At 39.0% G+C, this 72,089-nt stretch overlaps 1 long non-coding RNA gene across 1 annotated transcript; it reads right to left on the bottom strand.

The window, feature by feature from the left end:
* Positions 1 to 34,487: 34,487 nt before the first annotated feature.
* On the bottom strand, positions 34,488 to 48,990 carry LOC128570808 (uncharacterized). Its single transcript, XR_008375641.1, has 3 exons — positions 48,940 to 48,990; positions 35,615 to 35,681; positions 34,488 to 34,550 (listed from the first exon to the last, which is right to left on the bottom strand). It is a non-coding gene; the product is annotated as an uncharacterized LOC128570808 (long non-coding RNA).
* Between the last annotated feature and the right edge of the window lie 23,099 nt (positions 48,991 to 72,089).

The raw sequence follows: 72,089 nt of genomic DNA, 5'->3' as shown, positions 1-72,089 counted from the left end.
GTTTTATGCTTCTTTTGGAATTAGGAAAACAAACAAACAAGCAAACAAACACAAAAAAAATGAAATGGCCAATGCAATTCTCCCAAAGAAGAACAAATCTGGAGACTCCACTTTACCAGACATTAGATTTTACAACAAGTCTATAATAATGAAACAGCAAGATACTGTTGTAACATTAAAGTCATAGATCTATGGAATAGAACAGAGAGTCAAGACATGAAACCAGCCTTATGTTTCCATATTGATGAAACACACAAAACCATAGATTGTGGAAGTGAATGCCTATTAAATAAATGGTGCTGGGAATGCTGGTTAGTCACATGTAAAAAAGCTGAAACAGAAGCTGCGCCTCTTACCGTTCACAATAGATAAAAGATTTAAACATAAGACACACAACTATAAAGACACCAGATTAAAGTGTGGGAAAAGCTATTAATCTTTTCAGTTTAGAAAATGCTTTGTAAAGAATACAATTCTGGAAATCACAGCAAAAACAAAATTAAACAAATGAGATTGGATCAAATGAAAAAGTTTCTGCAGACCTAAATGATATAACATAGCAAAGAGACAACCTATAGGATGGGAAAAGACATGTGCACGGTACACATTCAACAAAGAAACAATAACCAGAACTTATAAGAACCCAAGCAAATCAATAAGAAAAGATTGAACAACTTCTTTAGAAACTGTGCAAGGGACATGAACACAACCTTTATGGGAATAGTCTACTGGACTATAAGCACCTGAAAAATGCTCATTGTTCCTAATCATCAAGGAAATGAAAATGAATACAATATGGAGATATCACTATGCCCACTAAGAATGGATGATGTCATAAATTTCTAAGACATCGAATGGTGCACAGATGTCGAGAGAAAGGAACACTCAGGGACTGCTGGTGAGAGTGAAAACTACTTACAACATCTTGGGAAAGTAGTAAGGAGATTCCTCCAAGCACAAAAAGTAGTCCTACCATTAGATTCTGTCATTCCACTACTTGGTATTTACACAAAAGAAACAAAAAGACATTTTATCATAAAGATATTTACAATTCAATGTTTATAGCAGCACAATCTGCAATTACAAAGATGTGGAAACAACGGAAATGACCTCCAACTCATGAATGTATTAATAGATTATGGTCTGTGTAAACCACAGAATACAACTCTGCTTCAAAAATTATGGGGTTTAGGGCGGCACCAGTAGCTCAAAGGAGTAGGGCTCCAGCCAAATATGCCGGAGGTGGCGGGTTCAAGCCCAGTCCCTCCCAAAAACAGCAAAAAAAAAAAAAAAAAAAATATATATATATATATATATATATATGGGGTTTGTGTGCAGTGTCTGTGGCTCAAAGGGGTGGGGCGCTGGCCCCATGTGCCAGAGGTGGTGGATTCAAACCCAGCCCTGGCCAATAACTGTGGAAAAAAAAAATGGGGTTTTGTATCTTTTATAAAAAGCTAGATAAAATTGGAGTCCATTCTCATAAGTATCACAACAATGCAAAAACTAAAATCACATTTAATAAGCGCTAAATTTGGACTAGTAAATAAGCACCTAAATGCACACATTAGAGGAAAAAGTCATTGAAACTCAAGTCAGTGAGATGGGGATACGACATATGTAAATTTCCATGCAATAGGTACACTGCATGGGTATATTGCATACTTCCTAGGTATACACACTTACAATTCAGATTTTAACCCTGTAAAAATCAACTACATAACCTAATCATATCTATCCCCATATTAATCTAATCATATCTATCCCCATATTAACAAAGGAACCTAGTAAGGAAAAAAAGTCACTTTCAGGTGTGTCTTGGTATCACTGTTTCAGTGAACAGAGAAGCCAAGAACACAAAACAATTATAGCTTGGACCCAGTACATCCTCCATGTTGTGTTAAGCAAGACAGAGACAAATCCTGGTTCTAAAACATTTGATAACAGCACCATCACAACTCCATGGATTCCTTAACTTACCTTCTCTTCTGATTCGCATGGTGCCTGTTCAGAGCCAGGGCCTCTTTCAGATCTAAACTCAATGGCCAGGGATTGGCAGTGATACAGCACACTGGTAATTCTGCTTTGCCTTCAAGAGATCTGCCTCCTTTCTTAGCCAGAAAGGTCTTTATCTTTATACGACTTCATGGAATGGAAGTAAAAGGATGCCATCTGGAACCATGAAGATGCATTCCTCCCACTATTTGAACACCTCTAAGAACAATAAGATGAATGTTTTTCCAATGAAGGCATTTGGAGATGTAGTAGTGCAGCCAAGATGAAGTGCCAGGGTGGGCTGGGCAGAACAGAGGATGGATGAGGATGAAGAAAATAAAGATTGAGACACAGAAGTTTTTGGTTGTTTTCCTACTGAGAAGAGATCCATAGCTCCATCTTCAGAGAAGAGTTCCATAGCTCCATCTTGAGCAGTAACAAATACTCAAGAGAGCACAGGGTCTGCAGTCAGAAAAACAGCCCTAGAGTTCCCTTTCTGCCATACACTCCTAAAGTGTACTTGCACAAGTTACTTTAACTCTTCAAGTCTTAGTCTTCACATAGTCAAATGGAAATATTAATAACTGCTGTCTTCTCAAGATCAAAAATACTTGTGCGAATAAAAATGCTTCTAATCTCCAAAACATGTGAAAAAGTGTGAGCCACTTAACTCTACTACTGCACAGGAATGAAGCCCAGTTAATGTCATACCATCCTCCATTATACCATCCTCAAATTCTTATGATTGAGGCTATATACTAAGGAATTCAACATGGGACATATGACATTATTCATAATGTGAGTAGTTGTATCCGGCAAGGGCTTTAGGGTTGACCTCAGGTAAGTGAAGACCACTTACACATAGAGGAGTAGAATGTCAGTGAAGTGGGAAGTGTGAGTGAAGAAAACAGAGCATTAGCCCATAGTAGAGAATATTTGCAAGATGGAGCAAGTGGATGATGGGTCTCTAAAGGAGAATGAGAAGAAAACAGCCTGGTGACATGAGGTTCACATTGATGAACTCCGCCATCTTTAAGGCTGGGGTATCTTCACAAGCCAGTTTCCAGATACTGGGATTTCACACAAGGTATTCCACTTCAATGAGGCCACAGATGGGCAATGGGAAGGTGACAGTGGTGAGAAAGATGCCCTGAATGAAACTAAATATGATCTCCCTTGTCTATTATGGTGCTCATTCTGTGGTTCTTGATAATGATGTAGTGTAGAGAGTATCATGTGGTAACAAAGCAGTTGTAGCCCATCTATGGGTATAGAAAACACTCAATACAATCCAGGAAATGGTGGAAAAAGAGCTTTGACACTCAGCCTGGATAAAAAACAGTGTGTCACCTTCCAATCCTACAGAAAGGAAAAACATGTCAAAATGAAATGAGCAGCACAAGAAGAAGGATGTGGTGTAGGGTGAAGCTGAGTGAGGAGATAATAGCTGGTAGGATGAGAAGCATCCTCCCAAAGGACAAATGCAGACCAAAAGCAAAACAAAGAACCTCATCTCCAGGCTGTGTGTAGGGTGCCCTGAAAAATAAATTGAGTCACCACCAAGAGAGTCCTCATAGCTTTGAGACTGTACAAACTTGAAACTCAAGAGATTCAAGACACAAGAGTCTTAACCCCAAAGTCACATTACCATGCTTTTTCCTGAAGACTCAATGGGCTGTGTTTGAAAAAGTGATAACCTACTTTTTCAAGAGCAAAAGTCAGATCCTTATCAAAACACTAGTAGTAAAAAGTTTCTATTTCAGAATCTACCAATTACTTAACTGAAGAAAGAAATGTTTTCTAAAGTCTTCTGTAGAAAGATCAATGTTTAAAGACATTCAAAGTCTTCTGAAGTTAGACCACTTTTATTTTGGATATATTCTCTTTGAGCATATTTGTGTTTTAAACACAAACTAACACATTTAATAAGTAGGCAAGACAGATGCTACTAATCCTGAGAAGTAGGATATCAAGAGCGACCATTTTCTTTTCCATCGCATGTTTTATTCGTGACATCTTTGAAGTTACCCGAAGTTCTTGAATCATGATTTTCAATCATGTCCTGTGGCTGCATGAATGGACTGCTTCATGCTTCCAGAATGAAGTTGGGAAGGCTTGTGATTGAGAAATGGTGTAGAGATGGCCACTCACTTACACTGAACATTTCACATTGTTTTATTCATCAACAGACATAGTCGTACTCTTAATTTTTTGATTAACTATGCTTTTTTTAAGTTCATATTAATATGGGAGCACAGTTAAGTTACATGGTTCACATAAGTAAGGTTAAAGTCTGAGTTGCAAATGTGTCCTTCAAACAGGGGTGGAATGCACATGGTGAGTGGGAATTTACCAGACTTCTTCCTTGAATCCCATTGAGTTTTTCTCTCATAGGAGCATGTATTAATCTAATGGTGCCACTTTAGGACTAAGTACATGTGATGTTTGTTGTTGATTCTTGTGACACTTCACTGAGGAGACTGGCTTCCAATTATATCCATGTGTTGCAAAAGATACAAAATATCCACCTTTTGTTAGTAGAATAGCATTCCATGATACATATAAATATTCCAGAATTTATGACTCCATGTGTTGAAGGTCACTTGGGTTATTTCCACATCTTCATGATTGTGTATTGTGCTGCTATAAACATTCAAAGGCTGGTATCTTAATAAAATGTGCCTTTATTATCTTGGGAAAATTTCTAGTAATGGGATTCATATAAAATAGTAGGCCCATACTTAGCTCTTTTAGGCCTCTTCATACTACTTTCCATATGGGCCATAGTAGTTGCAGTTCCATCACGAGTGCATGAGTATTGCTTTCTTTCTGCACCCATGCCAGCATCTGCTGCTTTGAGACCTTATGATTGGGGTATTCTCACTGGGGACAGGTGCAATCTGAAATCTTAATGGTTTGGATTTATATTTCTCTGATAATTAATGACAAAGAGCATATATTCACAATTAGTTTTTCCATTAACCTTTTTTAGTGAGACAAGTTTCTATTCTTATCTCTTGCTCAGTTAATAAAATTATTTAATCTTATTGATTTTCTTGACTTGCCTATATATTCTGGTTATTAGTCCTTTGGTGATGTCTAGTATCTTTTTTCTGGAATGGCCATTAGAGTTAATCTCATATTACTGTTGATGTCCTAAATATCATCAAAATGTTTTCCTTTCAATGTTTTCATTACCTTCACAGAAAGGAATAAGTCATAATGGACAGATGAGACAAGTAGGGAGGATGATGAAGATCAGGAGGAAGAGGGGGAGAAAGATGAAGAAGAGGAAGAGGAGGAGGAGCAGGAGGAGCAGGAGGAGGAGGTGGAGGCCAAACCAAGAGTGAAACTGATGTTGCTCACTATTAACTCCCTCACAGACAGTGCTATGTGATCTGGTGCCTTGTCATCATGGAAGAGCTATGACTTTTTTGGCTACAAATTCAGACCTTTTCTGTTGATTTTTTTTTTATCTAGCCTTTTTAATACTTCCCAAACTCAACTTGGTAAACCATTTGTTTATTTTTTTAACAAATTCATACTGAATAATTATTCTGAGATCAAAAACTTTAGCAATATCATTTTCACTCTTGGTTTGGACTCCTCCTTCTCTTTCTCCTCTTCCTCCTCCTCTTCATCGTATTCCTCTTCCTCCTCTTCCTCTTCATCCTACTCTTCCTCCTCCTCTTCTTCCTCCTCCTCATCTTTTTCCTCCACCTCCTCTTCCTCTTCTCCTCTTTCTCCTCCTCCTCTTCCTTCTCCTCCTCTTCCTCCACCTTCTCCTCCTCTTCCTCCTCCTCTTGCTCCTTCTCTTCTTTCTCTTCTTCCTCCTCCTAATCTACCTCCTCCAATTCCACTCCTGCTCTTCTTTCTTCCACTCTTTTCTGCTCATTTCAGCTCCTCCTCCTCCTTATGTTCATCCTCCTTGTTCTCCTCTGCATCCTCCTCTTCTTGTGGAGAATTTCCTGACTTCCATTGTGCACTTTGATGCTTATTTTCAGGCTTGTATTGGTATTTCATTTTATTTTTCAGCAGTGATAAAACAACCCCAATCCTGGATTGTTTGCAAACATATTTTTCAGAACAATTATAATATGTATTTTTGTCTAATTTTACTTTTGCTGCTTTAAAGTCATTGGTATCTGCCATGAGAACTACAACTTCCAGGTTCTTAGGATTTTCAATAGTATAAAATAATATTGTTTTCCAAACTTTTACCCAGTGAATGAGCAGGAAGTGGAGGAAGAAGAGAAAAAGGAGGAAGATGTGGAAGAGCAAGAGGCAGAGGAAGAGGAAAAGGAAGAGGAGGAATAGGAAGAGGGAGAGGAGGAGGAAGAGGAGGAACACGAGGAGGAAGAAGAAGAGCAGGAAGAGGAGGAAGAAGAGGAGGAGAAGGAGGAGTCCAAACCAAGAGTGAAAAAGATACTGCTAATGTTTTTAATCTCAGATTGATTATTCAGTATGAATTACTAAAAAATTAATAAATGGTTCACCAAGTTGATTATTGGGGAGGATTAAAAAGTTTAGATAAAAGAATGCAATGAAAAAGGTCTGAATTTTTAGCCAAAAAGTCATGGCTCTTCCATCATGAAAAAGCACCAGTTCACACAGCACTGTCTGTGAGGGAGTTAAGAGCAAGCAACATCATTTTCACTCTTGGTTTGGACTCCTCCTTCTCCTTCTCCTCGTCCTCCTCCTCTTCTTCCTCCTCCTATTCTTCTTCCTCCTCCTCCTCTTCCTGCTCCTCCTTCTCTACATCTTCCTCTTCCTTCTTCTCCTCCTCCTCTTCCTCCTCCGTATCTTTTTCCTCCTCCTTCTCCTCCTTTTCCTCCTCCTCCTCTTTCTCCTCCTTCACCTTCTCTTCCTCCTCCTCTTTCTTTTTTTCCTCCTCCTAATCTACCTCCTCCAATTCCACTCCTGCTCTTCTTTCTTCCACTCTTTCCTGCTCATTTCAGCTCCTCCTCCTCCTTATGGTCATCCTCCTTGTTCTCCTCTGCATCCTCCTCTTCTTGTGGAGAATTGCCTGACTTCCGTTGTGCACTTTGATGCTTAGTTTCAGGCTTGTATTGGTATTTCTTTTTTTTTTTTTTTAAGCAGTGATAAAACAACCCCAAACCTGGATTGTTTGCAAACATGGTTTTCAGAACAATTATAATATGTCTAATTTTACTTTTGCTGCTTTAAAGTCACTGGTATCTGCAATGAGAACTACAACTTCCAGGTTCTTAGGATTTTCAATAGTATAAAATAATATTGTTTTCTAAACTTTTACCCCGTGAATGAGCAGGAAGTGGAGGAAGAAAAGAAAAAGGAGGAAGATGTGGAAGAGCAAGAGGCAGAGGAAGAGGAAAAGGAAGAGGAGGAATAGGAAGAGGGAGAAGAGGAGGAAGAGGAGGAAGAAGAGGAGGAGAAGGAGGAGTCCAAACCAAGAGTGAAAATGATACTGCTAATGTTTTTAATCTCAGATTGATTATTCAGTATGAATTACTAAAAAATTAATAAATGGTTCACCAAGTTGATTATTGGGGAGGTTTAAAAAGTTTAGATAAAAGAATGCAATGAAAAAGATCTGAATTTTTAGCCAAAAAGTCATGGCTCTTCCATCATGAAAAAGCACCAGTTCACACAGCACTGTCTGTGAGGGAGTTAAGAGCAAGCAACATCATTTTCACTCTTGGTTTGGACTCCTCCTTCTCCTTCTCCTCGTCCTCCTCCTCTTCTTCCTCCTCCTATTCTTCTTCCTCCTCCTCCTCTTCCTGCTCCTCCTTCTCTACATCTTCCTCTTCCTTCTTCTCCTCCTCCTCTTCCTCCTTCTCCTCCTCCTCTTCCTCCTCCGTATCTTTTACCTCCTCCTTCTCCTCCTTTTCCTCCTCCTCCTCTTTCTCCTCCTTCACCTTCTCTTCCTCCTCTTCTTTCTTTTTTTCCTCCTCCTAATCTACCTCCTCCAATTTCACTCCTGCTCTTCTTTCTTCCACTCTTTCCTGCTCATTTCAGCTCCTCCTCCTCCTTATGGTCATCCTCCTTGTTCTCCTCTGCATCCTCCTCTTCTTGTGGAGAATTGCCTGACTTCCGTTGTGCACTTTGATGCTTAGTTTCAGGCTTGTATTGGTATTTCTTTTTTTTTTTAAGCAGTGATAAAACAACCCCAAACCTGGATTGTTTGCAAACATGGTTTTCAGAACAATTATAATATGTCTAATTTTACTTTTGCTGCTTTAAAGTCACTGGTATCTGCAATGAGAGCTACAACTTCCAGGTTCTTAGGATTTACAATAGTATAAAATAATATTGTTTTCTAAACTTTTACCCAGTGAATGAGCAGGAAGTGGAGGAAGAAGAGAAAGAGGAGGAATATGAGGAAGAGTAAGAGGCAGAGGAAGAGGAAAAGGAAGAGGAGGAATAGGAAGAGGGAGAGGAGGAGGAAGAGGAGGAACACGAGGAGGAAGAGGAGGAGTAGGAAGAGGAGGAAGAAGAGGAGGAGGAGAAGGAGGAAGAGGAAGAGGAGGACAAGGAGGATGAAGAAGATGAGGAGGAGGAAAAAGATGAGGGAAAGGAAGAGGTGGAGGAGAAGAAGGAAGAGGAGGGTGAAGAGGAGGAGGAGGAAGAAGAAGAGGAGGAGGAAGAGGAGAAGGAGAAGGAGGAGTCCAAACCAAGAGTGAAAATGATGTTGCTTGCTCTTAACTCCCTCACAGACAGTGCTGCGTGAACTGGTGCTTTTTCATGATGGAAGAGCCATGAATTTTTGGCTAGAAATTCAGATCTTTTTCATTGCATTCTTTTATCTAAACTTTTTAATCCTCCCCAATAATCAACTTGGTGAACCATTTATTAATTTTTTAGTAATTCATACTGAATAATCAATCTGAGATTAAAAACATTAGCAGTATCATTTTCACTCTTGGTTTGGACTCCTCCTTCTCCTCCTCTGCTTCCTCCTCTTCCTCGTCCTCCTCTTCCTCATCCTCCTCTTCCTCCTCCTCATTGTGTTGAATGGCCTGACTTTGATTGTGCACTTTCATGCTTAGTTTCAAACTTTTCCAACTTTTTATCCTCTGTCTTTATTTCTTCATGGAAGTTAGATGTATTTTCTCAAGATAGGAGCTATTCAGCTTTACTTTTTTTTGCATGTCAGGAGAAGATTTGATTCCTCCATCAAATACAAACTGTAGTTTGCAGGTTAAAGAATGCTGCACTGTCAGAAATTTGTTGAAGTGCATTCAAGATAGGAACTCTTCATCTGTCCTACAAAGTTTCTGCTGGGAAATCAGCTCCCAAGTAGCTAGGGCTACAGGTGAGCCACAGCTGTTAATGTGATAGAATTAGCCTTGTAGATCAGGTGGAGCTTATACAGGACAGCTTACAGCATTTTCTATTTTTTTTTTTAACATATGATGCAGCTGTGGACAAGTGCCAGACAGAATCTTGGCAGGATTCTGTGGTGGAATATCTCTGCACATTGTTACATCCATCAGCTTGTCTTTAGGAGGTTGGTCCACCTAAACTAAAAGTCATACAGGAGGCTCTGAAGCTCATTTAGAATTCAAGGGAATCAAGGCCAGAGTCCAGAAACATTATAAGCGAGTCAATGCTTCAATTCAATTGGACCATTTTCTTTGATTCATCACACTGTGGGCCAGCAGCACAGTCGCTTTTTTCTTCAAGCTCTCACATGAGGAAGTATTGCTCTCTGGAAAGCTAGATGTATCTGTCAAAAAATCAAACAGGATTAACACTCGTACTTAGCACGAATAAACACATATTTCCTTAGAAATGAACTATAATGCTTAGTTTTATTGTCATTTCAGGTAATGTATTTCAATTCCTACTGCCAATAAAGAAACTATTACAATATTACCACAGGTGTTAAAATGGGAAATGCCTGTTGAGGTGTACTAGATTTATCTTAGGTCCTGATAAATGGTCTTTCTCTATGCTAAATTTTCCCAAACAATGAAAATGTCATTAGACTAAGTGGTAATAACAAAATAAAAGTAAAAAAATAATTCCATATACCTAGTTCTGCATAAGAATATACCTTCTAACATGGGTTGCTGGATGTTAAACATAGCTTACTCTTGGGAAATCCATTGACTAAGTCCATCAGTTCTTTTGCTCAAGTTTCTATAATATCCATTACCTCATTTCATATTTACAGTAATCATAAAGAAACTTTCATCCACATTTTTTAGGTTAAGATATTGATGCTCAGTGGCATAGAACAATTGGCCAAAGATAACATAACTAGCAGCTAGTGATATAGGAATTCGTAACCTGGAGGTTTCTTTTGTCTTTGATTTTAACATCTGCCTATCTGCTAATAATGCAAGTTGTTGTCAAATGATCTCATAGCACAGTAAAATTCTAGAAGTGTCTCAAGAATCAGGGAGCGGAAAAAAGAAAAATAAGAACATCAGTCCAGCCTCTACTACTTCTGAGATTTCTATTCCAGTTTCAACAATATATACTAAATATATTAGACTTCCTTAGCTGGCCATTGTGGTGGGCATCTGTAGTCCAAGCTACTTGGAAGGCTGAGACAAGAGAATCACCTAAGCCCAGGAGTGGGAGATTGCTGTGAGCTGTGATGTCACAGAACTCTACTGTAACATGCTGCCTCTGATAACTTATGAAAGCTAGGAACTTATCACACACCTTATTTAACCCTACCATCCTGTAAAATACCCTGACCTGTTAGCAAGCCTTCTAAGAAATGATGGGAAACTCAGGGCTCTGTTGAGCCACATACCAGGCTTGCTTTCCTTCAGCTTGCATGGCTTTGAAGAAAACAGCTGTGCCAGCATCTTCAGAGACATGAGTCAATTTTTCACAAAAAGCAACCCAATTATTGACAGTACCTGAGGGTTTATCCTGAGTATTTTATATTCCGGATGACTCTCCAAACAGGGCAGTGACGTGTCCTCCAAAGATGTTGCGGCAGTTTTTAATCACAAATTCCACAAGCTGATTTACGTATAAAAAGAAGCATTTATTTTCATATAACATGTTGATAAATTGCATTTTATATAGTAAACTGAAATTTAAGAAAGTGTATTCTATTTAACTTCTATAAGACATTGTCTTTCAGAATAAATACCTTCCATTTCCTTTACTAATGGTGATTCAGTTCCCCAGCAAGTATAATACAAAAACTTCATTACCTTTTCTGCAGAGGCCATTTCTTCTCTGCTTGCAGAAGGATGCCATATAATACTTGGAGCCATACACACCCCTAAGTGTAAAGCATCCATTTCATTTGCCGCGGAGAGTTCAGCGATATTACTTAACACCAGGAACACGTACCGTAAGAGCACAACGTTTGCTCTTGGTAGCTGGTCTAATAGCCTAAATACAGAAAAATGCACTCGGTAAGCAAGGCAATTTATTTCAATCTTGTAAAGGCAGGCAACACTAACTTTGCATGAGGTACAAGGCAAATAGGAACCCAGCTCAGATACCCAAGTTTCAGTTAATGTGGAACCCAATGAAGTGAGAACTGCAGGGAGACAATGAGAAAAGAAATGCTGGAGATTTTTTTTTGGGGGGGCATATTTATACACTGTCTTCACAACACAATGAAAACTTAGTAGAATTCAGATAAGTATCATTTAAAAACGAATACCCTTCATGAAATACTTTCCTGAAACTAGCTAATATGTTGAAGCTTAGGTAAATCTTGCAACATTTAGATTACTCTCAACCACAACCCACCAAAATCTTTCTGATGAAATTAAACAGTAATTAATTTTAAATTACTCCTTTATTTTTAACTGGCAACACAGAAATGCTGTCTCTAGGTGAAGAACCAAATCCCAGCTGTAAAGACCACCCGGTCCATTCTGAGAGTTCATTGTCTGCTCCACCATCTTCTGTGGTTGATTTTGTTCCAAATATTGCCTCATTCCTTTTTTTCTTTTTCTTTTTTTTTTTTTTTTGAGAAGGAGCCTCACTATGTCACCCTGGGTAGAGTGTTGCAGTATCAGTTGTCAGTTGTCACAGCAACCTCAAACTCTTGGGCTCAAGCTACTCTCTTTGTCCAGCCCTTTAAGCAGCTGGGACTACAGCCACCTGCCACAATGCCCAGCCATTTTTTCTTTTTTGTGGCAGGTGTTTCGCCATTGTTTAGCTGGCCCAAGCCGTGTTCAAACCTGGATCTTTCAGTGCGTGTGTCTGGCAACATAACCACTGTGCAACAGGACGCCGAGCCAAATCTTACCTCCTTTCTATTACTTTTTACATATGTGTCACGTTTTCATTACTTTCTTTTCCACTATTCTCATTTGGTAATTGCTAAGAGATTCTTTTTTTCTTTTCTTTTTCTCTCTCTTTTCATTTCTTAACAATTTTTTTTATTAAATCATAACTGGGTACATTAATGCATTTATGGGGTACAATGTGCTGATTTTGTGTACAATTTAGATGCTTACATTAAACTGGTTAACATAACCGTCACCTCACTTTCTTAATGATAGTGTTAAGACATTTATACTCTACTCTTAATTGATTGACATGTACCCTTGCAATATACACCCTAGGTGAAGTTCCACCAATTACCCACCCTCCACACGTCCTCTTCCCTTCCTTCTCCTCACTCTCCTCTTCCCTCTTTCATTCTGGGCTACAGTTGTGTTTACCTGATTATTTACCAAAATATTGTATTACTCCTACTCAGAAAACATGGACAAGCTGATATTCACGATTGTTGCTTTTTTAATAAAAGAATCTGCAACCTGAGGAAAACAAGCATGTCTGACTCCTGTTGTACAAATCACAGAAAAGACTTTCTTCAGCATAATAGTCTGAAAAGAAGTATAATTCCTCTGAGGAGGAATTATGCAGGACTTTCAAATGGACCAAAAGATTACTGGGTGTATTCTATATAAAATAAGGCATCTAGTAAACGCTTTGGGGATACTATGGGATCCTTAAGCCTTTTCACAACCAGGACTGTTTATATCTCTGTCAGTTGAAGATAACTGTTAGCAGTGTACATAAAACATGGCAAAAGAATTGAAAACTCTGTCTGGTAGAGAGTCAACAGATTTCTCTGAACCCTTGCTCTGGTAGAAAGGGGGATATTTGCATCATTTTGTAAATTTATTTCAGTATTTCTGGTTCAATTTGGTTCAAATACGTAAGGTTTCATAATGTGCAATCTATAAAGATGGCTACAGTATCTTACTGATTTCCTTATTAATTATTAATTTAACTAAAAGCATTGATATGCATTTATTTCATATTTTCATGAGAGACATAGTATTTTATTTTATCTCACTTTATTTTATTTGTGTATGTATGTATTTATTTATTTATTTTGAGACAGAGTCTCACTATGTCTCCCTTAGTAGAGTGCTGTAGCATCACAGGTCACAGCAAATGCACAGCCTTGATCTTAAGCAATTCTCTTGCCTCAGACTCCCAAGAAGCTCCTCAGGCACTCAACACAATGCTGGGCTATTTTTGTTGTTGTTGTTGTTATTGTTGTTTGGGACAGGCCAGGTTTGAACTTGCCAGTCCCGGTGTATGTGGCCATCATTCTGGCCTCTGAGCTACAGGGTCTGAGCCAACATAGCCTTTTAAAAAATATTTATCTTTTAATGGTACATAGGATAAATACATATATGAATGATATGTGTATTATAAATATGGATAAATGATATTGTGAACAATGACCAAACAAATATGTAGAATTTGATGCTATCTAAATGGCTTACACCAAACCCTAATGGAAGTGGAGTTATGATTATGCCACATGGCTTAGTTTCTGGTATCTTCAATATCTGTACTATGTTCCAGCAATCCCCAAAAGTATGCATATAATTCATATTTAAAAGATGTTCAAGGAAAAATATCTATACTAAACAATAACATGCACGTAAATGATAATGAGTGTCCTGAATTTTCACAGAACGCACACTCTTTAGTCAGAGTAAATAAACATTTCTTTTCTATTCTCTTATCATGTTGGATATATCCAAGAAAGGACTATCGAATTGGTCCCAAAATTTCCCTTGGCACGAGAAGAAACAATTTACTTTTTGTGATCATACTGACACTGTACATCTCCCTTTTTTACTGGCATGACTCAAGAAGCTGAGCTGAGTGATTCTCTGCTTTGTTCCCACAATATTCTCTAAATATCTCTTTTATAGGACAGATTATACTGCACTGACAGTAATTTCTTGGTTTATCTATCTTTCCCAAACTGAATTTCTTGAGAAGAGGAAATAAGTCATTTTCTCTCTATGACTTCAGTTCAAGAATTAATAGAGATGTTTAATTACTTTGATATTTAGCAAAATTAAGATCATAAATTGTAGCCTGTGTTATGCTGCATTAATTCACTTCCAAAAACCACAGTTGACTCCCCATGCAAGTTTCAATTTGCAAGTCTTACTGGGGTTTCTGGCAGGGTTCCATTTGATCATGTCTGTAGAGATTTTACATTTCTTCATTTTTGTGTCTCTAAAAATTTCATAGTGACCCACATAACAGCTAGTGAATTAATGAATAATAGCTCTTTTTATTCATTAAAAGTCAGGTACACAGAAGGGGCACAATGTTCAAGCATTTCATGCTTATAGGATTAGTGAGAAAACAATGACAGTGACAAGCTAATAGAAGCCTTCTAACCTGCTGCCCATGAATATAACTTTGAGTTTTAGTAGACAAATTATAAAATGTAAGGTATAAAATTAATTTTTGAGACATAAATGTTAAAATAATTACCTTTTAATTTTTTCAATTTTCTGTCTGTCGCTGCTTTTCTCCATTACGGACAGCCACTCGTGGTAGAGCCTTTTTGTAAAAATGCTTTCCGGAATGTTTTTTAGAAAATCCTTACACAGAGGAAAAACAAATGTGTTAAGGCATTATTCTCATATCAAGTATATGCCAGAGAAGCCAGAAAGAATATAACTTGTTTCAAAGTTTAGTGAAGTCCTCCCTTCCACGAACTACACAGAATTCTGTGCCAATTCACCACTGACTTTTCAACAAAGAAATGAATGCTTTGATTTTTTTTTTCCAAATAAACCCGTAGGAATAACTAAAGTCAGAATAACTGTGGGAAAGCTAAAGGACTCTATTTGGGTGGAACTTCCTCTGTGTACACATTTTAGCAGACTTGTACGACATCCTATGTTCTGGTGTTAAGGTGGTCTTCATGCCATCAGTATATGATATGGGAATGTTAAAAGAGCAAGTTTGACTCCACTTTACTGTTTACTCTTTTTCTGTTATGTTCCATTAGCTTCAAAACCGGTTCCTCTTCCGTGTCCCTCCGTTGTATAACTATGAATGCACTCTTCTAAAATTGTTAGTGATGTAAGTTACTAACTACACTGGTGATTATATCCTTGGTGATTATCCCTTTTTATGATCATGTTGTTTCTGACTCTCACCTGCGAGTCCCCCTCCCTACATTACCTTAGGAGATTGTAGATTGTATTTTTTTGTGAAAATGAATTACTAAGTGCTCTTGTGATCATAGCCTAATAAACTGACTAACACACCTCACTCTCTGTTGCTTTCGCTTCTGGAATTATGCATGCTTGACCCCTGGAAAAGTTTTGCCTTCTAAAATTCAGAGCCTCACTCAATTCAGGGTTGCACTCAGAAACTTCATTTTAAGACAATGGGGCAGTTGCCAGCCGGCTCTTCAATAAAAGTTTTCCTCTTTAATTTGACTTGTCTGGTGGTGTGGTCTTTGAGGGGACTCCTGGACATAACATTATAGAGATTCCAGGGAGGTTCTCCAGACACTGACACTGCCGATACTCAGGCAGCCTCCAGGGTGAGCTTTCATTAGAAGCCCCCTGGGGGCTTTCCAGGGACCCTATAGTACCCAGTGCCCTCAGGAGAAAAGCTGACAATCACTCATAAATTCTGCCAAAGTCCACCTCCGGAGGGAAGAAATTTAAACACCCATATCTGCCTAGTGTCTGCAAACATGAGTGTAACAACTTGTTGTGTACATTTCTTGTTGTGCTTATTTGTTCTTGTAGACCACTGTGATAATATATAACTTTTTGTTGTATTTGTTTGTTGTGAGTTGTGTAGGGCCTTTAAGAACCTCTGAGGGAAAGCCAAAGGAGATCGAGCTGTGGACAGGAACCCCAGGTTGCTGGGCTATTGGCCTGTCAGAGACTGTCAGAAGCGTGTGTCAGTAGAGCATCCCACCCCTCAAAATGCTGGAAGAAAAACCAGTGTCGAGTTTTCGCCCAGCCAGAGACAGCAAGACATTTCTGCTGCTGAGACATCATTGCTGTGGCCTCAGTCCACGGGGAAATTGGGGTTCAGAGGGCAGGTGAAAAGGGACTTTGATTTCTATCCTCAAGAATGATGCCTGAGGTTGGTCCTGTAAACCTGTGTGACAGTAACCTCATACTCCCAGGCTTTGGGCCTGTCAGAAGCAGGAACCATGGGTTACTGAGCTATTGGCCCATTGGGGGCTCCCACATAAAACTGGAATGCTGATGGGGACCCCTAAACACAGTTAGACAAAATTACATATTTTAGTTCATTCCTGTTCCATTTACGTCTTATGCATTTAGTTAATATATTTTAGTTTGTACTTTTGCTTTTTTACAACATAGTGTTTTCATCACCAAAACAAGACTCAACCCTAAGCTGTCTTTTCAAACATTTGAAGGATATTTTTCCACAGACAGAGTTCTCCAAGGAACACCTTAGGACCCTTTGTGAACTTGAGTGATGAGCTTTTAATGTAGGATGCCCCCCTATTCATTCACAGGTGCTTTTGAGCCTTTTCTCTAACAAGTTTAGAAAACAGCCTCAGAGAATCTAGTTAAGATGACTGGTGGAGATGGATGAGACCACCTTGGGAGGGAGAGTTCAGATGCACCTGGTGGTTTCTGCTAATCCTCCAGGTCCCCTTGATGAGTCTTCAGGGAGTCAAACACAGGGAGGAACTGGCATGCAGGAACGGGCACCTATACAGGCAGACGTCTAAGACAAGGTAAGATCCATCTGGGGTTCCTACAATTTGGGTGGAAGTGGGGGGTCTGATCAACCTCTGAGTCTGTTGAGTGGTGTATGAGTGTGTGTATTGGTTCTGAGCGTACAGAAATGTGAAAGTAAGTGTGGACTAATAGACATAGTTCATGTCAGGCCCTTGTCTGTCTTGTTGTTTTATGTCATTTGTTCAGGGTTCATGGGAAAATTGGTCTCGGCCTGAAACAAACAGTCTTGGAGACATTTGTGAGTGGATTGCAGATCTTTTCATTCAAGGGATCCTTCAAGACTTTGCTCCTTCTGAGATCTCCTTCTTTACCTACTTGCAATTATGTGTCCTACAACCCTCACCACTTGGTGTGCCTTTGACCTGGCAATCACTGGTCTCTTCATCCGTATTATTGCTATTTCGCTTGGTAGTGCTGCCCCTCCAGAGTAGTCCTCCAAATGGTGTGTGGCTGTGACTACTTGTTTTATCTCTTTGTGGCGACCTTGTTCATACTTCTGTCCCCACCCAGTGTATTTTTCCTAGCTAATTCTAATTCTTCTGCATCTCCCTAGCTCGTTGATGCCTCATCCTCACCAGACTTTGGGTCCCTCTTTTTTCCATCATCTGGGGAAGACTCTTCCATCATAGCAGTAGCTCTTGACATGAGGCCCTCTCTTTTTCCTAGTCTAGGGAGGTCTCTATTGCAGCAAGTGATGACACTTTTGAACTACATAAAGACCCTGGAGACTTGTCTGTTCCATTCTCCCACTATTCAGAGTTATTATCAGAGTGTCTTTCCTTCCAGGATTCTCACTCTTAGCATTTGCCCCATTGTGGTACTCTTGGTTCCCAACAGTCAAGAGAAAGGAATGGTGTAGTTTTTATAATATTATTATCCCCTGTTGCCTCCAAAATTTCCATCCTGTTGACTTGTTAGTACATGTATTTTGTCAGCCTATCACATTTCCTGTAAGCCTTCATTCTTATGCAGGCAACAGGGTTGTTGCCGGAATGGCAATGATGACTGGTTAGAAATTCAGACATATTAAAAGGAGTTCTGATTCCTCTCACTGCCTATAAAGACTAGCCCACTCCTTTTAACTGACACCCGCTATTAAAGGTGCCATTAAAGGACAAGAGAAGGCACTCAACATCAAGTGAGAATCTAAGGTATTTCAAAAAACATCAATGTCCTCATGTCACTGTAGTATTATACTTTTATTCTTGTCAGAGAAGTAATAAGAAAAAAAATAGATTGATTCCAAGGCATTGCCTGTTCTATCGTATCTTCCACTAGACATGTGCCTGGATGATTGTGATTCAGGCTTATTGTCACAAAAGCTAACCATTTGGGGGTTAGGCTATTGAGTTTTCTAATTCCAAACTAATTTGAACTATTGCACCCATTTTAAAAGTCAGATAGAGAAGAGGAAAATTTGTGATTTCAAAATAGGGCAATTCTTTTAAAAACCTCCATAGAGAACATACTCATGATTGCTCTTGAAGAACAACATTAAATATTACAACTATACTTGAATGAAAATAACTTGGAACCATCTTAACTAACTCTGCCACAGTTGGAATAACAACATAGGATAGGTTCTGAATTGCAGTCACGAACCCCCAGCACATGACTAAACATCTCTTGTCTTTCAAAGCAGAACCTAGGCCTCAGAAGAATTTCACAATTCATTTGAGCTGAGATTTCACAGGACTAAAGATAAATGTCTCCTGAAAAGTCAGATGTATCCAAGTTAGCAAATTTCAAGCAATTTTTGTCCAATCACACTGGGAAGAATTATACTTCTATTTCAGTAAAACCAGAAGACTATGTTAATTAGTCGCATGTAAGCACTCAAATTTCTACAGATAATCAAGACATTGAATCCCATCATCACAAAATTGTATTCATGATTTGTGTACAAATGACTTAATGAAAAAAAAACATGAGTGAAAAATTAAAAGAATACTTAAGTACCATTTCAAAACAGACTTAAAAATAAGAAAACAGAAGTTTACAAAGTTGTGGTGAAAAATATGTCCCTTTTCACAACCACTTAGAGAAAATGGGTGTAAAACGCAGTTGTACAATAAAACTTCAATTACCCAAAATCCATTTAACCAGATTCTTCAATCATTATGATTCTTTGTTTTTGCCCTTTTAAAAAAAATAATATTCTTGTCATTCGAATCACAATTTAGCACTTAAAATACCATTGTTCTTTGCAATAGCCTCAGCAATTTAGTACATTTTAAGAAGTGTATTTTTATGAAAAACAGTATGCTGAGAAGATAGTTTGAGACAGCCTGATTTTCTTAAAAAAAGAGATGGAAGAAAACCTAATTTCATGAAGAACATTTATTATGCCAATGTACATGCACAATATACATATCTTTGACGTATATAATTTGCTTAAAGGACCATGTATGTCTGTATTATATTCCAGGATGGAAGAATAAGTACAAACCCTTTGCAAAACTGAATATATGACAATAAATCAAGTTCTCCATTTTTTTGAGTGATATTTATTTGAAAATGTCTAAATCAGGATTTGTTGAAGAAGAGACATGGCCCATGTATGAAGAAATGTGATTGATCGTAAAGTCATGAAGTAAGATTGTCTAACAAGAGGGCCACTCTGCTGAACTAGATGTAGGCAAGATTCATTGTCATCATGTTTCCCTGAGATTCAGGCTGAGGGCTGGTCTCTACCACTGGCTCTGGTTGATTCCAATCCTTTGGGAGATGAAGGCCTAAGAAAGTCCTGTAGAAGCTATTGCCAGGGAGAGAAGCTGTGCTAAAAGCTGATTTTAGGTCTAGGTTTTCAAAAAATAAATACATGATCAACTTTTAATCTTATAAAGCAAACAAACTTTCAATGCCAAATCCGATATCCAGGTAAACTGAGTTTCATTTATTATGGAGAAAATAAATACTTTAATGACATTCACATGTTGAAGAAATTTGCCATAACCAAAGCAACTCTTCAGGATATTCCCAGAACTATCCTCCATAATGAAAAGCCCAATCCTGTACCATGAAAGTAAACTCATTCAGAAACTTTTGATCAAACTCCAACTTCCACAGTGGTGAAAGAATTAAAAATGTCTACTGGACTTTTGAAAAACTCAATACCCAAAATTTTGCCAGACTTATCAATATTCTCCATTAATGTGAATGGCTTAAACTGTCCTCTAAAGAGGCAAAGGTTGGCTGACTGGATAGAAAAACTCAGGCCAGATATTTGCTGCATACAAGAATCACATCTTACCTTAAAAGATAAATATAGACTCAGGGTGAAATGATGGTCGTCCATATTTCAGGCAAATGGTAATCAGAAAAAAGCAGGTGTTGCAATTCTATTAGCAGATACAATAGGCTTTAAAGCAACAAATGTAAGGAAGGATAAGAATGGTCACTTCATATTTGTTAAGGGTAATACTCAATATGATGAGATTTCAATTATTAATATTTAAGCACCCAACCAGAATGCGCCTCAACTTATAAGTGAAACACTAACAGACATGAGCAACTTGATTTCCTCCAGCTCCATAATGTCAGAGATTTCAACACTCTTTTGACATTGTTGGATAGATCCTTCAATAAGAAGCTGAGCAAAGAAATTTTAAAATTAAACCTAACCAACATTTGGATTTAGCAGACATCTACAGAATATTTCATCACAACAAAACTGAATACACATACTTCTCATCAGCCCACAGGACATACTCCAAAATCGATCACATCTTAGGTCACAAGTCTAACCTCAGTAAATTTAGAGGAATAGAAATTATTCTTTGCATCTTCTCAGACCACCATGGAATAACAGTTGAACTCAGTAACAGCAGGAATCTGCATATTCAAACAAAACAATGGAAGTTAAATAACCTTATGCTGAATGATAGCTGGGTCATAGATGAGATTAAGAAGGATAACCAGAAATTTTAAAAACAAACGACAATGAAGACACAAATTATCAGAACCTCTGGAATGCTGCAAAGGCAGTCCTAAGAGGGAAATTTATAGCACTGCGAGCTTTCCCCAAGAGGATGAAAAGAGAGGAAGTTAACAACTTAATGAGACATCTCAAGTAACTGGAAAAGGAAGAACATTCCAACCCAAGACCCAATAGAAGAAAAGAAATAACCAAAATTAGAGCAGAATTAAATGAAATTGAAAAAAAAAAAGAATTATACAACAGATCAATAAATCAAAATGTTGTTTTTTTGAAAATGTCAATAAAACAGATAAACCTTTGACTAACCTAACCAGGAAGAAAAGAGTAAAATCTCTAATTTCATTAATCAGAAATGACTAAGAGGAAATAACCATAGACTCCTCAGAAATTCAAAAAATCCTTAATGAATATTACAAGAAACTTTATTCTCAGAAATATGAAAATCTGAAGCAAATTGAAAAATACTTGGAAGCACCTCACCTTGCACAATTTAGCCAGAATGAAGTGGAAATGTTGAACAGCCCTATATCAAGTTCTGAAATAGCATCAACCATACAACATCTCCCTAAAATGAAAAGCCCGGGCCCAAATGGCTTCACATCAAAATTCTACCAAACCTTTAAAGAGGAAGTAGTATCTATATTACTCATCCTGTTCCAAAATATAGAAAAAGAATGAAGACTACCCAACACGTTCTATGAAGCAAACATCACCCTGATCCCCAAGCCAGAAGAAGACCCAACAAGAAAAGAAAATTATACACCAATATCACTAATAAATATAGATGCAAAAATATTCAACAAGATCCTAACAAACAGAATCCAGCAACACATCTAACAAATTATACATCATGATCAATTTGCTTTTCTCCCAGGGTCTCAAGGATGGTTCAATATACGTAAAACTATAAGTATAATTCAGCACATTAAACAAATTAAAAAACAAAGAACATATAATTCTCTCAATTGATGCAGAAAAGCTTTAGATAATATCCAGCATTCCTTCATGATCAGAACACTTAAGAAAATTAGAAAGGGGAAAGGGAGGGGAGGGAGGGGGAAGGAGGGGCATTAATGGGATTACACCTGCTGTGCATCTTACAGGGGTATATGTAAATCCTAGTAAATGTGGAATGTAAAGGTCCATTTTCTTAGCAAAATAACTAAGAAAATGCTACAAAAGCTATGTTAACTAATGTGATGAAAATGTGTCAAATGATCTATGAACCAAGTGTATGGTGCCCCATGATCACACTAACGTACACAGCTATGGTTTAATAAAAATAAATAAATAAATAAATAAAAGAAAATTAATATAGCAGGGACATTTCTTAAACTGATACAGGCCATCTACAGCATACACACAGCCAATATCGTATTGAATGGAGTTAAATTGAAATCATTTCCACTCAGATCAGGAACCAGACAAGGCTACCCATTGTCTCCATTGCTCTTTAACATTGTAATGGAAGTTTAACCATTGCAATTAAGGAAGAAAAGGCAATCAAGGGTATCCATATAAGGTCAGAAGAGATCAAACATTCTCTCTTTGCAGATGATATGATTGTCTATATGGAAAACACCAGGATTCTACTATAAAACTCTTAGAAAAAATGAAGGAATACAGGAGTGTCTCAGATTACAAAATTAACATTCATAAATCAGTAGCCTTTATATATACCAACAATAGTCAAGATGAAAAAACAGTTAAGTACTCTATTCCATTCACAGTAGTGCCAAAGAAGATGAAATATTTGGGAGTTTATCTAACAAAGGACGTGAAAGATCTCTATAAAGAGAACTATGAAACTCTAAGAAAAGAAATAGCCGAAAATGTTAACAAATGGAAAAACATACCAGGCTCCTGGCTGGGAAGAATCAACATTGTTAAAATGTCCATACTACCCAAAGCAATATACAATTTTAATGCAATCCCAATTAAAGCTACATTATCATACTTTAAAGACCTTGAAAAAAATAATACTTAATTTTATATGGAATCAGAAAAAAACCTCGAATAGCCAAGACGTTAATCAGAAATAAAAACAAAGCATGAGGACTCATGCTACCGAACCTCAGACTATACTATAAATCGATAGTGATCAAAACAGCATGGAACTGGCACAAAAACAGAGAGGTAAATGTATGGAACAGAATAGAGAACCAAGAGATGAACCCAGCTACTTAGCATTATTTGATCTTTGAAAATCCAATTAAAAACATTTAGTGGGGAAAAAATTCCCTGTTTAACAAATGGTGCTGGGTGAACTAGCTGGCAACCTGTAGAAGACTGAAACTGGACCCACACCTTTCACCATTAACTAAGACAGACTCTCACTGGATTAAAGATTAAAACTTAAGACATGAAACTATAAAAATACTAGAAGAGAGTGCAGGGAAAACTTTTGAAGAAATCAGTCTGGGTGAGTATTTTATGAGGAGGACACCCCGGGCATTTGAAGAAGATATGGAAATACACTACTGGGACCTGATCAAACTAAAAAGCTTCTGCACAGCCAAGAACACAGTAAGTAAAGCAAGCAGACAGCCCTCAGAATAGGAGAAGATATTTGCTTGTTATGTTTTCTACAAAGGTTTAATAACCAGAATCCACAGAGAACTCAAACGTATAAGCAAGAAAAGAACAAGTGATCCCATCACAGGCCTGGCAAGGGACTTGAAGAGAAACTTCTCTGAAGAAGACAGGCACACAGCCTACAGACATATGAAAAAATGCTTGTCATCCTTAATCATCAGAAAAATGCAAATCAAAACTACTTTGAGATATCATCTAACTCCAGTAAGATTATCCCATATCACAAAATCCCAAGACCAGAGATGTGGGCATGGATGTGGAGAAAGGGAACACTTCTGCATTCCTGGTGGGAGTGCAAATTAATACATTCCTTTTGGAAAGATATTTGGAGAACACTTAGAGATCTAAAAATAGATCTGCCATTCAATCATTTAATTCCTCTACCAGGCATATACCCAGAAGACCAAAAATCACATCATAACAAAGATATCTATACTAGAATGTTTATTGCAGCCCAATTCATAATTGCTAAGTCATGGAAAAAGCCCAAGTGCCCATCGATCCACGAATGGATTAATAAATTGTGGTATATGTACACCATGGAATATTATGCAGCCTTAAAGAAAGATGGAGACTTTACCTTTGTCATGTTTACATGGATGGAGCTGGAACATATTCTTCTTAGTAAAGTATCTCAAGAATGGAAGAAAAAGTATCCAATGTACTTAGCCCTACTATGAAACTAATTTATGTCTTTCATATGAAAGCTATAACCCAGTTATAGACTCAGAATATATGGAAGGTAAAGAGAGAGGGATGGGAAGGGAAGGATTTGTGGAGGGAGGGTGATTGGTGGGATTACACCTATTTCAAGGGTACATCTGAAACTTAGAAAATGAAGAATATAAATGTCTTAACACAATAACTAAAAAAATGCCAGGAAGACTATGTTAACCAGTGTCATGAAAACATGTCAAATGGTCTATAAAACCAGTGTATGGTGTCCCATGATCACATTAACGTACACAGCTATGATTTAACAATAAAAAATAAAAATAAATTAAAAATAAACCAAGAAATAAATATATGGCACTTCTGAGATTGTGGGGCAGAATGATTAAGTCCCAACTCTAATTATGAGGTTATAAAGTTTTCACTAATTATGATTGAAGCAAAAGAACCATATAGAATACGAAATGTCATAAAGGTAAAAGAAAACCCAAATGTTCAAAACATTCTGACTCAGCAGTCAAGGGAAAAAGAAACAGGGGAGAAAGTATGAAGAAGATATTTGCATGATAACTATGTACATGAAAGAAATTGTCAGTGATCTCAGCAATTTTTGGCTTGTGTTGGTAGAAGAATATTTCTGTATTAAGGTACAATTCTGTATCTATTATCAAAAGTTTCACCCAAGGGCGGCGCCTGTGGCTCAGTGAGCAGGGCGCCGGCCCCATATGACGAGGGTGGCGGGTTCAAACCCAGCCCCCGGCGCCTGTGGCTCAGTGAGCAGGGCGCCAGCCCCATATGACGAGGGTGGCGGGTTCAAACCCAGCCCCGGCCAAACTGCAACAAAAAAATAGCCGGGTGTTGTGGCGGGCGCCTGTATTCCCAGCTGCTGGGGAGGCTGAGGCAAGAGAATCGGGTAAGCCCAAGAGTTAAAGGTTGCTGTGAGCCGTGTGATGCCACGGCACTCTACCTGAGTTCGGTACAGTGAGACTCTGTCTCTACAAAAAAAAAAAAAAAAGTTTCACCCAAGATTAATTTTGAAATCTTTACCTTCACCAGGAAGAGAGTGCGATAGTGGAGACATCATCATAAGCAAGGTGTTGGTTTTTGCAACATCTGTGAGTGGGTTTGGATTATTTTAGATTTGAATAAGATTGTGTTTTGTACGTGGGGTAGGAGTAGCAGAAGTAAAGATGGGTTATTGTGAGATGAACATTTAAGAAGCATATTTGATATGTCGTATCATTTGTGGTGGCTTTTAAGGTCTAAGATTCCTTTATGATAAATTTTTTTTCATACATATTTGATTTTCAGTTTGCTATAGGTCTTTACAGACAAGAATAATTTTCATAAGGTAACAAAGAAAAGAAATATGCTGCTTCAGAGCTACACAGGGGGTGACAAACAGAGGATTTTTCCTACCTTTAGCACACATGCTAAGACATAGGGATTTTCACGCCCAAGATCAATTTCAACTCCTGCATCCAGTTTTTCAATAATGTCTTTGCAGGAGTCACTGTCACCAGGGACCCAGAATATGCCAGCCGTCAGGGGTCTCTTGACGTTGAGGAAAAAAAGAACATCCTATGGGGAAACAAAGAAAAAAAAAGGCACTTCATCTTCATTAACAAGGGGACAGGTACATGCCATCTTTGGCCCCCAGAGTCTGGGATGTGCTAAGATAAAGGCACTGTAGGACTAGATCCAGACAGATGGCTAGAAGGATTAAACTCAATTTCTTTTGAGAGCAGAATGGTAGTTACCAGGGTAAGAGTGGTAGTGAGGTTAGGGGGATTTTTGGTCCAAAGGTACAACATTTTAGTTAGATGGGAACATTAAATTCAGGGGAGCTACTGTTTAGCAATTAGACCTCAGTTAACAAGAATGTTGTATTCTTAAAAATTGCTGACAGTATTTTAAAGGTGTTCTAGTTTTCTTTCCGTCTTCTACTTGTACTGGAGGAAGAGAATGGCTTTGGAGAAAAGCAATCCATGAGATTCAAAACCTAATTATTCTATGTTATGTACTATGGAACCTAGGGTAAAGTTTGGAGGTTCCAGAACATTTCTTATGTAGGGAGGATGATCTGATAATAACTGCCCCTTAAATGTCTTGTGAGAGCCAACGCCTAGTGGCTTGACTAGTGCCCAGCACTCATAGCTGTGCAATGTGGCATGCCATGCCATTCGTGTAGCACAGTGCTCACGGGTCACTCCGTTGTGTTTAGCAGTGATCCACTTCATGTATCCATTGCAGAGAATATAAACTCAGGGGCTTTCATTTCACCCATTTTGTGTTCAAAGTATAATTTCGAGAGACCGTACTTTTATGGTTAGACACTTGAAATACAAATAAAAATGTCTTCAGTCTTAGGGCGGCGCCTGTGGCTCAGCGGGTAGGGCGCCGGTCCCATATGCCTGGAGGTTGTGGGTTCAAACCCAGCCCCAGCCAAATTAAAAAAAAAAAAATTGAAAAAAAAAAAATGTCTTCAGTCTTAAGAATAAGATTCAGTAGTCACTGCTCCTAATGTGATAATAGAAGACTTTCACAACCATGAGAGTTCATGAAAGGATTTCTGAGGGATAATGAAACATCTCTGTCTACAGAGTCAACTCATTAACACAAGCAAGTTTATGTGACTCTTTCTTGTGGTCAGTTGACTAGATTATCTTTTTGTATTATATCTTCCTCACGAATTTCCAGTATTTAAATCATATTTTCTTTCTTTCTTTTTTTTTTTTTTTTTTTTTTTTGTAGAGACAGAGCCTCACTGTACTGCCCTCGGGTAGAGTGCCTTGACATCACACGGCTCACAGCAACCTCTAACTCTTGGGCCTATGCGATTCTCTTGCCTCAGCCTCCCAGGCAGCTGGGACTACAACAACCACAATGCCCGGCAATTTTTTTTTGCTGTTGTTGCAGTTTGGCTAGGGCTGGGTTCGAACCTGCCACCCTTGAATTTAGGGGCAGGCGCCCAACTCACTGAGCCATAGGCGCCGCCCAAGATTTTCTTTATGAACACAGAGTCTCCCTTTCTCACCCTCGGTAGGGTATTACAGCTTCATAGTTCTTAGCAACATCAAACTCCTAGGCTGAGGGAATCCTCTTGCCTCAGTTTTTCAATTTTTAGTAAACACAAGCTCTAAGTCTTCCTGAGGCTGGTCTCAAACTCCTTAATCAATCAATCCACCTGCCGAACCCTCCCAGAGTGTTAGGATTACCATTCTAAGCCACGAGTTGTGGCCTCCTACAACATTTACAACAGCTTTTTTTCCATTTTTTGGCTCGGGCCGGGTTTGAACCCTCCACTTCGGTATAAGGGCAGGCGCTCTACTCACTGAGCCACAGGCACTGTCCTACATCAGATTTTCATACTCCAAATTATTATTAATACAGATCCTTAGACAAAACTAAGAGTTTTTACACTTTATCCATATGGGGAAAGATTTCTCTCCCAGAACTCTCGCTTGCCAAATCCCCTTCCATTATTTTACTATGAAAATGAGCCTTACGTAGAGAGGTAAAGGAATATCTCCATAGTCGCAAATGTTCGGCAGGGCAACTCCGAAGAACTTCCCTGGGGCAGGAGAAGAAGATGGTGGTGACACAGGTGAGTTCTCCAGTTCAGTGCCAGAATGACAGCAGCAGGCCCAGTTGATGATACATGTTCTTGTAGATATCATGTGATCCAAATCTAACAATGGAATTGGATATCATTAGCAAAACTAGTTCATCTCACTTTCCCTTAGTACCACAGTTTCCATTTGGAAGTATGTTTGCTACAAAGGCTCAAAGACAGAAAAACTTTCCTAGATCTTTTGTCGTTGACTAGTCAAACTCTCAGGTTACATTACAATAGTGTATAAATGAAAGAAGGCTCATAGAAAACATAATCAAATATTTGGGTTTCCCCTTTATTTCAGAAACTTCGTCATTCTGTTTACTTGAGTTTTGGTGGTAAATTGCAAAGGTGAAAGAAAAGTTTTCCTTCCTGCTGAAACAACTTAAAACAAAAAGTGTTGCATATAAACACACATATTTTCCCATTCAAATGAGGACTAAGCATGTGAAAAGGTTTGAATTTGATCATAAATAAATAATGGGAAAAGAAAGTGAGAAGAGAACTTGGGAAGGACAAGATGAAGGGAACAAAGAATTGAAGGAAGAGAAAGACAAAATGAATGGGAAGAGAATAAAGAATAAGAGGAAGACGAAGGGAAGGAGGAGGTAAGTTATTTCTGCTAAGATGTTCCACACAAAGAGTGTTTTGTTACCTGATGTCCCCCTCTACTATTAAGAACACAGACAGGAAGTTAACGTCCTACAATTTTTTTACTTCCTTTGATACTACAAATACTTTCATGTTTCTTTTCAGTTACCAACATTAAAAAGTATGTTTCAGGAAGCAAGAATGGATGCAAACTTGAGACTTGCCCTTATAAATGAAGTTTTTTATTTTACAGAAAAGGAGACTAATCATGGTGGGAATAAAAGCAAACATAGGAACAAATAAATTTTCATAAGGGAAGAACCCACTACCAAAGGCATTCAGAGGGACATGTATCACCACTACCCAGTAGCACACAGAAGCACAAGCTTTAAGGCATTTGCATGTGATCTGTATTTGGAATGGACAAGATTTCAACTGATAGAGAATCTACCATAGTGTCTTGCATAGATGAAATACTCAAGAAGTTACTATTGAACAAAACTAGAAAAGGAAGTGAAACTTTATTAGAAATATACAGCATAAACAAAATAGGCAGAAGGAAGAAAAGTCAACTGGAAGATACAATTTTGGGATGCCATAATGTAAAAGTGTTTTTGGTATCATCTGTGCCAAATTTTATTTTATCTGAAACCTAGAAGATATGCACAAGATTTGATACATAAAAAGATAGCTATCTTGAGGTGCCACTTCCTGGAAAAGTGGGTAAGCCCTGCTACTTCCCCACAACACATAGAAACAGGTAACAAGTGCACGGTCTGGAAAACAAACACAAATCAACTCACTGGAAGGCAGTAAAGTGACCCAGACAACGTAGAACTAGAGGTATAAGTTTGACACCTAGACAGGGGGATGTGATATCACTGGACGTATATTACATTTCTAGAGGTTTTAGTCTGAAGGCAGGCCTCAGGGTAGTGAGAGTGAATAAAATGCAGAGAGAGACCTCTTCTCTTGCAGGCTTGAAGATCTAGTGAAGCAAAACAGAGGTATCCACAACAGATGCAAAGGGAGGGGGGACCCCAGAAAGAGAACACCTGATACTGAAAAAGACAAACATTGTGAGTACATCCTGCCCAAAGCTCTGGATGACCCTTGAAGCTTGCATTTGTAGAGCAGATTCAAACTGCCCTGCAATTATGGTTCTTGGAACGAAAGTGTGAGGAGCCATATGACGAGGCTGTCCCCAGTCATGGGTGGGCCCTATTTCGCCAGTAAGAACGAAAGAAAATCAGTCATGAAACTCTGGCTGTGTGACATTCTTCTTTATGACACCAAACAAAGCTACCCAGAGAAGATCTTTAGCTACCACCATTCTCTGATAATGAAACAGTGAAGGAGATGGTCTTTTGGTGCAGGACATAGCCAGCAGTGTCAAATGCTAATCTTAAGAAAGTCTTCCGTATTGTTCAGAATACTTGCTAATGTGTCTTAGCATTTCATATCCTCAGAATAACCTATTTAAATCAAATACTTTAAAAGCCAAGTAGTGAAAAGATAAACATATTAATGTCATTTTGGTAGATGGTTTTAACATCATTCTGCCAGATCATCTGCACTTCCCTTTCTTGGGATGCAGTAAGTGCATCACCGTATTCATATACTCTGGTGTGTAGCTCTTTGCCTCTGGGGTAAGGAATCCACATAGACTCCTGATTCAGAAACTTGTTTGGGCAATCGACTTACCCTCCTTCCTCATTATTAAAATTAATTTTAAAAAGCAATTCTTCAGAGGCTTAATGATAGGATTATTTGAAATATGTCTAAAAAGTACTACTTTGCCCAGGGCATGGGTCACAGCAATCTTTCTTTCAGCTGTCAAGATAGGAATCTTCTCCTCCTCATAAGAGGACTTCCCCTCAGCATTCATTGGATTTCACAGCCTTCAAGAGGAATGCAGACAGGAAGGACTATCAAAAATGCTAATCTAAAATACTTTCCTCCTGCCTTAATATTCCTAAAAGCTACCTTTTCCAAAAGTAGAAAACAAAATCTCAAATACAATAAGGGGTTCCTGTGTCTTCAGCAATGTCAATCTGTGTAAATGTCTGTTTTCATATGTACATAAATGTGTATGTTTAATAGTTGTACTCAGTCTGGTTAGCTCATAGTTAACCTCATTTTGTTCTTTCTACAACTGTCAGAGTTGATCTTCTTTAGCTTTCACAAACTTTTTAGGAAGAATGCTCTGATAACTTCTATGGCAGTGATAGCGTGAATGTTGACAGAAGATAAAGTGGAAATCGAATCCTTTCCTTTATCTTAAATATCTTTGTGGTATACGGTATGTGTTCTGAGAGTTCAGGTTGCCTCTGGGACTGAGAAAAGCATTCAGTAACATTTACTATCTTGCATAGTTTCTAATGCATAGCCTTTCCTTTCTCATTATCAACATTTGATAACAACTTGCTGTTACTATAAACATCATTCAGCTAACTGAATTCATGTGAATCTAGATTCCTTGAATAAATCTGGTAAGATTGAGAGTAGTGTTTGCTTTCATGTTTAAATAAGGCTACTTAATATTAAACAAGGCTTAAAACTTCATGCTTACATGACAATAATCATAAAAATTACAACTTTATTATGGAAATTTATTCTGGCCATCTAAATCCCCAAAGGAAGAAAATCTCCAATTTTCTCAAAAGTGGAAAACACGAAAGAGAACCCTGCAATGACACGAAAGTAGATCCAAGGAACAGGTGATTTTATGCTAAAAGACAAATATTAAATGAGGAATCTAACAAAATTCTACAATCCAAGAGAGAAACATGCTCAACTAATGGTCAATTCTTGTAAAATGATATCAGTATTTGGCAATTCCTATGGGTGAAAGATGTTTGCAAGATGAGATTTCAAAAGCTCATTACAGATGAGATTATTTGCCATCAATGTTGAGATTAGATCAGCATTGAAATGCTATCTCACAAGCATTCACTTCTCATTTGTAGACCCGTGCTGTAAAAAGTTGCACAAAATGGTTAATATATTTTAAATTCCATCAAACAAAGAATTGTGTAAGTATTTAGGTAAAATAGCTTTGATATTTTGTATTGACCTGCAGTTTTACTAGCTAGTTCTACACGGAAAACTTTGCTGACTTTGATTCAAATTGTGTTCTATAAAGCATTCTCTACCCAATGGCTCTATATTAAATAATGTGTAAGTGGCTGTATGGTTTTGCAGTTGCACAGGAGATGTGATCCTCTGGGAGACCTTGGCAACATCGGTCTATAAATATTCCATCCCTGAACCCATTTAGCATCAATCACCTAATGTGTGGTCACTATTATCCTAATTTCCAAGAGAGAGAACCAAAGAGAGGATGCTGTCAATTTAGCAAATCATCAACAAACCTGAGAAAAACTCCTACAGTCCCTGACCCCCAGTTATTAGTCAAACTCATTAAACTAAAACTGACAAGGGATCTAAAAAGGTAGTTTTCGACAACATCGGTATTAAGGTAGAGGAGTAGGAAAGACTACTCTTTTGAGGCTAGCTATTTTCTTTGTGTGTCTTGTGAGCATATGGCAGGTCTATGAATTTTTTCATTCAATCAGTAAGTCCTTACTTGTATGTGTCAGGCACTGTTCTAGGTATTTGAAATATAGAAGTGAACAAAAAGACCGAAAACTCTGCCTTCTTTGAGCTCACAATTTCATGGATGAAAAACCATAGTATCTCTATAATATCTCATCAAATGACCTAATAATACAAAATGACCCAAGAATGATAGCAAAAAAGCTAATGGTCCAAAAACCCAATATGCCATCAATAAAAAAAGATGGATAGTGCAAATTCAATGAATGTAAATACAGTTGAAGTCCACAAGATGAGGACGTCCATGATGGCTGATCTACTGATTTACCCATCGCTTAAGTGAAACATACAGCATGAAGTCAGACCATCAATAGAAAGTGGTAGGTAGCTGGGTGTTTGGAAAGCACCTGTGTTCCCAGCTCCTCAAGAGGCTGAGGCAAGAGAAACACCTAAGCCCAAGAGCTGGAGGTTGATGTGAGCTGTGATGCTACCGCACTCTACCAAGGGTGAAAAAGTGAAAGTCTGTCTGTAAAAAAGAAAGAAAGAAAGAGGCAGGAGTTGGATGTGCATGTGTGTGGGGATGTGTATAATGAAGTCGATTCAAGTAGTCTGAAACTGCCTCAGAGAAATCAAGCTAAGAATACCCAGTGGAGTGTTCAACTAAAATTGGCCTTTAGTGATACCAAGCTACCCTGATATTGTATAATTTCTTCTAGCGGTGCTTAGACTTTAACCAGACATAGCATGTTTCCAGGAAATAATTAGGAAAGCAAGTCAAGAAAATACAGGTTAACTGGAAGACACAGAGTCTCATGATAATATTAGAACTCAAGTTGGCTAAGGAGGGAAGGAAAGATGGGAGAGGCTCACTCAGTAATTCAAGGGGCCACCTGGCCCTTGTGATTTATGAAAGAAGAGACTGGTTGAAGAGGACAGATGTCTTTGTACATCTTCCAAAAGACATCTACATTTGTACTTCACACAAGTGAGAAATAAATAACTGCTCTGTCAGATAAAATAAACAATATGAGGGAACTAATGGGTGTAGAAAATGGTAGCGCTCAGTAGGTTGAAAAGGAGGCAGAAGGAATCCAGTCTTTCCATAAGGAATAAGTCAGGGAATGACATCTGGGTGAAGAGAAGAGAGGGCACTTACAATGCTCTTTGTCCAATAAAATGTTAAAAACGTGGGGGGAACAGGAAATTAGATTCACATTGCTGTTGCAATTATTTCAGAAACTATAAATAATGTAGCCCAATAATAAAATCATAAACAATTTAAATGTGCTAGAGGAGGCACTGTTTAAAAGGCCTCTGGTGTATATTCCCACTTAAAGCAAGAAAAGCCTTTATAATGACTTCTGATATAATCTGTTTTCTCTAAATGTGGATAGCATATAGCTTTTTATTAAAGTAGGGTTATTCTACGATAAGGTTAACTCACTGTGAGAAATGTTTTTGTTAATTCCACATACTTTGGATATTAGAGAGATAAAGAACTTCTGAATTTCACCTGAAGCCCAGTTGATGATTATAATCTGTCACATGGCAGGAAGTGCTTCATGCCTTGTGTTTAAACTTCATATTCCTTGAACCTGAGTTTGCTCATTTGTAAAATGCAATGTCACTGCTCGCTGGATAGCCTAGTTACTTCAAACCGACAAAGGACTGCAGAAATTCAGCATCAATATTTTACCCTCCCACTCATATTTTTCTGTTACTACTTTCTTCTGTTTCTGATAGAATCTTACTTCTGACTGAAGTTTTATGTCTCATATATAGACTAGGATAAATTAGGATGTCGGTATGTTGAATATCACTTTTAGCAGTCTCAACTTTGGATGATGTACATTGTCAATCCCTACTAGATTATTAGGCTTAGAAGAGACTTCTGTGGAAGACTCATCTTACCTCCACCTAATTATCAGTACAAGGGGACAGGTTGGGCATCACAATCTTCTAGTACCCATCACTGACAGCCTCCTGTGAGAACGTGACCACTTGGGGGAACACACAGTAGGTTGTATCACGGTACAAGTAGGCATAGAAGCACTGCAGAATTTACTTAGTGCCTTGGACTCTGCAGTAGGCACGAGGGAAAGGGAACAGAACGGTGAAGAAAGAAGGGAAAGATCATATTGCCATGAACTCCTCGTTATAAGCCAGGCATGCCTATTGCAGATGTATAAAACCGTCCTGTCCTAAAACTTCAGCTTTCCTTTAAAAACTATAGTATATTTGAAAGAAAAATGTACCTGATGTGATCTAATGAGATGTCTGAGTCGTTGCCTTTGTACTAAATATGTGTTGCAAAATGACCTGATTGATTTAGGCTTGAACTGGCTTGATTTAGGCTTTCCTCTTACTGCTTCCTGAAAGAGGACTCTATGAAAGAAGAGGAGCAACTCACCTGGGTGTTGCTGGGCTGCAGCCCGACATTTTGGCTTGAGGCTGAAATGGCACTGTATTTCTGGAGGGAGCTCTTCCATAAGGGAGAGCTCTTGGAAGGTCAAAGTGCTGGTTATGCCCTTTGGTCCTCTCCTCATGAATTCACTGTCTCGAAGGTGACTCATCAGTATTCCGTATGGGTATTCGTGTCCTACACAGAAAAATCTAAGTGTACATTTCAGACTGACTGGTGCTGTGTCACCAGGTGTGCTACAAACAGAACATACTGCCCTTACTCCTGGAACTTTTGTTTGAAAGAACCCTTTTGTTGACTAAATGATCATTTGCATGCTTGCAGTTGGAGATGCCTGCATAAGGCTGGTGGTCCTTCCATAGTAGTTTGAAGAGCAATTAGGGAGGAATTTGTACCTTAAGGCTACCTTGTTTGGAATAAATATGGAGATGATTTGGGGAGTTACATAATGTTGAGCCTTCCTGTGTTTGGATCTGAAAGCATTGAAAGGTATTCTTGTTTTTTCTTTGACATTAACCAGACATTTACTCTACCTCTCACACTAGTATAATAAGGGTCAAGAAAGGAACCATTAGCAGCTAACGTTACATAAACAAAAGGAACAAGGAATATTACACTATGTCAAGCATCACTATCTTTACTATTATCTACCATATAATGTCTGTCTGTGAAAGACTTTTAATGACTCTTTACAGGTTGCATAATTAGTCACTCAGTAGTAATGGAACTGGCTTGATTTAGGCTTTCCTCTTACTGCTTCCCTTTGAGGTTGCTTTTCCCAGGTAATGATCAGAATAAAGAGATCAGGGCATTAGAAACACAATAAACAGATACAAAAAGAAATTTACATACTAGACAAACTAAATCCTAGTCACCTGACTACAATGAGATTGTGGTTGTCACACTTTAAGTGATTGCATTCTCTTAGTGTCATCCTCAAATACCATTGTGCTTTGACATTTTAAACTGCAGAGACTATGTTCCCTTCTATTCCTCTCTTATTAATGAATGTAATTCCCTGAACACTAACTCTTCCTTTCCACCTGGCATAGGCACAAAATGCAATGTTCCATTCCTATCAATTACTACAGCAACATTCAGCAAATGGAGCACAAGGAGTTTTCCATAACAGCAATAAAACAAACTCATTTATCAAAATAGGAAGCTGGGAATCTACAAGGGATGTGTGCAAGTCACATTACAATTAAAATGTCAAATAAAGAACTTTTGCAAACCCTTACCAACAAGGGGATATCCTTCCTTTTTCTTTCCAGAATTTACCCACAACTGGTAATCTGTGTCTGAGCCCTTGGAGATAAAAGAATTCAAAGTTATAATAAATCTTTCAAGCTTGTTGACTAAATGAGGACATAGTTTGTGACATTGTATGCTTTGCAAAAGGAAAATTACGGATACTATAAATTCTTATCATGTTGAAGAGGATGGAGATGGATTCTGAAGATGTAAATGTCGATTCCTAGAACTAGTGTCTCTTTCCCCAGCCCCCAGTAGAGGACTCAGGAATCCTGCTTTTCTCCATCCAGTGATGGCTCAGGATCCATGAGCTGCAGTGGAGTCAGGCCCTCATTGTATAGGCAGGCCATAAAATGTCAAATTGGAGGTCGGCTCACTAACAAAAAAAGAACAAAATTCCTGTTTCTAAAAGGAGAATTTCCTCTTGAAAGCCTGGACTTTTTTAAAATTGAAACTTCTCAGAGAATACTGGACATCCAGTACAGCCCTGAAAAGACTGCCGCACCCTCGGCATCAAGCCGCAGCGAGGTGGCGATGTCCGCGTTGTAAGACGCATGGGTAGGTGGTCTGTGCTCCCCGGAGCGAAGCCCCCAGCACCCCTAGTATGCGACAGCAGCGCAGAAGTTGCCTAGCATGCTGTTTGTTGAACGTAATTACTTAAGGTGCGGCATAAAGCCTGAGGAATGCCTGTGAATGAAACCTGTCTGTTCAGTTGAATGCCTGATTGTCTTTAGAAACTAAGAATAAACATAATGACTTACTGATCCATAATTAAACATAGTAAGAATGCCTGTGAAGACTCAATGTCTCCAGGGGGAACGATGTAAGAGCACGTTCCTATCATAAATGTCAGTGAATTGAGACAGTGCATTGAGACAATGCAGGAACAGCAAACAAGATGTTCCATCCAGATATGTGCTTACACCACCCACAGCCACCCACGACTTAAAACTTTCCACATACCTTTACATTTCATATATTTCCTAATACTATAATCACTTACATAACCCACACATATATGAAATCTTTTAATCACATTAGAAGTAAATAATTTGTGAATTATTACTAATACTAGTAGTTATAAAGAAAGAATTTTCACGTTTTAAAACTTTAACCTTTAAAGCATTTACTTAGATAAGGGGTAGTAAAAGACACGACTGATAACCAATAACCTTTATTCCCCCTTGCGGGCGAAACCCCTTGCGGGCAAAACCCCTTGCGGGCAGGACATTGTTCAAGTGGGATGGTTGAATACTCACATCTACAAGGTTAGATAATAACTTGTAAGGCTCAGCAAGTTGTAAAAATACCTTTTGTAATTTGTAATGCTTTGTCAAAAATGTATAAATACCAATGCAAAAATTCAGTAAAGTACAGCTGCTTTCTTCATCACTCGTGGTGTAGCAGTCTGTCATTTTATCCTGCGTCGACCTTTCAACCAACCTGTACCGTTCGCCCTGAGCACCCTCGGACTGAGGCCCATCGACCGGCGGTCCGCGGTAAAAGACAACCTTGTTATCCAGAAAGACACAAATGCTGCTGTGTCTGTGATGACAAAGTGAAAAGGCAAATGCTGATTAATAGCTCAGCTACTTCCTAGTAGAAGAATGACCAACAGGCTTTGAGAAGATAGCTAGCTGGCACAGTTTCCACTGGCTTGAGTTTGGTTAAGTCCAACACTGATGACAGAAAAGAACAAGAGTTCTACCTAGAAAATAACCCTAGTAGTCATGGAAAACAATACAATCGTTCACTGTTACAGTTAGGACCCAACAGCACTATGAACTCCACTTGAAAAAACATTATACTAATTCATCAGATTTTGCTGAATCCTCTAGGAAGGATAAAATAAAAATGGTTCCAATAAAGCTAGAATAGAGGAAACTGTTGGCAATATTTCATATCCTAGCCTTGAAATTCAGATTAAAAATCATAGCCTACCTTTATAATGGAGAATTCTAGCTATGATGAATATCTTACAACCCACTCACCTTTGCCCCCACAAAATATTCAGTTTGTGACATTGTCCCTGCCATGTCTCCTGGCTAAAATTTTGAATGTATATATGAAGAGTGTAACTGGGTTATAGCTTTCATATGAAAGCCATAAATTCATTTCATAGTAGGGATGAGTACATTGGTTACTTTTTTTCCATTCTTGAGATACTTTCCTAAGAAGAATATGAAAATATGTCAAATGGTCTATGAAACCAGTGTATGGTGCCCCATGGTCGCATTAATGTACACAACTATGACTTAATAATAATAAAAAAACTTTAAATAAAAAATAAAATAAATAAATTTGAAGAGAAATCTAACACAATCTATTGTTTCCTGTGGCACCTGAAGACAAACTAAAAATCCCCTTCAATAGCTATCACCAAATATCCTCAATTCTTATTAAAAGTAATAGACATTTTTCCTGAAAAGCTTGACCATTTTATTCAAAGGTTAAGAGCCGGATAAGAAAATAAATCATGTCATTCATCTTCCTTTCTACTCCTGAAACTATCTCCTCCCTTAAATATAGGGGTACAGAATAAAAATCAATGCAGAGGTGCCTGCTTTACTCAGTTCATATACATTTAACTATATTACAAATCTCATGTAAGAAAGAAAGCAGATTTCTTATCCAAAATTTTGGTTGTCCTATGGTTTAGTCTTTCTTTTTTCAGTGTGATAATGAGGGTAATAAATAATTTGGTTACAATGTTTGCATTGCTTTGGTAAAGTCCCTGATGTAGTTGTGCCTTCCTATAGCACCACGAACAAGCAAATCAACATACATATAATGATATCATGGTGTATCTTAAGTGTGCGTTATGTCATATAATAGCATTAGTGTGCTCTAATATTAGAGAGCCTCATTTGAGGAATGACATTTTTACAGTGATTCCTTTAGTTTCTTTTTTTTTTTTTAATTCATTCCCTTTAACAAAAGGTATTTTTTCACTGTATGCTGTTGATATAATGGATAGAGACACAATGAGAAAACCTTCCAGTTCTCTTTCCTCTACCTCATCTTTGAATACTCTCATCTTCTCTACTACTACAATTTCAAAACACTCACCTGTGTCACAGAAAATGGAAAGGGACAAAAACTAAAGGCAAAACAGAAAGGAGTATGGCGTACACACTACAGCTCTTTGAATCTAGTGTCTAACACAAAATTTGTCTTTTTCTTTCCTGATTTATTAGAAGTACTAGCAAGTTCATTCTCAGGATGTGTGGTCAGCCAATGTTATTTTATGTAAAATGGTACACTGAGAAAATCCTTGAGAATTGGCCTTTCTGAGACTGATTGAACCTTGGAGAAATAACAGGATAGTTGCATGGAGGAGCAGTAGAAATATAGTGTCATGTAGGAAGGAGAAAAAGGAGTTCAAACTCTGTCAACACGGATCTGACATAAAAATATTATATTGTACAATTCTCATAGTACAATCAAGGTGCATATTATTTTTGAAAATTATAGTCCAATCTCATTCTACCCACAGTTTACACGAATCTAAAATAAGACTGGAAGAATGCCACCATGTATTAAGCTAATATTAAAGCTTATTCATTTTAATTTCTACATTTTAGGGGACAAAGTAATGGTATCTTTAATAATAAGGTGTCTGCTGATGAAAGGGATAAGATTATTATGAACTTAAAATATCAGAGTGTTTCTAATTAAGATCATCCAGCAGAGTAACTTACGGTTACTCTTAGAATTGAAAAAACCATCTTCACAACTTCGTTGGTGGTGTGTGAGTTCTTTACTCTTATGGTTTTATACTGTAGGAAAAAAGAAATGAGAAATATAGCTGTGAATAAAGATTTTAAATCAATTGAAGAAGTAGTCTTGATTTTTTATGAAAAGAGTCAATCACAAGCTTCAGTAGAACACAATTGATAATAATTTACATGTATTCCCTTATAAATTGTGCCTTTTAATATAATATTTCTCTAAAATTAAAAGTTGTGTGGCCGAAAAGTATTAAAGCTTAAGCAAGTAAATAGGGGACCAAATGTATTTTTGGCACAGTACAGGGATACAGCTCCCAATCAAAGTAAAATCAACAAACAAGGAAAAATCCACACTGCCTCATTTGTATATTTGTTTTCCCATAACGTAATGGGGAAAGTACAGAGAAAGCTGAACCTTTATTCTTTTCCTGAGTACTGGTTTTACAGTCCAGGCTTTTATTTCCTTGCAAGGCTTAAAGACAGTTTAGGCAAAACATGAATAATAACTGTTCACAAAAATATATTTACATTTTTATTGAGAATTTTCTATGTGTCAAACACGGTGGCTACTTTCCGTAGCCGATCCCTCTCATAGAAAGAATTGAAAATTTAAGATATCTCAGTTCTATTAACAACTCTACCATAGAGTCTATGATCTGTCTGTCATAGGTATATGCTAAACAATAGCAAGAAACACTTATTTAAAAAGGAGATTTAAAAAAAAAATCAGCAAGATTCAAGCATATCATTGGACCTTGCAAAATTCCAAATAGGCAACAGTCAAATCGAGAAAAATGATATGTTATAAAGGAAAGAAATATTTTTCCATATACCTAGGTTTTACAACAAATCAGTTATTTGGGCTATGTTCATGATAGAGAGGGCCTTAAATTTACAAATAAGTATCATAAATGAGAATATAATGATATTTTAAAGATATGATAATAAAGCTAAGGAAAATCTACAAATAATGCATCACTTATTTCTCCATTAACAGTAATTCTTTTCCATAAGCCAATTATTTCACATGACAAATTGGTTCTAAAGTTGTTTGTTAAGAAATTTTTATTTATATAAAGGATTTGAAATGTATCTACTTCAAATCATAATCTTGGTATCGTCAAGGATTATGCCAAATTGAATGAGAGCACAACAGGGAAGATTTGATTACACCTATAGTGCATGTTACAAGGCTACATGTGAAACTTAGTAAATGTAGAATATAAATGTCTTAACACAATAACTAAGAAAATGCCAGGAAGGCTATGTTAACCAGTGTGATGAAAATATGTCAAATACTCTATAAAACCAGTGTAGGGTGCCCCATGATCACCTTAATGTACACAGCTATGATTTATTAAAAAAAAAAAAAAGATTTGAAGCCCCAACCCAGAGACTTTTTTGCCTGACGTGTCACAGGAATGTTAAATACTGGGCTTTGACTTAAGAATTGATTTTAATAAAGGTTTCTGCTTTTTGTTAAGTCTAAAACCAATCCATTAAAAAAAATTATCTTATGGAGTTTTTTATAAAGTAAAGCGTCTATCTTCCCAATTACCTACTTAATAATAGTTTTTCTTATTAACTGGCATACATGTTCAGAATCATACTTACAGAAAGTGTACATGCCCACATGCCTTTGTGGTAGACTAAAAAAGTGAATTTCACCTGACAGAGCTCTCTAGCTAATGAATAACAAAAACAAACAAACAAACAAACACAAATGGATAAGGTGCTATTTGGTTGCACAATAGCAGTATTCACTGACAGGTTGTGCACAGCTAAAGACAGTACTTCCCCTTCAAGTACTCCTAAGTGGGGGAATCCCTCTGCAAGCAGAGCTCCGCAGAGAGATGCTTGCCGTGAAATCTGCTTCAGAGAGCAATGGACAGAGTGTGTCAAATCATCCACGACACTCTAGGGGACTAGTGGTATCAACAGAGCACCCGACCCACCATATCTTTCATCTTTTCCTAACTGAAGAGTGGAGCATCATTCCTTTCTCAAGAACTCACATTTTAAAAAAGTGTTCCAAAAAATTTATGGGGTTTTCCTTGAATATCCTCTTGTGACAATAACAAACCACCATACCAATTGAATCAAATCAGGTGGTAATAGCAATATATTTATTTCCACTTTTCTACAGAAGATCTCTGTACTTTAGTGCCTTAAAAATTTGAGTATTGTACTCAAGAAATCATATCTGGCATATGGGTCTTGTTCAGAACATTTGAATAAGTTTTGCTTTTTAGCCAAACATAGCCATTCTTCACTTCATAGTTTTCCACAAATGAAACCATTTTGTGTGCTAGAGCTGTGGTGAACTATGACAGGATATAGTATCATAAGATTATTCATAAAATTCCATCTAATTCATCATTGATAACATCCTGGATTTTGTAGTAAAATCAGTCATCAATTATATATTATAACTACAGTTAAACAATATTTATTTGACCCATGTTGCAAAAAATTGGGGCAGAAAAATCCTAATCCCCTAAAAATGTCACCTTTCCCACATCATTCACTTATTAACCTGAACAATTCAATCCATAACAACTCAAAAAACACACTTTTCAAAACCACTTTTTACTTCAGAATTGACAACTTGGAAAAAATTCTTTATAATAATAGGAAATAATAATAGGAAATAGCTCTTTGTGGAAATAACTTTACTACCATTCCCTGCAGCTGCTGTTGATGAGATCCAGGAAACAGTCATGCACAGGGACTAAAGAGACCCATGACAGGCGGTGTTCCTTCCGAGTGTAAATGTCAAATACTGTAGCTAAGATAAGCTTCTCTTGCTTCCTGTCCTCCAGAGTTTGCTTTGCATAGATACAAAGACATAGATACACCTAGGAAATCACATTTTTCCCTGTGCTACACACGCACAGTCCACCTGTCTGCCTGCCTGTCTCTCTTACGTGCAGTATCCCCAGTAATGTGATTTATGCAGAAACCTGCAATTAAATGTACTGCCTGATAATGACTTACATGGACACAATTGGCAACATCTTGAGTGTAGATTTTTAAGGGAATGTTCTTTGGGTCATCTTTGACTTTTTCCAGATCGATGTTCCTAATCAAATGCAAACACTGAGTTAGATGGAATTGGCTGAGAGATTATTTTCAAAATCAATCTGCTTTGCTAATATATTCAATATCCTCATGTGCAATGCTTATAGACATAAGATAAGACTCAGCAAAATCAGATCGCTTTCTAGGTTGGAAGAAAATAAACAGAAATTGGGATGTTGGACTAAGGCGGATAAAAGAATAGGGGCCTCCATGTCTAGTGAGGTTTAAGAAGCATAAGCAGGTTAAGGCAGCTCTGGGTAACATTTTATCCTTATAGCTTCCCTGCCTTCTCTGGACAGGTCCACACCATACTGATAACAACAGAAGCATATGTAATACTTTGCAAGGGCAAAACAAGGCAATGACATTTTGCCTCTCATGTTGCTCTCCGACAGAGTGCAAATCTTGAATACCTCTTGCTTGGGGAGGAGAAGGGGAGCGGAAGGAGGGAAGAACTATGGTTCTGACAGATAAGCCTAAATCTACCATTGAAATCTGTATACACAATGGTGGGCTAAAGAATTGGCTTTTGAGGTACTCAGCAAAAACCCTCCAGATATGGGAACTTAATACACACACTGAGGAAACTGTTAGTCACAAATAGAAGACAGCAGGTGACAGGAAGGGTTGGAGGATATTCTTGACTACTTTCTGGTTAACATAAAATAACTAGACCTCAATGTTCTGAACAGTAATAGTTTCCTTCCTAGAAAGTAAGCCAAACATGTAAGGAAAGAACATATATAGCGAGTAGTACCTCCCAAATACTCCATACGGTACCTTATTTTCAGGACAAATGAACAATTTCTACTTAAGAGAAGAGAACAATCTGGGGCACATCTCTGCAGGAAAGGTTGAATTCATTTCTTGCATCATAAAGATTAAAACTATATATGCTGAAAAACATACCACTGAAGAAGAGAAAGCCATTTGTCTTTTTCCTGTGAAGAACTGCAATCAGAGAAAATACAGGAGGAAAATCACACAAACTACTCAGGCTAGCATATTGAAGATTGTCACTCCTGATGAAAATAGAAACAGCCTGCTGTTACTGACATAGCTGCACATGAAAGATGCAACCTCAGCATAACTGTGTTCTGGACATGCCCAAAGGGAAAATGTCCTTTTGGAGAAATTTCAAAATCAACTCTAGTTATAGTAAATTCTTTTTTATGGATTTTACACAGACCCTCTGTTTCACTGAGTTTCTACAAGTGGTTTTATGTGAGCAAGGGTGGTAGCTCTTACAGTGCAAAGAATACTTAATGTATAATCCAACACTTGGTTTTCCCACATCTGTAAAGCTGGATTAGTTATCTCAATTGTAGTGTGTTTGTAGCTTAAAGCATCATGAGATGGAAAGTATGCCTAATATTGAGATTAAAGAGGAGAAGGCAAAATTTGGCATATGGACGAAAATATCTTGGCTCAGCAACCAAAATGTTTTCAGAGATGTCAACATTTAAATACATACTGAATAATTATAATTTAGCAAATGAGTTCATAGAAAACTTACCTTCAAGTAATACCACATGTTTAAGCTCAATTCATTTCCAATTAAATGCCTATTATTAATAGTTTTCTCCAGCTGTATTTAATTCTTAAACTTATGAATAAGATGAACTTTAGACCAATGTGGTCTTCTCTGAAACCTTCTCACTAATCTCTTCAGAGAAATTGGAAACCTTAGTTATTTTCTTGATCCAACAAAATCCACTTCAGAAGTATTTGTATTTTTTCTGATTTTTGTTGCTTTGCAACATTCTGCGTAAGCAATATCTCAGAAGTGGCCATCAGAAAGCACATAGCGTCTTGTCAACCAATAGTTAATGATGCAAACTCCATCTTTCATCAATTATTACATTTTCTTTTTTAAAACGCCCACATTTTCAGAGTTCATGTCAAAGCTCGGGTTTATTCAGTGTTGAGAATATATGAGACATATTCTTTATACCCACTCACTTTATTCAAAGAAGTTAAAAAATCTTTCATTTTAAGAGACTTAGTAATTTTGTAACTTTTATTTGACAAATAACATGTATAGAGAATTCTGCACAAAGCTGAAGTGTAACACACCTCCATGACCACCATCCAGATTATGAAACAGACAATCACCATGGAAGGTCCACTGATGTTCCTATTCAGCCTGTGGTTGTCACCATTCCTACTTTCCATAGCAGAGAATAGTTTGCTTGTCTTGGTACTTTCAGTAAATATAATCATACGGTATATGCTACTTTGGACCTAGCTGCTTTGATTCCACATTACATTTGTGAAATGTATCTGGATTACTGCCTGCAGCTTTAGATCATTACTTCTCATTGCTCTATGGTGTTCACTAGTTTGACAACATAGCATACATTGCTTCAAAAAATAAATTACCAACTGTGTCGGGCAAACTCTGTAATCTTCTTATTTGTGTAAACTTCTTAGGTTTTCCCTTCCTCTTGCTCTATCCTACAATCAAGGAGTTATTTTCTTTCATAGTTCTTAATATCATACAATTTTACAGGATAAAAAACAAAACTGCTCTAAAAGGAACGGTTATCTTTGAGTTTATAAAGACACTTTAGCACTCTGTTGGTAAAAGCACTTAAGACTATGAAAAATATAATACTAATATTCAGAAGGGAAAGAAGTTTGTCTTAAAGGTAAGAAAGTAAAGACATATTGGAAGATTATCTCAAATGATGGAAGACATAAAGTTCTGTCTTGCTGAGGGCAAGCTGGGGACCATGTCACTCAAATAAGCTGTCTTTAGGGAAAAAAGGAGCCCAAGGAAATGCTGTTCAAGAGCAATTATCAGAAAAGCCAAAACTCTACACCTTTTTGTAAGAAAATAATCTTAATTTTAAAATAATGGAAGATTTTAAGCAAAGTTATAAAAATAAGAAGGACAGCCCCTGCATCCTTCTCACCCACTTTAACTTTTCTCTAATGTTATCCTTTTACAATATCATGACTATTTTTTAAAGCTAAGAAAACAATATTGGGACACTATTCTTCAAATAAAGTAAGTTCTTGACTTTATTCAGACATCACTGGGTTTCCATTAATGTCCTTTTTCTGGCCTAGGAGCTAATCAAGTATCCATAGTACATTTAATTATCATGTTTCCTTAGAAATTGAGAGGGAGGGGAAGGAGGGGTGGAGGATGGGCAGAGGGTGGGTGATTGGTGGGATAACACCTGCAGTGCATCTTACAAGGGTACATGTGAAACTTAGTAAATGTAGAATATAATTGTCTTAATACAATAACTAAGAAAATGCCAGGAAGGCTATGTTAACCAGTGTGATGAAAATGTGTCAAACTGTTTATAAAACCAGTGTATGGTGCCCCATGATCACATTAATGTACACAGCTATGGTTTAATATTAATAAAAAAGGCATTTAAATGGTGACATGTATTTATACTTCTAAATAGCCCCCACTTTTCTGTAGTAGGAATGAAAAGCTTGGGTACTTTAAAACTTTGTACTTGTCATTTTTCTGAATTACTTGAATTTTTAATCATGATTTTATGTTATTTTTATGAATATAACAAATAAATTATGTGACCAGGGCCGAAAAAAAAAAAGAAAAAAAAAAGAAAAGAAATTGATCTATGACATTTTCTCAGTCTTTCCCTGTTTTTGCCTCTTTACTTTTATAGTTTTGAGGTATACTGGTCAGTGATGTAGAATGACTCTCAATTTGTGATACTTCGATGATTTTCTCATTATTACAACGGAATTATGTTTTTCTATGGGGGAGAGAGGACCATGGAGGTAAATTGCTTTTAACAATGACATTAGATCAAGAAGTACATGATATCCACATGCCATCACTGGAGATATTAACCTTGACCACTTGGTTCAAGAGACATTGTTTGAGCAATAAAGTGTATTTAAAACTTGTTTCCACATTCCCCAACCCCTCCTTTCTTATAAAGCTTAGTGAAAATTATTTGATTAAAAAGGTTGTGTGGTCACAACAATCACAACAAATAGATTCTCTGTACATGGAACTCCAAGGAGGTCAAGCAATAGAAAATAAGGATATCTATGGATGTCTGCCATGAAAAACAAAACATGCAAGGAAAGATAAAATCATATGTTCTTTCCAAATCAGTTCTTAAAATCTAGACTTAACTTCTTTTATGTTTACAGGGATGGAGCTAGAAAATATTTTTTCTTAGTTAAGTATCTCAGGAATAGAAAAAAAAATATCCAATGTACTCAGTACTACTGTGAAACCAATTTATAAGGACTCACACTTGCATATGAAAAATGAACCACAACTCTAGCCTAGGATGAAGGAGGAAAGGAGAGGGAGAGGGGAAGGGAAAGGGTTGTGTTGATAGAGGGAGGATTAGTAGGGGAACCACACCTATGGAGCACATTGCAAGTACAAGTTGGTTCTATCAGGTGAAGAACACAAATGTCTAAACGTTTTAATTGGGTAAATGAAGTGAAGGCTATGTTGATTAGTGGGAGTAAGCATTCCAATTTGTACCTATACTCTACACATTGAATCCAAAAATGCCATAAATGTGTTCATGATTTATGCACCAATGACTTAATAAAAAAAAAAGGAAAAAACAAACACTCTTGTGGATGGCACTAGTGCAGAGTAGAATGCCATGATATCCCTGTCTGTACTAGAGAAGGTTAACAGCTTGAAAAACTTTAGTCCTTTGGCTTTTGGATGAAGCCTTAATAGTTTGGTGGTGCTGGGCAGAAAAGCAGAATGAAAAGCATCAGGTTCATGTATAGGACCCTACATCTTTAAGGGAAAAACAAATCCTGAAGGTGTTCAAATTCACAGCTGTGATTTTTGCCTCCCCCCAAACTGAAAAGTACCAACTAAGAACAGTCAGGAGAAGAGGAAACAAATTCTTTAATCCTACAATCCAGGAAATAATGAATCCTGGAAAACTGAGGTTTACTCCTTAAAATCTATACTTTGCTCTCAACTCCCACATTTCCATAGAAACTAAATCAACACTTGATACAGAATTCACAACCCTGTATGTCATGACATCAATTTTGTTTGTAGGATGAAAAACTACTTCTTTAGCAAAATTAGGAGGATAAATCAGTTATGCAAACTAAATCAGAATATTTTATAAAATTAGCTTCATGCATGCCATTTCAGTGGCTTCAAAAGACTTATGAAATTCAAAGGCTCAGTATGTAAAACAAACACCTAGCCATTAGGAAATTGGATGTTGAAGGGGGAGTTGAAGGGTTTGACCAATCTACTCCCCTTTAATATCCCTAGAAGTTCAAGTCCCCTTTGTTGTTTTAGTATGCAGGAAGGGTGGAGAACGAAGACTTCATTCTTGGCAAGGGAGAGCACCCCCAGAAACAAAGGAATATTAAACAATAAGCTGAGTGAGTTGGAACAAAGAAAAGTCAGCTAGTTTACATTTAAGCTAGCCAAATGCTAGCAAACTTCCTGCCTTTTCTGAAATTCTAGCCTGATAGGGATAGAGCTTTTAAACACCTCGGCTGGGTCTGTGAGCACTCTGAGGAAAAATGGCCACAGAAGAGAGTATGACAAAGACCTAGAAAGATACATTAACTGGGTCATTTCCTGCATAGTAAACAGGCAAAGCAGACACTCATTTGGGATATTTGCTTTTCCTTGGGCAGAAACCAAGGCAGTAGCTCAAACCCTGAGATATGGGTGGAAGAGCTTAAATCCCTTATCCTGGAGGAAGATCCTCTGTGGTGGTGGTGATGGGAGGAAAATTCCTGCCTCTCCGATTCCTCAGAGGAGATTAACACCAGTGGTGTTTTACTAAATAGGGAAGTAATGGAGTTTAACACCTCCTTAGAAATCTGTGTGTGCGATCTCAAGCACGATGCAGTCTCATTATAAGGCTCAGATTTCAGATTTCTCAAGTCTACTCAAACCCTTAAAAAACAAATACAATAGGGGCTGACATGCTCACTCAAAGAAAGTGCTGGCATCTTTGTTCTCTCCCTCATCTTACCCTCTGGGCAAATGAATATTTATGAAGCAGAATGGATCAAACACTCTGGGCCATTGCTGGAATCCCCCAAACAGTCAATGGACCCTTGACTTCCCACCTTTAATTCTGTTCTCTGTCTCATGTCTCTTTCTTTGCCATTGTTTCTAATATTATATTTCTTCAGTCGGTTTCTGCCACTTCCACGGGTCTTAGTGGACCCTGCCCCCATGGCAGGACACTGACACAGAAGAGCCCCTTTAAAAGAGATTGGCCAAACCAAGATAAATGACTACAAGAGTCCCCAATAGTGGTGTTACTTTTCATATAGTTTAAGCCAAAATCTCTTAGGGGAAACATGTCACACAAGTGTATTGGTTTAATTAGGTGTAAAAATCAGTTATAGATTTCATAAACAATCAGAATAAAATGTTATATTTCTACCAATTTGGGGAATAAAATTTGCCTGAAGTTTTCCCTCTCATCACAGAAATGACCACAATAGCTCAGCAAGGTAAATATAGGACAAGCTGTGGTTCTTACTTGAAAGTGGCCACAAAGTTCTGAGTGGGCCAGCCCAAGATGAAGGACTTCACAGTCTCGGTGTTGCCTTCTCCCTCTTCAGCCAAACAGCTGGTTGTCCACATATCTGATAATTTAATTGTGTTTTTTGTCTTGAAGTTCTTGATGCACCTAGAAAGATGAAAACAAAAGGACCTCTGGCTATTTTGTTTCTTAAATTTTATGGGAGATTTTGTACTTGTGATAATTGTCTCATAGGCTCCTATGATCTTCAGGGCCCATCACAGTCAACTGTAATGTGGTTATCTCCCTTGTTCCAAAAAAGCCTTTAATACATTTGGTGAAAAATTTACTCCTCATGTATGTATGTACAGAGAAATGGACATAAAATAGCCATTTCATTTTTCCATTCATTGAGCATTGCATTTGGAGCAAATGTCTTAACTTTAAATTTACTACTTTTACAAAAAATTTACTCATTTATTATCTATGACTTATTTCCAAAAAGACTTCAAGGATGGTCACAAAACTGTACATGTTTTATTAAAATGTTTATCAAATTTTCATGTCAAAAGAGAGCCACAGAAAAAACCTGAGATTGGAAGAATTTATAATATGTTTTCACCTGAGAGGTTATAAGATTTTCTAGTCTGTAGCAGCATAGAATATTTTACATTTTCAACCTTAAGATTTTGGTGAAATTTTCTCCCCTTATACTCTCGCTTAAATTGAAAAATATAGGCTAAAAAGGAATATAAAAAAAAGCAGGTTTGATAGAATCAATACTAATCTCTCAAGATGTAGAAGGTGATCAATTTTTAATACAGAAGTGAAATTGCTTTCAGTAAATTCCCACCTAATCCTCCTTAGACCCACATGGTAGAAACCATCATATCCCTTCATTTAATAGACATATTTTCTGCTTAGACAGACTGGAAAATTGAACAGAAGACATTGAGTAGGATGAAGTGAATACACACTAAGACTTGGGTCCCTTTAAGCATTCAGAACCTTTGTGGGAAAACTAGAGTAAAATCTAAGAGACCTCATATATGTAAGTATCCCTGAAACTCTGATTCATGAGATATTTATGGCTAAAACTCTTAAACAGAACTTACAAAGATGACAAAGATACTACAGGAAGTATAGAATCCTGCATATGGATAATCTAGTTTGAACTGCTTCCCCTAGAGTGCACTGAATTTACCTGCACTCAGGTCGTGGTATGATAGCTTCTTCCTGTTGAATTGAAGTATTCTTCACCCTACTGCTATGAATCATTAGATTTTTATAAAATAAAAAAGACTGAATTACAGACTGAATCTTATTTCCTGATGCCTGTTATTTAGGTCATATAAAACTGTAATTACATGTCTTTTAGAATGAAAAGACTCTTCCATGTGTGGCTTCACACATTTTGTGTCTATGTGGTCTACTTATAGCTATCTTGTGGAAACATTCACATATACTGTCCTGGGGGAAAAGTGATAGCATTTTCTATTCCCTAGATCAATAATATTCAAGCACAGGTGCCAAAAACATGGAAGTGTCTAAAAGTATGATCAATGACTTCCATCCTCATGTACTAAAAATAATGGCTAGGCTTGGCATCTGTTGCACAGTGATTATTGCACCGGCCACATACACCCAGGCTGGTGAGTTCAAACTGGGACTAGGCCAACTAAATGACAACAGCCAACAAAAAATAGCTGGGCATTGTGGTGGTTGCCAGCTACTCGGGAAAAAGAGGCAAAAGAATCACGTAAGCCCAAGAGTTTGCGGGTGCTGTGAGCTGTGATGCCAAAGCATTCTACGGCGACAGTGTGAGACTCTGTCTCAAAAAAATAATAACAATAATAGTGGCTAATATTCTTGAGAATTTAGCAGGTGACAGTCATTGTTGTAAGTACTTTACCCAAGTTATTTCATACTCAAACATTTTACAGAAAAGGAAATGGAGTCATGAACAGATTGACTTGCCTAAAGGCAAACAGCTTACAAGGCAGACCAAGAACCTGATCTTGAGCAGAGGTAGCGCCTGAACTTACTTAGGCTCTTAAGGAAAATAAAAAGCCTTGAATATTTCCAATTCTCTAAACCACCTGCATGAAAGGATCTTTCCCTGAAGTTTTGTTCAGCTGTTCTCCTTGACCTACTTTTTGTTGTTGTTAAGATCTCCTGATCGTCAAGGCTTTCTGATGGAGCTATTAAAACCATCCAGCCTTAATACTTGCCTGATTATGTCTTCAATTTAAGCAAAAATCAATAAATAAATAAAGAAGAAGGAAAATAACATAGATCACCCAATCTTTTATTTATTTTCAAATTCATATTCCACTCCAAAAAGTGCTGACCTTGTTCAAAGTTTCCACTGTATTTCCTTACCAACAAAATCCCTTTGAGATGTTGAATATTATCCCAAAATCCCAGATAAAAATGGAGTAATAGAAATTATTTTTTGCTAGAGACAAAATTGTGTGTTTAGAAGACCTGACCCCGAAGGGAACACAGAGATTTGTGTACCATGGCCAGACAGAGCACACAAATATTTTGGGGAGATTCACTAAATTTATTCCCAATATGATATTCAGTAGTGAATGTTCATTTATTATCTTCATCTCCAAAGAAAACAACGTGGCACAAAAATATGCATCAGCAAATTAGTTTCAAACTCCAACACTATATGACTTCTTTTTCTTTTTATGTCTGTCTATCTTAATACAGTAGCCACTAGCCACATGTGATTAATTGAACTCAGAAATTAAGTGAAATTTTAAAATGGTTTCCTCAGCTGCAGTAATCACATGTCAAATGAATAATGGCCACGTATGCTACCATAAATAACAGCAAAAGTTCAAAATATGTGCTTGTGACAGAAAGTTCCATGGCACAGGGTCATAGTACTAAAGCACAGTTATGGGAGGAAGTGACTGCCTCTCCATGGGCACTGAAGAGGTGGCAGTTCAGCTCCTAACACAGGAGGTGTGGGAAGGCCCCCTAGCGGCAGCTGGGGTGAAAGAGGCCACACCTCCTGTGAGCCCTGGTCTCTATCCACCATGAAGCGTCTGCTGAGCCAGGACTGCCACACCAGGTCAGGCCAGGCTGCTGGGGTCAAATTAGAACCCAGCAGAGGAGGAGCTCAGAGGCCTATCCCGCTGAGAATCTGCTCTTCCCTCAGGCAGAGTGGTCTCCCAGATCATCCAAAACTTCAAATATCCCCAATGGTTATAGAAAGTACTTCAACTTTCATGAATTGACTGTCCTCAATAACAGCATTTTAATGGATATAGAGAAATTGTGTCACTTCCTAAAAACATTAGCCTGAACACATATTTACGTTATGTGTGGAAAAATAATGGAACCTGAAAATAATGGAATCTTAAACGAGAGATACTTAAAAAATAGAAGTAGATAATGGGTGCAAGTTTTGTCACTATATCTAAAAACAGCTGTTTTCAAGTGTTAAATCTATTGAAAATGTTTCTTTCAAACTATGAATGTCATGTTCATGTAAGCAATGTACGGAATAATAAATAATTTAAGGTAAAAAAATATGAAAAATTTCTCTATGCTAAATAGTGTTATAACTGCTAAGAAAAAGATACCAAAATCACAAACAGGCACAAATCTTCTTCCCTAAGAGTTCAATGAGTGTTGGAAGTAGTCTTTAATGGCAGAGCTCAGGACATTTGTTGCTGTCTGGTTATCAACTACCAGGCTAAGCTTTGCACCTAATGAATACAATGAATACAGTAAGGAAGACTGATAGAGCCAGCCCTTGGAATTAAGATCCATGTACAAGCTCCAGCTCTGCCATTACTTATGACAAACTTCCCTAAACCTCAGGGTTCAACATCTTAAAATTAAAAAAAAAAAAACAAAAACTTATCTCAGGGGGTTGCATAAATGAGATCTTTGTGAGCCTCTTATAGTAATGCCTACCATGAAGAACTCATCCAATATTTTAAATAAATGTCTATTTTAAAAAGAAAATTAATGATTTGGTCTTCCATTAAAAGCCTCTGTACGTAGAATTTCATGTGGACATTTTCAAAGGCAATGCCTTGGGAAAACAACAAAAACAACAAAAATGAAACTCCTTTTCATTCTGGGTATTACTCATAATAACATATCCGCTTCAAAAACTGCATGTGTAGGCATCACTTATTTTAAAAATACTCTGAAACCCTTTTCTTTATGTTACCTTTCATTTTGAAAAGGACACTAAGCAATTCATACCTTTTCTTACTAAATGGCTATTTAGATGGAACTATTTACTCATAACAAAGGAAGGACTACTTTAATGATGAGAAAAACCTGTATGATTGAGAAACCTTCTATGAAATAGGTAACTAAAAAAAAAAAGTTAAATAATTATAAAGGCAACAGACCACATGATGGCTAAAAGAATGGACTTGGAAGTAAAATTGATCTAGGTCCAAATGAGGGTTAACTAATTAGTCTTTGACCTTGAGGAAATTGCTTAACTTCTCTAAGTATCAAGTTCTATTGTAAAATGAGACAAATATTAATGAATACCCATGTACAAAAATGATAAAATTGTTACAATTGTTATAAGTATCTAAAAGAGTATGCCTATAATATCCCAATAAATGCTTGGTTTCTCTTGTTATTAATGCCAGTCACATGAAATATAGTGTTTGTAAAATTATTTAGCCTTGTCCATGTCTTATTTACGATGCAGAATAACATACTTGGGTGAGTGTGAGTAGTAGATAACAGTAACTTCTATTGTTTAGTGACCGACAATATCTCTCACAGGATTGGACTTTCAAAACTACTTTTCTCATGTTTCATAAATATGGAGAATGAGAATTAGAGCCAGTAGCAGCCACTATGTTCTAGGTTGAGTGTTAACTGAAGTGATATTTAGTGTTGAACAGAAAGTGACTCCTCTAGGACACCTCTAAAGTATATTCCAGGTATGTCTGTATCAACCTCTTAACTGTCATTTCTCAGATAAAATCCTCACTATCTCTGTCATGACTAAAAGAGTAACTTTGTATCAAGTCTATTGCTTCTATACTGGTCTAACTTCAAACCCAGTTTCTAACTAACATGAGCCAGAATTATATTTCTTTTGCAAAAAAGGAATAATGCTATGCCACTCCCCCAGCAGAAGTCCTTCAGAAAAAGCGTCCTTATAAGAGGCTTTGTGGACCCAGATCCCCAAGATAGTCCCCAATAATCCTTAATTCCTGTTATTCTCACTCTATTGTAGCTCCCTCCGATGCCTTACCAGGGGTGGCCTGTGTGGCCCATTGCATACATCAGAAATGATGGTACACTACTTCAACAATTAGGTTTTAAGAGACTGTGGTTTCTATTTTGGATGCTATTTCAATTGCCTATTCTCTTGGATCTTCCACTTTAAAGGAAGACACTGCCATTATGAGCAGCCCTGTGGACAGATCCACCTGGACAGCATACATATGACCAACAGCCAGTGGAGCACTGAGGCTGCCAGCATCCACTTCCAAGAGTCTTAAAAGTGGATTCTCCAGTTGTAGCTGAGCCTTGAGATAATTATATCTGTGCCAACAAGTTTGAGTGGCCGGAGGAGGTCCCATGAACTATAAGAATCCAGTGAAACACTCCCAGATTTCCAAATCAGAGAAGATGTAGGAGATGTTTACCGTGTTGTGCTGCTATGTTTTGGGGTAACTTGTTGTACAGCAACAGGTAATTAACATGCCTACAAAGGTCCTGATAAGCTAACTTTGCTTCCATTTTTTTTTTTTTTTTTTGCTTCAAAGTATTACCACCCTCGTCTGCTCATTAGGCTCCAGTTACACAGGGCTTCTTTTTACTCCTCTGAGGGCCAAGCTCTCCCCACCACGTTTGTGCTTGTTGCCTCTACCTAAAATGTTCCTCCTCCCTATATCTATCTAAATGGCTATTTACATTTCTTCCTTCAATGATTTTCTCCTTGACTACACCTACCAAATATACACCTCATCTTTTACTTCACCCAGTACCCTATTTCTTCATACACTAATCACAATCTGTCATCCTATCCCCCCAACACACACATAAGTTCCCATATTAAAATGGAAGTTACCAAAGAGCAAGGACTGAACCCATCACCTTCTCCGTTATATCTCCTACATAACTCAGGCATGGCACAGGAACTAAATGAATGCTTGTTGCATAAATAATTGACACATTTCTTTACCAAAAAAGGAAAGAATTATAAAACTCAATTTAGATGCTGGGCATAGTAACAGAGACTAGACATTACGACCATAGGCACTGAGTCCATTGAGTGAAAGAGTATCTTTGCTAGTGAAAATGCAATTGGATAATGATTACCAATAGAGAATATTCAGTCCACTTACTTGGTTTTGGCCACAACAAACACATCATTGTACAAGAATATATGACGCTTCTGCTTCTTCAGGCCTCTTTTCAGTTCAACTGGGCCGTCGATCAGCAGAGTCCTATTGGAGCACACAGATGGTGACACAACAGGTGTTGACACTAGCAGATGGTCTTTCCCACAGATCAGTAAGTTAAATGATGCAATACAGGCTAAGTTTATGAGGACAAAACCCATTCTCTAGGGCGGTGCCTGAAACTCAGTGAGTAGGGTGCTGGCCCCACATAGTGAGGGTGGCAATTTCGAACCTGGACCTGGCCAAACTGCAACAAAAAAAATAGCCAGGTGTTATGGTGGGTAACTATGGTCCCAGCTCCTGGGGAGGCTGAAACAAAAGAATTGCCTAAGCCCAGGAGCTGGAGGTTGCTGTGAGCTGTGATTCCATGACTCTCTACTGAGGGACAGAGGGTGAGAATCTGTCTCTAAAAGAAAGGAAAAGAAAAAAAAAATCCCAGTCTCTAATACAAATTGAAAACTGAGCTAGATGTTGTGGTGTGTGCCTGTAATCCCCCCTACTTGGGAGTCTGATGCAGAAGGATCACTTGAACTCAGGGGTGTGGGTTGCTGCGAGCTTGGGGGATGATGCCATGTGCCCAGGCTGACAGAGTGAGACTCTGTCTCAAAAGAAAAAAAAGGAAATTTTGGTGAATAACACAATGCGTATATTTTTAGTATTCTTATTTTCAATTGTTTCTACAAATAAGCTTTAAACTTTGATAAAATGTGCAACCTTTATCTTTGAGTACTATGTGATGTGAGGTACACTTTTGAATCACTTTGAACCCAACTGAGCATACACACCAGCTCTGAAAGGCTTTATGATTCCTACAAAATATAGGCCTTATAAAGTAACCTCAGGACAGGAGTCAATTTTTTCATTATTAAACAAACAATGCTGGTGCTAATGGAAAAAAACAACAACAACAAAATCCGCACCTACAAGAAATGTGACCTGAAACTTACCATGGAATATAATGTTCTAAGCACACACCACATGTGCAGTACAAAGCCTTGCACTTACCTGCCAGTAGGAGGCTGTTCTTCCAGGACTCTGTCTAGCAATGTGTTTGTTTTCTGTTTTGGAAAAAGTAAAAGAAGACCATGTGGTTTATAAGAAAGTAAACATTGACTTTCAATCCAATTCAACAAGTTTGTATTGCCCATCTTTATATACCAAGGACTCTACAATTTCATTATGCCAATAAAACTATAACATCTAAAATAGAAAAGTTTTTTTTTTTTTTTTTTAAGGATAGCAAGTATGAAAGCTTGTATAGGAAGTAAGATTGTGTTGTATCTTCAGTGAATAAAGTGGTTAAAAGTTGATCACAGTATTTGGGAAAAACACCATTATTATTGGTATGTTGTGCCCAGCCCTATGCTGAAGGCTGAACATGGATTCCCTGATTAAAGTGTCATCCCAGGAGGTACCACTCTACTTCAAAGGCAGGACAGGTCCCAACTACCCTTCAAGGAAAGACCAGTACAGGGTGGACAAATAGTTAAAGAAAAGGCCCAGAGAATAGTGTTCTCATGAAAACAGAACGAAACTTGAAATCTTATTTTAAATTTAAATGTTTACACATTTGTAGATACTTCCTTCCATATCATTTTTTTTTTTTGCTGTAATTAAAAGGGACAGTTTTCTTTCTAATTTAAATATAATCAGGCTACTCTGTTTTCAGTGATCAAAAATTTGGGATAAATGCGGTATTATTTAACTCAAGTTATCAAGATAATTATGCTCTAAATTTAACCTGATGTACTTAACAGCTCTAAAATCAGTCCCTAGAGATTCACGAGTAAAAGTAACAACAGAGTCACAAAGAGCCATGAGTGGACTTTAGGCTGTATTACCAAACCCATTCTCCCTGCTCCACCCTCTCCCCCTGGCCTGGCCAGAGCTGTGACCCACTTTCTAGGAGACTAGACCAGCCCTGCATGACAGCTGCCTGTTGCTCCAATAGGAACCACAGAAACCCTACTAGCTACCGCAGGGTCATTATGCCAACGCAGGATTTAAAAGAACTAATTCTTAGCTAGTAAAATAAAACCTAGCTATGCCATTTAATTACAAATCATGCATTTATAAGGGGCTGAGAATAACGCTTTCTTTGGTGTACTTCTTAGATCACCACATCTCCAAGCCCCCAGAGATCTCTCCCAAATTATTGTTTTCACCCCTGCTCTGTCCTCAGTTTTGCTGTTCCCCTCATTAATCTTTTGTCTCCCATGTAAAAACTATATACACAAATTCCTTTCAGGCAACTGTAGGAATTAGACACAACATTAATAAAAGGTTGAAAGCAAATAGGTTAAAAGGAAAATTATCAAATTTCTCATTCAAGAGTTATTAACCTTGAATTATGTTTAGCCTAACTTACTTGCAATATTTTTTTAAATTTTTTGCCATGTTGTATATTTGGTGTCTCTGTACAGATAAAGCCCATAGGTTCCATCACTTTCCCAGAATAGTCGAATCCCTCTCAAGTTCAGTGATTCAATAACCTAGTTTATACCTTATAGTGTGAAAGCCAAATGTCAGTGGTTGCATTACCCACAACTCTTAGGAACACAACCCTCAGGAATCTAACTCCTTAGGCTGATGTGACTACACAACTGGCAAGAAGAAAGGAACTCTGGGAGACAAGGATTTGCATTGCAATATGAAGTGTAGGAGAGTCTCAATGCTGGAAGACTGGATTGAGTTTACTAGAAAAGGAGGCAGTTTGGAAATACTTGATTTTACTTGTGGGCACACACACACACACACACCCTCCCTCCCTCAATCTCCGAAGGGAAAAAACACTGAAGACAAAAAGTAGACTCAATACATCAAAGGATGAGGGGCCAGTGCTGACTCTCACCCACAGTCAAGTCTTGGGAAGCTCAGACACTTCCAACCCCGGGGAAGGGCTCTCACCCCTCTTCAATGGCCCTCTGGCCAACCCAAGATCCTGGAGGGAAGATCTAGGAAGGGCACTTAAATCAGGACAAGCAGAGAGCCTGTGCAACTCCCTATGTCTCTGCAGGACCTTGAGAAAGTTTAAGGAAGAGCGAGGTTATCCCTCTATCAGCCACTTGTTTCCAGAGAGTCTGGAAGTGTTCCACTGCCATAAGGAAACACAGGGCCAAATATTAGAGTGACTTATGCAGGGGGACAGGGAATTCGGAGACATGGACAGAAACACCAGTGCCAGTTCCTGAGTGAAGTGAAAGGCTCTTATCGCAGGTACACTTGCTTGGAATCCTTCTATAGAGACCTGGACACCATGGGAGCCCTCCTGCTACCTGGTGGCCGAATTATTCTGAAGGGAATGTACAAGATGAATTCCTCCTGCCACTTGGTGGCTGTGTTTATCTAGGGAAATCTTATAAGTCATTGCTCAGGTTGACCCTCCCAACTATGACAGGGAACACATGCCACCCTAACACCCCCAACAACACCTGCACCCCTCTCTAGCCTCCAGAGTCCTAATTGGACAGAGGAGCAACACCACCAGGGATCACCAGCTCTGCCCTCTCTACAGTACACCAAGGCCTACCACCCCCTGGGTGGCCCAGTTTGGTCGAAGGCAGGCCAAACCTCCATGTCCCCATGGTGACCAGGGTCATGATCCTGCACCCATCCTTCCAACTCTCACCACCACCTCCCGGACCTGGAGTCATTTCTGGGCTCCTGCAGTGGGTGTGGGATATACCCCTTGATTCATACCGTGCAGCCACCACGGTCCATCCTGTTTCCCAAAGCCCACCACCCACCTTCATCAAAGTTTGCTGTTGCCCCATGGTACGTGCTGCTGCTCTTGACATCTCTGAGCTAGCCTCACTGAGGGATGGTTGCCCACATGTCACCTTGTAGTTCTTCTCTGGCGGTTGCATGTCAGTCCTAGCCCCGCCCAGGTTCAGTTGTCCATAGGTCAGCGCTGGGATCTTGAGCTGTGGCATCTCCAAGGTATCCACACCAGTGGGAAGTGGTGCACACCTCAACTTAGGAATGGCCCCCACCAGAGGCAAATCTGTGTCAGTCCCGCTCAGGGTCTGTAGCACACAGGTCACCTCAGGGATGGCCCCCACTGGGGTCAACTCTGTACTGGCCTCACCCAGGGTCTGTTGTGCACTGATTACCTCTGGGATCCCCAACTGTGCTGTTTCCAAGGTGGCCACACTAGGGAGGAGTGGTGCACAGCGCACCTCCAGGACCTCCTGCTGTGGCATCTCCAAGGTGGCCCCAACAGGTGGGAGTGGTGCACAGGTTATCTCAGAGATGGCCCCCACTGAGGTCAACTCTGTACTGGCCCCACCCAGGGACTGTTGTGCACAGATTACCTCTGGGAACCCCAACTGTGGCGTTTTCAAGGTGACCACACCAGGGGGGACTGCTGCACAGCTCACCTCTGGGACCTCCAGCTGTGGCATCTCCAAGGTGGCCACAACAGGTGGGAGTGGTGCACAGGTTACCTCAGGGATGGCTTCCACCAGAGGCAATTCAGTGTCGGTCCTGCTCAGGGTCTGCGGCACGCAAGTCACCTTAAGAATGGCCCCCACTATGGTCATCTCTGTTCCGGCCCCACCCAGCATCTGGTGTGCACAGGTCACTTCTGGGATCTCTAACTGTGGCATCTCCAAGGTGGCCACACCACTGGGGAGTGGTGCACAGCTCACCTCAGGTATGGCTTCTACCAGAGGCAACACTGTGTCAGACCGAATCAGTGTCTGTGGCACACAGATCACCTCAGGGATGGCCCCTACTGTGGTCATTTCCATGCCAGCCCCACCCAGGGTCTGTTGTGCACAGGTCATCTCTGGGATCTCCAGCTGTGGGATTTCCAAGGTGGCCCCACCAGGGGGCAGTGGTTCACAGGTCACCTCAAGAATTGTCCCCAATGGGGTCAACTCCGTGCAGGCCCCGCTCAGGGTCTGTGTCACACAAGTCACCTCCGGGATCGCCCCCTCCCGGGGCATCTCAGTGCCAGCCCCACCCAGGGTCGGTGGCACAAGGGACACCTCGGGGATCACAGGCCTTGGCATCTCCAAAATGGCCCCTCCACGGGGCAGTAGCTCATAGGTACCCACGGGGACTGAGGGCTGAGGACAGGGATGGACAAGGGGAGGACTTTCTGGACTCCCACCCCGGCCTGGGCTTCCCCCTAAGGGAGAAACCAGGCTGCGGATCTTGCTGATCATGGAGCCTTCAGGGTCTTTTCCTGAAGAAATAAAACTCTCTGGAAGTCTCCAAACTCTCCACAGGATCACAGTGAGTCAAGAAGTAGGGGAGGGTCTCGGAAACCGTGTTGCGGCCAGTAGTTGCGGGAGCGAGAGTGCGGGAAAGTGTCCAACCGACGTGGTGCTCGGGCTGGGAGCCGACCGGTCTACCTCCGCCGGCGCTGCAGGCCCGCAGGTGCAGGAGCTCGAGACCCCAGGAAGGAGGGCGCGGGACAGAGGACGCCAGAAGGATGGCACAGGACTGACAGCGCGAGATGGAGGATGTAAAAAGAATGGGGCGAGAGGGAGGACACGGGAAGGATGGCACAGGATGGAGGATGAGGGAAGGATGTTCCTGGAGGGAGGACGTGGGACGGTTGTCATGGGAGGAAGGATGCGAGATGGAGAATGGGGGAACCACGCGGGAAGGAAGGCGCGAGACTGAGGACTCAGGGAGGATGGCACGGGATATAGGAAACGGTTAGGATGGCGCGGAAGGGAGGACGCCGGAAGGACAAAGGAAGCTGGAAGGATGGAGCAGGAACAACAGCGCGAGATGGACTATGCGGAATGTATGGCACTGAAGGGAGGACGCGGGAAGGATGGCTCGGGACTGAGAGAGCGAGATGGAGGTTGCAGAAAGGATGGCTCGGGACTGAGAGAGCGAGATGGAGGATGCAGAAAGGATTGCTCGAGAGGGAGGACACGGGAAAGATGGCTCGGGACTGAGAGAGCGAGATGGAGGATGCAGAAAGGATGGCTCGAGAGAGAGGACGCGGGAAGGATGGCTCGGGACTGAGGACTCGAGATGCAGGATGCAGAAATGATGGCTCGAGAGGGAGGATGCGGGAAGGATGGCTCGGGACTGAGAGAGCGAGATGGAGGATGCAGAAAGGATGGCTCGAGAGGGAGGACGCGGGAAGGATGGCTCGGGACTGAGGACTCGAGATGGAGGATGCAGAAAGGATGGCTCGAGAGGGAGGACACGGGAAGGATGGCTCGGGACTGAGAGAGCGAGATGGAGGATGCAGAAAGGATGGCTCGAGAGGGAGGACGCGGGAAGGATGGCTCCGAACTGAGAGAGCGAGATGGAGGATGCAGAAAGGATGGCTCGAGAGGGAGGACGCGGGAAGGATGGCTCGGGACTGAGGACGCGAGATGCAGGATGCAGAAAGGATGGCTCGAGAAGGAGGATGCGGGAAGAATGGCTCGGGACTGAGGACGCGAGATGGAGGATGCAGAAAGAATGGCTCGAGAGGGAGGACGCGGGAAGGATGGCTCGGGACTGAGAGAGCGAGATGGAGGATGCAGAAAGGATGGCTCGAGAGGGAGGACGCGGGAAGGATGGTTCGGGACTGAGAGAGCGAGATGGAGGATGCAGAAAGGATGGCTCCAGAGGGAGGACGCGAGAAGGATGGCTCGGGACTGAGGACGCGGGAAGAATGGCACAGGACTGAGAGAGCGAGATGGAGGATGCAGAAAGGAGGACATGGGAAGGATGTCCCTGGAGGGAGGACGCCGGAAAGATGGCGCTGGAGGGAGGATGCGAGATGGAGGATGGGGGAAGGACGTTGCGGGAAGGAAGGTGCGGGACTGAGGACTCAGGGAGGATGGCATGAGATATAGGAAACGGTTAGGATGGCGCGGGAAGGATGGAGCAGGACAACAGCGCGAGATGGAATATGCGGAATGTATGGCACTGAAGGGAGGACGCGGGAAGGATGGCTCGGGACTGAGGACGCAGGAAGAATGGCACAGGACTGAGAGAGCGAGATGGAGGATGCAGAAAGGATGGCTCGAGAGGGAGGATGCCGCAAGAATGGCTCGGGACTGAGGACGCAGGAAGAATGGCACAGGACTGAGAGAGCGAGATGGAGGACGCAGAAAGGAGGACATGGGAAGGATGTCCCTGGAGGGAGGACGCCGGAAAGATGGCGCTGGAGGGAGGATGCGAGATGGAGGATGGGGGAAGGACGTTGCGGGAAGGAAGGTGCGGGACTGAGGACTCAGGGAGGATGGCATGGGATATAGGAAACGGTTAGGTTGGCGCGGGAAGGATGGAGCAGGACCAACAGCGCAAGATGGAATATGCGGAATGTATGGCACTGAAGGGAGGACGCGGGAAGGATGGCTCGGGACTGAGGACGCGAGATTGGGGATGCAGAAAGGATGGCTCGAGAGGGAGGATGCGGGAAGGATGGTGCAGGACGGAGGACATGGGAAGGATGTCCCTGGTGGGAGGACGCCGGAAAGATTGTGCTGGATGGAGATGTGGGAAGGTTGGCGGGGGAGGGAGGATGCGGGAAGGACCACGCGGAAAGAAGGCGCGGGACTGAGGACTCAGGAAGGATGGCACGGGATTTAGGACGCCCTTACAATGGAGCGTGAGGGATGACGCGGGAAGGACGGCACAGGACCAAAAGCGCGAGATGGAATATGTGGAAAGTATGGCACTGAAGGAAGGACGCGGAATGATGGCTCGGGACTGAGGATGCCAGAAGGATGGCGTGGGACAGAGGGCGCGGGATGGAGGTCGCGAGTAGCATGGCTCTGCACTGATAGTGAGGAACAGAGGGCCCAGGAAAGAGACTAGGGGCAGGATGGGGAGGGAAGGAAGGCACTGGCAGCAGCTCTAGGGCCTCCAAATCTCTTGGAACTTGTCTGCACTCCCAGAGGCTCGAGTCACAGAAGACCAGCCCTGATGGCCCTTGGAGCCTCTTCCTTTAGGACTTTCCATCACCTCCAGCCAGGGAGGGACCTTCACTGTCATGAACACAACTGGCAAGAGAGAAAAGGGTGCTGGTAAGGTGTGGCTGAGGCTCTCAGGCCAAGACACAGCTCCAGTGAAATTGGCCTCTTCGGGGACAGGCACCAGCCTGGAGGCAACAGAGCTGTGACTGCCTTTCAACCCTCTGGCCTGTACCCCTGCAGTGCTCCTCCCTTCTCACACTCCTGCCTTGCCAGGTATGATGCTGGCTGAATGCCAGACCCTTTCCAGGCAGCCACAGCTGTGGAAGGTGGTTTGGGGACATATGCTTGAGAAACGGGGTGGTGACCTCAGTCTGAGTGCAGAAGCTTAGGCTTCAGTGTAGAACGGATGGGGCACTGGTTAAGCAGAAGCGGCAACTGCACAGCACTGCCCAGACTCTGAGAGGGGCTGGCCTTGGTTTCCACATCTGCCTTGGGAAGGCAGCCCCCAGGCCCTGTGGTTCTCAGAGGGTGGGTGCAGTCCCTGAGCTGGAGCTCAGAGGAACAGAGCAGGCTCTTGGATGGAGACCATCCCTCCTCCTATACCCCATGGTCAGAGGCAGGAAATGAGACGAAGCTTCCCCTTTCCATAAAAGGTAGAATGCTCCCTGATACTAGGGCTGTGCAAGCTTTGTTTCTGTGAGCTGGAGCAGCATGGATTGCTAGCCACCCCCTCTCTACTGGGGGGAGGAGGAGACCCAACCTTGACCTGGCTTCACAGTGCCCCTAGATCCCACCCACCCTCCCTGTGAGCATGGGTGGGTGGGAAATGGCTGGTTCAGGTGTTGTTCTACACCCTGCTGATCACGGAATCCACTTCCCGCATGGCCACCCAGGGTCTGACAATGTCAGCTAGGACACCTTCACCTTCTGTCTGTGCTCTCTCTTCCAGGTCTTGCAGATTGTGGTCATCTCCACACCCTAGTCATGTGCCCAGGCCATGCCATTTACTTTTTGGCCCCCTCTTTCAAGCAGAAGCAACAGCGTGCAGCTCCCTCCACAGCTGCATTAAAATCCCTAAGCCATGGGCACACTTGCCACCAGTGGTTGGGGCTGGCCAGGGCCAGCATGCTGGGCAAGGAGGAGGCAGAAAACCAGGACACAGCAGAGAGTGACAGCATGAATGAGGAGAAGGGGGAGCGCCCAGAGGCCTGTAAGGGACTTCAAGGCAGCTGGGCCAAGCCAGCCCAGGGCACAGGACCGCTGGAGGCACATCCGGGAGAGCCACATTCAGCTGAGAGGAGCCACATGAAGATGCCAGCCCTGCCTGCAGGTCACCACATCTACTGCTTGTTGCAGCCCAAGGCAAAATGGAGTTCCTCCTGATCATGGACTTTATGGTGACACTTACTGCAATTAAGCCTAGACTATGGTTTTTCTTTTTTTTTTCTGATAATTTGTGAACTCTATCTTTAGTACATCTTTTTTTTTAATTGCCCTGTTTTGTTCAAAGTAAATAAACAATGATGTAGTTGAGTAACTTATCTTGAGTATTGTGGTATGAATAGCATTTTAGTCATTCAACACTAATGAAGTACAAATAACATTTTGTATTTATGAATGACAAAAAATCGAAATAAATATGTAAAGGTCATTCCTTATACAAGAATTTTAGATCATATATCCAGAGAGAACATTAAAATAAAACCTTTAACACCGCTCACGAAATAATGGATTTAGGCAATGATCACCAAGGAATGTTTAAACAGGTAAAAGCTGGATGGAGAAACTAAAACTAATTCACCAATCATGTTGAATCAATTGATCAGTCTTGCCGATATGGGACAATCATATATATTATATAACCTCTTAAAAAGATGCTTTAGGGTGGCACCTGTGGCTCAGTGAGTAGGGCGCCGGCCCCATATGCCGAGGGTGGCGGGTTCAAACCCGGCCCCCGCCAAACTGCAACCAAAAAATAGCCGGGCGTTGTGGCGGGCGCCTGAAGTCCCAGCTACTTGGGAGGCTGAGGCAAGAGAATCGCTTAAGCTCAGGAGTTGGAGGTTGCTGTGAGCTGTGTGAGGCCACGGCACTCTACCGAGGGCCATAAAGTGAGGCCTCTACAAAAAAAAAAGACATACTAGCCAAATGTAAGTGTGTGGATGTCATTTGAATTCAGATTTGAATAAATAAACTATATATGAAAAATAAATCATGGAAGAAGTATTCGATGATGTTAAGCAAGTATTGTTCATTGGGCAAATATAATGATGTCACTCTAGTTGTGTTAAAGGCTTTATTTATTATAAATGTACACTGAGTTATTTGTGGGTGGAATGACATATGGTGGTTGTAAGGAGTGGAATAAAGGAAACCCATTTGGCAAAAGTTGATGGAAATTTAGTATACTGTTATCACTCAGTTGTATGTGATTGAAAATTTTTGTATTCAAATATTAACATACTAAACTATTTCTTTGAATACACAGAAGACATTTCTATCAAACTGATACGTTAGAAAATGCCATAAAGGACAGATAATATGTTGAATGGCAAATCTGGATTCTAATTGGCCATCATTGTTACAGTTTCAATCCCACAAGATGAGTTTTAACAAAAATAAATGCCATAGCAAATGTTCAGAATGAAAGAAAGCTTACTTCCTTGCAATATATGAGAGAGAACTCACAATGCTGATATGAAAACAATTTCACAGCATCTATGATTGAAGACATGTTTCAAATCGTGGATGCAAACAACTCATTTCTTTTGTTCTCATTTCATAATAACAGGCTAGGATTGCTTAGTTCTACAATTTTTGTTATAAAAATAAACAGGCTTGTAAATTCTATTTTTATGCTTACCTGTGATGAAACAGAATATATAGGGCAAGGTTTGTGTGTTGTCTTAACATGCAAGTCACTATTGCTCATCAATACTAGCTGTAGTATACTTTGACAACCATGGTGGATACTCAGGTAGGTAGAAGGCTCTGCTGTACAGAGGCTGGCTGTGTTATTCTTATTTTTATTTTCTATGTTTTTTTTTTTTGTTGTTGTCGCTGTTCTGGCCGGGGCTGTGCTTGAACCCGCCACCCCTGGTATACAGGGTGGTTGCCCTACTCCTTGAGCCACAGGTGCCACCCCTGGCTGTGTTTTATATTTATGTATATATACATACATATATATATATATAAAATCATAGCTGTGGGGCGGCACCTGTGGCTCAGTGGGTAGGGCGCCGGCCCCATATACCGAGGGTGGCGGGTTCAGACCCAGCCCCGGCCAAACTGCGACAAAAAATAGCCAGGCGTTGTGGCGGGCGCCTGTAGTCCCAGCTGCTCGGGAGGCTGAGGCAAGAGAATCGCGTAAGCCCAAGAGTTAGAGGTTGCTGTGAGCTGTGTAACGCCACGGCACTCTACCCGAGGGCGGTACAGTGAGACTCTGTCTCTACAAAAAAAAAAAAAAAAAAATCATAGCTGTGTACATTAATGCAATCATGGGGTACAATGTGCTGGTTTTATATACAAATTGAAATGTTTTCATCAAACTTGATAACATAGCCTTCACAGCATTTTCTTAGTTATTGTGTTAAGACATTTATATTTTACACCTAGTAAATTTCACATGTACCCTTGTAAGAAGCACTGTAAGTGTGGTCCCACCAATTACTCTCCCTCCCCGCTTTCTCCCCCCTCCCCTCCCCTCTCTCTCTCCTTTTCCCTTCTTCCTGGGCTATAATTGGGTTATAGCTTTCATAAGAAAGCTATTAAATAGGTTTCATCAAATACTTTGAGTACATTGTTACTTTGATACAATGAATATATTGGACACTTTTGCTTTCATTCTTGAGGTACTTTGCTAAGAAGAATATATTCCAGCACCATCCATGTAAACATGGAAGAGGTAAAGTCTACATCCTTCTTTAAGGCTGCCTAATATTCCATGGTGTACATATACCGAAATTTATTGATCCACTAATGGGTCCATGGGTACTTGGGTTTCTTTTATGACTTAGCAATTATGAATTGGGCTGCAATAAACTTTCTGATACATAGATCTTTTTTATAATGTGATTTTTGGTCTTCTGGATATACACCTAGTAGAGGATGGTACAATCGAATGGCAGGTCTATTTTTAGATCTGTAAGTTTCTCCAAACATCTTTGTCTATCAGTGATTATTAAGTTCATTTTTTTCTAGTTAATTTTAGTCCACACAACACCCCCTTGCTTCAACAACTGGGAAAAGAGTTGGTATCCGAATGTTTTAAATATATAAATATGTTCAGATGCTATTGAAATCACTATACGGTTACTTCCTTTCAAAATAGTTCAGAAGATTTACAACAAACTGTTCAGAATATTTAAACAGTAGAAGAGAATAATTTAACATAAAATTTAATTAAACAATACTATGACATAGTGAAAAGATTTGGCAAATCTACACACTTGTGTATACATGTGATTAACACTTACTTAAAATCAAATAGATCTTTTAATTTCCTAATTTCAAGTGGCAATATTGATTCATTTTAGTTTATGGATACTAAGCACCTTATGCAATTTAGACATCAATATTAGGAGAAAAGGAGAATATCTAGAAGGATCCAAAAAGAGGGCAATGTTTAAAACTTCCTTTTAAATTAGCAAGGTGACATCATTCTATTTTTTATAATTTTACTGTAATCTCTATAAATATATATCCAGGCTAACTATAATTTCTGCTGTGTTTCTATGTTAGTGGTTTTTTGATGAATAAGTTGTAACATGAAATTGTCAGAATGCATAATTAATAATAAGGCATTATCATACAGACTGGGTCAGGTAGCCTGTATTGCAATCAACACTCACAGTTATATGTGGACCTTGGTCAGGTCACTTAATGATTCTGTGCCACAATTATCTCCATGGTATAAAAGCAAGGATTACCATGCTTTCTGGTAATTCTACTTCAGAAAGCTCTTGTGGGGATTCAGTAAGTCATCATGAAGAACTCAAAGCAGTACCTTATATATTTGTACCCTTCAAATGGAAGCTACTTGTTGTTTTACAGCATTTTGTAATTTTCAAATCATACTTTTAAAGTTGTATATATTCCTGGAGGAGGAAATTTTTTTCCATTACTCTTTTATTGGGGAAGAATAAATGTTGGAAAAGCTTCCACTATACAAAGAAATAAATAATTTTAATCTCGGAAAAGATATTACTGGCACCTTCAGAATTGGAGACTTGCAAAGCATGAGTTAAGTTCCACACTGTTATATAGCAATGAAATTAATTCTAATACAATATTTTAAAATGTAAAATAAATATTAATGTTAAATATATCTAAAAGTAAAGAAATAAAAATGTTTATATCAGCTGGAGTCAATAATTTTGTACTACCGAAATATAGAAATATGTTGGTTGTAACAAAAAATTACACATAACTTTTTTTTTGACTAAACCAATATTTCATGGAATGGGTTTTATCACACAGTCTGACTGATTTTTTTATATGTGAATTGAATTAGACATCACTTGCCCAACAAATGGATGTTCTAAGGGAAATTGGCAAACTTCCACAGACATAATTGGAAAAAATGCAAATAAGCATGCCTTTCTAGGGCGAAATTTGGAACAATGTATGCTTTTGAGAATCTATCAAGAGAAAATAAGAAAAATCAAAAGTGTACTTAGGCAAAGCACTAATACAGAACAAGGAGCCAGCAATTCAATGCAGAAGGCCTCACTTTGTCTGGTCCCAGTACACATCAATTTCTAAGATTTAGTGGTTAAGTTACATAGCATCAATATCCTAATACGATTCAAATTTCAGCTTCCACAGTATATTATTTGAGCAGTTTCATGAAGTACAAACGTTGCAGCCATCTTTTCAGTCCAAAATTCATTATGTAAAACCAGGTGTACATCATAATGAGCAAATATGTCACTTTTCTCAAAGTCTGCACGTCTGTAATTCAGTTTATGCACAAAGAGTAATGCACATAGTTGTGTTATTTCCTTGCTCTCAGTAATAAACGCAGGTGATGTTGAGTAAATAGTTGAGAGAAGAAAATGTTTAATAAAAGGGAAAGTGCACAAAGCAAAAAATAATAACCCTAGTAGTCAAATTTAAATCAAATATAAATGGAGTTATAGAAGAAATATATGACCATTTGTTCCTAGAATGTTAACATTGCTGCTGTCCAAGGGGTTATACATATGGAGGTAGAAAATATTATGAAGGCATCATTGCCATAATTACCAAAGAATTTATGGTAAAAAGAGATGATGATGTCTCAGAAGTGACTACAGGAAAAAAAAAAAAACCTTCACATTAAAACCACTCTTGGAAATATTACACAACCCTGAAACACAAAAATAAAATGATTCAAACTTAGGAAGAGTATGAAGGCATAGGCAAGGTGCTCATTCCGTACCTTATGAAATAGGAAGGTTAACATTGTTGAAATGATTCTTGAGCAGATTTTTACAAAGAAATACAACAATTAGTTCTCAATTTGCTAATGATTTAAATAACAGTGTATAGAATGAATATTAGATTATCGTGTTTTACTTTCTCTCTGCATATAAAAGTAAAAATAAGAAAATTTAATGTTGTGATGAAAATGTTTGCAGGTAATAAAATAATCGTAATTTTTCTTTCTCATTATCAAGATCACTTTGCATGCTTTCAGCCTGCATGGCAATTTTACATTCCTGTAATATCTTGTAAAATGAGGTACTTGTATTTAACACTGAGTATTTACAGCTTAGGGATTAATAAAAGTTTCATTTCTGGCAATGAACATACACTACTTTTATTAAATGTATGCACATTAATAAAATAATGGAAAGTACCTATATTTATATACATATGTAGATTGAGTTGTTTACTTTCCAGTTCAATTTTTCTGCCACCCACATACTCCCATCTCATTTATTTGGGGTGGGAAAGAGGTTGATGAATTATTTATAAATATTGTACAGTTTGAAAGAGAAAAACATAAATATGAACTTACTTGAGGATTTTATTATGAATTTTAGGTTACATAGAGTAATCAAAGTTTTTCTTTACTTTTTTTATAAACAAAGAAAATCATTCTGTCAGACACGATCTGAATTTACATTAAATAGAGTCTTTCCTGTTTCTCATTGATATCAATGAAAAAAGTGTTAAGTCAATCTATACTTTTTAAATCATTAATACAAAGCAAACAAATGAGGCAAAATCTGATGGCAAAAACAATAAGCTAATGCATATCCAAAGAAAAGTTTCAATCATATCAGTGATTTATGAGAAAGTCAGATCCAAATACATCCCAATGATCATGCACCAAGTGTTGTTTCAAATCAGACATAAAATAGGCTTAAATTTATATGATAATTTTCAAATAATGTAGTTTCCTGTGACTCATTAAGGTTATGACAAATAACAAGAAGAAATGTACATTTTTTTCTATTTCACTAAATGAATACTCCCCCATAGAATAAAAATAATAATAATTTAAAAAAAATGCAGGTCAGCAAACTTTAGTACTACCACTGAAGAATTTTCCATATTATTTGCTGTTAGTTTACAGAAATAGAATTTATACTGATGAGATTTCAGGAAGACCACCATCTCGCTACATTTAGTTATCAATTCTAATTCTTATTTGTAGATTCCTTAGGAATTTCCTAGTTAATAATTATGTTTTCTGCAAAGTGGGTAGGTTTACTTTTTCCAGTTTCAATCTGTATTCATTTTTTTGTATGTTTTATTTCAGCAGTGACTTGAAATGAAGCAGACCTTTGTATTGTTTTGAACTTCACATATTTTATGAATTTACTTCTTTACTAGATGAGGGTTTTAATTTTAACACAATTTTGCAGAAAATGTATGCATATTTTTCTCTACTCAGTCCCAAGGAGAGAGAGATAGGTTTATTTCTTATCTTCTTCCATGCAACTAGATTAATTTACCCTTACATTGAATGTGTATTCTCAGGATTTCTAGGGTTTTGCAGTATTGTCTTATTAGTTTCTAGGGCGTGAGCATCTCGAGATTTTATCCCCTTTCCAATATAATCATTTAACAGAAGCCTAATACAACTGAAGTTCAGTGAAGAGCCTCAGGCTGATAATCAGCTTTGGAATCTGTGTTTGCCTTCTAGGATTGCCATTTTCATTTCATTTGGGGGCAAGGTATGTTTATTGCTTTTATGCTAATTCTTTGATGTATTTAAAAAAGTTTAAAATCCCCTCTACACTGTACTATATACAGTTATAATGGTGAACCAGAGTTTTAATATGTACCCATAACAATTAACAATTTAAGTAACATCCAAACAAAACAAAAAACCAAAGAAACACAAGTGGCTAAAAAAAAAAAATACCTTACTTTTTAAAAAATTGGGGAAGCATAATTAAACAGGTAAATATATTAAGAACAATATCTTGGACATAAAAAATTAAATATTGTTTTCTCACAATTTAGAATTTAGACATAGCATGATATTACAGATAATTCATGCTAGAGAGAACTCCCATGCATGAACATAAAAGGATAATAGACAATATATTAATTGAATAAACCCATCTTATCAGAGTAGATATTTGCTAGAATATTTTCTTCTATGAAGCTAAATGAAAACATGGTATTTGAATAATGTGAATTTTAATAGTGGATAAAAATGAGAGTAAAAATGAGAAGAAATACACATTGTCAAGGAAGCTGAGTCAAGAGCTTCAGTGAATGGAGTGATGAGGGAACCCCCATATTCCCTGAGTGCTTAGTATGTGCAGAACACAGCTTTATGAGCTCCTAAAAATTTTTATGTAATCTGAAAGCTAATCCTGAATATGAGAGTTGATATAAATATTGTTAGATGAGGTCTAACCTATCTATAGTTAGG

Source organism: Nycticebus coucang, chromosome 18 (assembly GCF_027406575.1).
Source record: "Nycticebus coucang isolate mNycCou1 chromosome 18, mNycCou1.pri, whole genome shotgun sequence".
Lineage (NCBI taxonomy): Eukaryota > Metazoa > Chordata > Mammalia > Primates > Lorisidae > Nycticebus > Nycticebus coucang.
The sequence above is the reverse complement of the archived record's forward strand: the minus strand, read 5'-3'. Positions and strand labels throughout refer to the sequence as shown.